Genomic DNA, 72,089 nt, shown 5'->3' on the forward strand with positions numbered 1-72,089 from the left:
AAAATAGAGGAAGGTACAATGATACACTACTAAATTAATATTTAATAATCAAGCAAAATATAAAGCCTAACGCGGACCATTTCAGTCCAAAAAAAAGTTCCAAAAAAAAAACATCGTTTTATTTGTACGTGGCTTCGATTTTAAAGATTCTAGATTTTCTCTTTTCTTTTATGTGTACGTAGTAGTTAGAAAGAGTTGTATACTTTTGAACGAAAAATCATATAATTTGTGACTAACTTTCCTATAACACGTGGTGACTCTTTCTAATGTAGTACTCTAATTTATGTCACACAATTTAAATTGATATAGAATTTTTATTTTTATTTTAGAAAAATATATATATTATAGCTAGCATTTGTATGGCCTATAAACTTTTGAAATTTATTTGTAATCTTAATTAACATGTTATAATATTTGTCTGATTATAAAAGATTTTTATTAGAAAAGAAGCCTTGGAGTAATTGGTAAAGTTGCTTCCATGTGATCAGGAGGTCACAAGTTCAAGCCTTGAAAATAGACTGTCTTTTTTATATATAATTTTTTTTATTAAGAGTAACATTGAAAGTATAGCGATAATTATATTGTTTCTAAATTTAAAATTATGTCATTATATAAAGAATAAATTTTAAAAAATGATAGCATTTTTCATGGAGAATACATCTCCTTCCTGTTTATTTCAAACTTGTGGACTCGTGTGTTAGTTTAGTGTCTGCTAGAGAAACACACACACACACACAAACAAACAAAACAATAATATTTTTTTAATTAACGTCCCTTGGGATGTTCGAAAGGGCAGATTTAGATTTTCCATAAGCATGGGGGCGTTTATTGTAACAATACTATATATATATATATGAAGAGGGAATCCTACTTATTATACCAAAGAGAAATACATATGCGGAGACTAGATAAAAGAAATTGAAAGATTTTATAATTAATTATTATGGTGATTCAGAAGTTGGAGATATGCATGGAGATGGTAAAAATGGCTATAGAGTTTGTAGCCTTGTGTGTAGATACAATCGTCTCTAAAGATAATAATTCTTCATCATCTTCAACACAATCCAATATTCTTCCAACACCCTATGTTGGGTTTTAAGATTGCTTGAGATCTCTAAAATAGTTTGATGTTTATTGGGGTCGTGTTGTAAATGCCCTGGATGATTTAAGAAGAGTGAATTTTGAAATGTATATCTGAAACAGAGGGAGTATAGCATTTTTACATTAATTTATATACCTGCTAAAATTTATTGTTAAAGTTTGTACTGTGTTGATGCCAAAATTCAACTCATGATAGTGCTTAATGGCTTTATCTTCTTCTTATCTTTTTTGTCATTATTAATGTTGTTATATTGTTTCAATTGTTCGGTTAAATTTTCCATATCCAAGTCCGGAGAAGAGTTAAATACTGCAAATTGAACAATATTAATTTTTTTAATCAACAAAAAAAATTGAACACTAAAGATCTAGATAAGTTAATTGCTGTGAAAAGATTATGGGCAATTCGAAAATAGAGAAGGGAAATAGTTAAATTTGAGATTAGATAAGGGGAGGTTTTGTTCAATTTTAAATTAATTATTCCTTACATAAGACAAATTCCCAACTTTCTGGATCTAACTTGGATGTGATTACCTTTCACGAAAAATTACAGCCCAATCAATATCTTTGTACCTCTAATTTATAATATATATATTGTTAACTCCTATATTTAAAGTTAGTAAATCAAAAATAACTAAGATGAAAAGAAACAAATAGTATCTGAATCCACAGACTTCATTGTGTATTCTTAAAGAATTTAATCTCATTACTGTATCCGATGTTATGAATTATTTCCTCCCAAAATAAAAAAGATAGAACATTAAAAAAGTAGTAGTACCTCAAACTTTGTTAATTTCAGCGAACTCAGAAAGCAACAACAAAATCACACAAAGACACAATTTGTAAGAAAATATATGTAGAAGAGGGAGAAATTCCGATGTTGAAAACTGAGAAGAGACCTCTCTATTTATAGCTAACAAGAGTGCAAACTCACATGTTCTGAACAGTCTCATCTATTCAGAACACGCATGGTTTCTTTTGAGAAGGAAAGTGTCTGTTCGGAAGGAACAACTCCGTTCCAAATTTGCGAAAGAAACTATCTATTCGAAAGGAACAAGTCCTTTTTGAATTCGTGAATTTCAAATTAATTCTATTATTAATTTCATAATTTAATTAAGTCAAATTAATTATATAAATTAATTAATAAATAAATAATTTAGCGGATTAATAATTAATATTAAAGATTTTTTTTTAATTAATGAGATTGATAAATAAATTTTGTTTAAAAAAATTATCAATCAATCACATCATTTATCAATGCCAAAGCCAAAGCCAAAGCCAAAGCCGTAGCCGTAGCCGAGCCGAGCGAGCGACGACAACGACGGGGCGAGGGGCACCCTCTACTTACCCCTTATGAGTTAAATGAAGTCTATCTTAATATAAGGACACAACTTTTTCTTTCTTCTAGCAAGGAGAGAGAAATGATTTTTTATTTTCCCTTTACTTGTGTCACGCCCCGAGAGGGTACCCTAGGCGTGGCCGGCACTCGAAGGCCATTTCTGACCTCCGAGCGAATCACCTGGTCCAGTCACATATTCAATCAATCACATTCTCTTAGCGGATAACTCAATTAAAGAAATATTATTCATATATATAGGGCCGAAGGCCAAACATTTACAACTCAACAAGGCAATAAAATAAGACTCCTCAAAATAATCGTTCGACCTCCCCACACTCCAGTCTATGAAGCCTCTATCACAGTCTAAGAGGTGCCAATGACAAGTCCATGGCTACCAACAATCAAAGTAAAGGAAATGTCAACAAAACTGTACATGAAGACTCAACATCCTCCGGGAACTAGGAGGACTCACCAACTAGCTGGGAGCGTATGTGGATCTTTAATGGAGCGCTGGTTGATGACCTCTAGTACCTGTCTCTGCATCATGAAACAATGCAGGCCAAATGGCGTCAGTACATAGAATGTAGGAGTATGTAAAATGGCCGGAGGAAACAACATCAAGAAAGCATCAATATCAACTCAGGATATTAACTCATATATATATATATATATATATATACATAACAACTCACTCAAATGTCCTAAGTCCAACAAGAATAGTTTAGACAGGACTAACTCATAAGCCACTTAACTCAACTGACTCAGAGCACTATCAAGGCCTAAATGGGAGTTTCTCTTAACCGACAACCATCACCTATGAGCCGGTGATAGTACAACAATCAGACGTTGTTGCCACGTCCGTCCATACCTTGCCAGGGCATGAACGCCTCCCTAATCATGGATACCATCGATTAGTCAAGTCCTATCATTTCAGGACAGTAAAATGGGAAACATCCGACTTTAACGATTCGATCCCATTGGAAGCATCCGACTTTAACGGTTCCATCCCTACCTACGTTGGCTGCGTAGTTTTTGGGGTTTGAGTATAGACTATACTCTTGCCCTCTTTGGTGCTCGATACTCCTCCCATGACTCTATGCTCATAAGACTCCCTCCAATCATCTCAAACAATCCCTCACGGCTAGTCTCATATGGAACATTTCCCACTCATCAACTCTATCCTCATTCTTAACTCAATTTGAGTCATAATGGCAAGTCTCATTTAGGACCTTGTCCACTCGTTAATTCTATACTCCAATTAACTCAATCAACTCATATCGACAAGTCTCATTACAACCTTGTCAACTCATCAATCTACCATGATTAAATCTCTTTCAATCACACTATCCGACCAATCTCAATCATATCTTTCAAGAGAAATTTAAAAGCACATTTATAACCACATATAGATATAACCAATCATTTACTCTATCCGTTTGAGAAATCTTCGAGACTCATCACAACTCAAGACTTTAAATCACACTTTATATTAGGTAACATTTCTTAGGAAAATAACCTCTTTCATCATAATCCACATAGTTAAGGAGATTAATAAAACATATTTAACAACTTCATCTTCATCGACTCATACTCACATAAAGGCTCAATTTAGGAACTCCTTGTCTCAACAACATCAACACATATAGAATCAAATACATAGGGGACAAAGTTCATACAAGCATAGACCATACCAAGAAACTCTATTTTCATGAACATCTAATCCTCAAAGCAAGAGTAGGACACATGGGTGAACTCAACCCATGTTTTAGATAGACTTACATACCTTAGTGAAGACTTGAAGAAAACCTTGTGGTTGGGTCTTCAATGGAGGACTCAAATCTTGAAGCTCTTGGACTCCTTTTTGTTGGAAATGGAGAAGAAGAAGAAAAGAGAGAGAAGCTAGGGCTTTTTAGAGAGAGGGTGAGGCTGCCAAATGTGTTCCCAAAAGACCAAGGGTAACATATATATAATTTGGGTAAGTTCCCAAATTGCCCCTCCTTAAAAGTTCTGAAAATAGGCTAAAAACGCACCTGGCGCGATAGTGGCGCGTCGTGCCATTGCAGCGCCAGGCTGAATACGCCTAAAACCTGCACACCTTGTAGTGGCGCGCCGTGCCAGAGACCAAACTACTGAGGCATGTTTCTGGCGCGATAGTGGCGCGTCGCGCCCTTACAGCGCCAAGGCCATATTTTCTGGGTTCTGGAAATTTGGCCTGAAAAACCTTGCACAACTTTTAGTGGCGCGCTGCGCCAGATCCCAAACTACTGAGGCATGTTTCTGGCGCGATAGTGGCGCGTCGTGCCACTGCAGCGCCAAGCCCAGTTTTCCAGTAATTGCAACCCAGGCTTGAAAATCTCTGCTGTGCTAGTTCATCTTAGGATCGTCATACCTCTTGACTCTGAACTCTAAAAGTTTCATTCTTGGTGGCGTTGGAAAAAAGACTCGACGACCTTTAATTTAATAGGTCGTGGGCCACCTATATTGACGTCTTTCAAAAGATAGGGTCGTTAAAATTCGACCCTTATACGAGCTCATCCTAAACTTAGCCGTGATGGATCTTTTGGACTTAGCTCGGTCCTAAGGGTCCTTGGTGACCCCACATCACCTCTAACACTGCTCAGTCCCTCAGAGACTCATCTTAACTCACTAATATACTTTAAGATACTCGGGTTCGACCCCTCCCGAACACAAGAAGGGTCCGAATCTTTAGAAGAATTTTGAGGGGTGTTATATTATCTCCCCCTTGGGATCATTCATCCTCGAATGACGAGAAATCAAGAATAGACATCGGGGTGCAAATCATAACCAAAACTCAGTCATTCAATCAGTCAAATTCTCAATCAATTATCAATCAAGACTCAAGAAGCACAAATGAATTCAAATCAAGGAAATGGACATTACCTTCAACATTCTCATCGGTAGGCACAAATAGATGGGGATATTTATATTTCATGGCTTCCTATGCTTCCCATGTGGCTTCCTCAACAAATTGATTCCTCCACAGGACTTTGACTGAGGCGACTTCTTTGTTCCTCAATTTGCGAATTTGGCGATCAAGAATTTGGACCGAAACTTCTTCATAGGATAAGCTATCCTTAATTCCAACGCTATCAATAGGGACTACCAACGAGGGATCGCCCAAGCACTTTTTCAACATTGAGACGTGGAACACCGGATTAATAGAAGCTAGCTCTGAGGGTAACTCCAACTCATAAGCAACACTCCCAATCCGCCTCAAAATATAGTAAGGACCAATATATCGAGGACTGAGCTTCCCTTTCCTTCCAAACCTCATGACACCCTTCATGGGTGATACTTTCAAGTACACCCAATCTCCCACCTCAAAATCCAAGTCTCTCCTCCTCACATCGGGGTAAGATTTTTGGCGGCTTTGGGCTGTCTTTAGCCTATCTTGGATAACTCTCTCCTTCTCCACGGCTTGGTGAACAAGGTCAGGCCTAATCAACTCAGCTTCACCAACTTCAAAACACCCAATGAGAGATCTACACCTCCTTCCGTACAAAGCTTCATAAGGAGCCATTTGAATGCTTGCATGATAACTTAACTATTATTATATGCAAACTCTATGAGAGGTAAGTGATCATCCCAATTTCCTTTGAAGTCAAGCACACATGCCCTCAACATATCTTCCAATGTCTGGATGGTGCACTCTGCTTGGCCATCTGTCTGGAGATGGAAGGCTGTACTCAAGTTCACCCTCGAACCTAATCCCTTCTGAAAGGATTTCCAAAATTGGGAAGTGAATTGAGCTCCTTTATCTGAGATGATAGACAAAGGGACCCCATGCAATCTGACGACCTCCTGTATATACAACTTTGCATAATCTTCTGCGGTATCAGTAGTCTTAACCGCCAAGAAGTGAGCTGATTTCGTCATTCTATCCACAATCACCCAAATGGAATAATGTTGCTTTCGGGACTTCGGCAAGCCTGTAATAAAGTCCATGTTGATCATCTCCCACTTCCATTCTGGAATTTCTATGTTTTGGGCTAAACCACATGGCCTTTGATGCTCAACCTTCACCTGTTGGCAATTCTGGCACTTGGAAACAAATTCCGCAATATCCCTCTTCATCCCACTCCACCAATAGATTTCCCTCAAGTCATGATACATTTTCGTGGAGCCTGGATTAATGGAGTACCTGGAACTATGCGCTTCGGCCATAATCCTCTCTCGAACATCATCAACATCCGGCACACACAATCTATTTTGGTACCTCAATACACCATCTCCCCCTTGGGTGAAAACTATTACCTCTTGTTTGTGAACAACTCCCTTCAATTGGAGAAGGAAAGGATCTTGGTCTTGCTTCTCCTTTACCTCTGCCACAAGTGAGGACGTAGACCCCTCCTGAACAATAAATCCGCCTTCATTGTTCTCTTCCAGATGAACTCCCAATCAGGCTAATCTGTGTACCTCATTTGCCAATTCTCTCCTTCCTTCCTCCACGTGGGCAGTGCTACCCATAGACAACCTACTAAGAGCATCAGCAACAACATTAGCTTTACCTGGATGGTAGAGGATGCTCATATCATAGTCCTTGAGTAGCTCAAGCCTTCTCCTTTGCCTCAGGTTGAGTTCCTTCTGGCTAAAGACGTATTGCAAGCTCTTGTGATCGGTGAATACATCAATATGCACTCCATATAGGTAGTGGCGCCAGATTTTAAGCGCAAACACCACAGCTGCCAGCTCAAGGTCATGAGTTGGGTAATTCCTCTCGTGAACCTTAAGCTGTCTTGAAGCATAGGCCATCACCTTCCCCCTTTGCATCAACACATAACCCAAACCAATCCTGGATGCATCACAATAGATCACAAAACCCTCTGTACCATCGGAGGTTAGAACAGGAGCAGTAGTTAGCTTGGTCTTTAATTTCTGAAAACTCTCCTCACAAGCATCGGACCATTGGAACTTAGCCTTCTTTTGAGTCAGCTTAGTTAATGGTGATGATATGGATGAGAATCCCTCTACGAATCTTCGATAATAGCCAGCCAAACCCAAGAAGCTCCTTATCTCTATCGGGGATGTGGGTCTGGGCCAATTCTTTACTGCCTCAATCTTCTGAGCATCAACCTGAATACCATCTCCAGATACAATGTGGCCTAAAAAGGATACTGATGCAAGCCAAAATTCACATTTAGAGAACTTTGCATACAATACCTGGTCCCTCAAAGTTTGCAAGACGACTCTAAGATGATGGGCATGCTCCTCCTTATTCTTGGAGTAAACTAGAATATCATCTATGAATACAATCACAAACATATCAAGATATGGTTTAAACACTCGGTTCATGAGATCCATAAAAGCTGCGGAGGCATTAGTCAATCCAAAGGACATGAACAAAAATTCAAAGTGGACATAACGAGTCCGGAAAGCAATCTTCGGAATATCACATTCTCTCACCTTCAACTGGTGGTAACCGCATCTCTAGTCTATTTTTGAGAAATACGTGGTACCCTGAAGATGATCAAATAAATCATCTATTTTGGGGAGAAGGTATTTGTTCTTTACGGTGACCTTATTCAGCTGCCTATAGTCAATACACATTCTAAGGGACCCATCTTTCTTCTGCACAAATAGGATCGGAGCACCCCATGGTGAGACACTCGGTCTAATGAATCCATTGTCTAACAAGTCTTTCAGCTGCTTCTTCAACTCCTTCAACTCAGCCGGAGCCATTCTATAGGGAGGGATTGAGATAGGTTGGGTATCAGGAAGAATATCAATCCCGAAATCGATCTCCTTATCAGGAAGGACTCCAAGCAGATCTTCAGGAAAGACATCTGGAAACTCGTTGACAATTGGAACCGACTCCAGGGATGGAGACTCGATATTGTCATCCTTCACTCGGACAAGGTGATAAATGCACCCTTTTGAGATTATCTTCCTGGCCCTAAGGTAAGAAATAAACTTACCCTTAGGCATAACAGGACTGCCCCTCCACTCTATGACAGCTTCGTTCGGAAATTTGAACTTGACAACCTGAGTTCTACAATCAATAGAGGCATAGCAAACATAAAGCCAGTCCATGCCAAGGATCACATCAAAATCAACCATGTCCAACTCAACTAAGTCGGCCAAGGTATCTCTGTGATGAATTGACACAGTGCAATCTCTATAAACTCTCTCAGCTAAGACATAATCACCGACAGGAGTGGCCACACTAAAAGGCTCAAGAAAACATTTAGGAATTTTATTGAATTTACTAGCCACATAAGGAGTCATAAAAGATAGGGTGGCACCCGGATCCATCAAAACATAGCAATCAAGAGAAGATACTCGAATCATACACGTCACGACGTTTGGAGAGTCCTCTTGATCTTGGCGACTACCCATGGCATATAAACGGTTTGTACCTCCGCTGGTGCCTGAAGTAGTACCCCTCTGATTACCTCTAGCCGGCGGTGCGGTGGCAGAATGCTGGATGCTATTTCCCCCTGTTGGACACTCCCTCTGAAAATAGCCCATTTGGCCACATTTATAACAACCAACCCTTCCCGCTCTGCATTCTCCTAAGTGGAGCCTACCACACTTACTGCATGATGGCTTCCCCCTCGCACCTTGACTTACACTGGCCTGGGATTGAGAACCCTAGGGTCTGGAAGTCTGGCGACTCTGACCCGGCCGATCATACCTGTCCTGCGGCATAGGTGCGCTGGCGGTAGATGAGGCAGAATTGGAAGGCCTCTTCTGGAAGAAGGACTTGTTGCCTTTGTTTTGCCTTTGTTCATTCTCATGGCTCGCTGATTTTTCCCTCTTGCTTAGGTGCTCTTCTCTGTCTTTTCTTTTCTCCTCCTCTACCTGCTGAGCATACACCATTAATCTGGAAAGATCCATATCCGAGATCAACAATGCCGCCTTGCACTCCTTCTTCACGTGCCTCCCTAATCTGGAGACGAACTTCCTCATCTTTGACCTCACATCCGAAATCATTTCTAGAGCATACCTGGATAGCTGGATGAACTTCAGGCCATACTCCTTAACTGTCATTCCCTCCTATTTCAGATTAACAAATTCCTCAACCTTCACTTCCCTCAATTCTCAGGGAAAGAAGTGGTCAAGAAAAGCTCCCTCAAATTCATCCCACCTAGCAGGTTCATCATCTTCACCTCTACCTTGTTCCCATTGGTTATACCAAATGTTTGCCACATCTTTGAGTTGATAAGACACCAACTCAACCCCCTCAATTTCCGTAGCATGCATAGCTTTCAGGATTTTCCACATTTCATCAATAAAGTTTTGGGGATCTTCATCAACCTTAAAACCCGTGAATGCCGGCGGATTCATTCTCAGAAAGTCTCTAATTCTAGTGGCAGCAGATGGCTCCTGGGAACTAGAGATGAGAGTCGGCGAACCCTGATTACCACTTCGGGCAGCCATTAGTTGCGTGAGCATTGCAATTGCCCCTCGAAATTCTGCCTCTGATGTGGGTGCAGGTGGAGTAGCTGGCACTTGGGGTGCCTCTGAGTATCTCGCAGGTCGGCCTCTAGCCCTTGCCGGGTGTACCCCTGACTGTGGCATCTCAGCTTTGTCAATGTTTCTCTGTCTAGCCGTACGTTTAGGAGGCATTATCTGTAACGTACAAATGCACGAATTAGAAAGGAGTTTTATAGAGTTTAACTCTATTGCACGAGTTCAGAGTATGAAAGAAGTGAAACAATTCCTAATGTCCTATAGCCTCCTGCTTATAAGTTTGGTGCACAACACACCCATAAGCAATCCTCTACTAGACACGTCTTCATAGACTCCCTAGGAAACTTGAACTCTATGCTCTGATACCATGTTTATCACACCCCGGGAGGGTACCCTAGGCGTGGGCGGCACTCGAAGGCCATTTCTGACCTCCGAGCGAACCACCTGGTCCAGTCACACATTCAATCAATCACATTCTCTTAGCGTATAACTCAATTAAAGGAATAATATTCATATATATAGGGCCGAAGGCCAAACATTTACAACCCAACAAGGCAATAAAATGAGACTCCTCAAAATAATTGTTCGACCTTCCCAAACTCTATTTTATGAAGCCTCTATCACAGTCTAAGAGGTGCCAATGACAAGTCCATGGCTACCAATAATCAAAGTAAAGGAAATGTCAACAAAACTGTACATAAAGACTCAACATCCTCCGGGAACTAGGAGGACTCACCAACTAGCTGGGAGCGTATGTGGATCTTCAATGGAGTGCCGGTTGATGAACTCTAGTACCTGTCTCTGCATCATGAAACAATGCAGGCCAAATGGCGTCAGTACATGGAATGTACGAGTATGTAAAATGGCTGGAGGAAACAACATCAAGAAAGAATCAATATCAACTCAGGATATTAACTCATATATATATATATATATATATATATATATATATATATATATATATATATATACATAACAACTCACTCAAATGTCCTAAGTACAACAAGAATAGTTTAGACAGGACTAACTCATAAGCCACTTAACTCAACTGACTCAGAGCACTATCAAGGCCTAAATGGGAGTTTCTCTTAACCGACAACCATCACCTATGAGCCGGTGATAGTACAACAATCAGACGTTATTGCCACGTCCGTCCATACCTTGCCAGGGCATGAACGCCTCCCTAATCATGGATACCATCGATTAGTCAAGTCCTATCATTTCAGGACAGTAAAATGGGAAACATCCGACTTTAACGGTTTGATCCCATGGGAAGCATCCGATTTTAACGGTTCCATCCCTACCTACGTTGGCTGCGTAGTTTTTGGGGTTTGAGTATAGACTATACTCTTGCCCGCTTTGGTGATCGATACTCCTCCCATGACTCTATGCTCATAAGACTCCCTCCAATCATCTCAAACAATCCCTCACGGCTAGTCTCATGTGGAACATTTCCCACTCATCAACTCTATCCTCATTCTTAACTCAATTTGAGTCATAATGGCAAGTCTCATTTAGGACTTTGTCCACTCGTCAATTCTATCCTCCAATTAACTCAATCAACTCATATCGACAAGTCTCATTACAACCTTGTCAACTCATCACTCTACCATGATCAAATCTCTTTCAATCACACTATCCGACCAATCTCAATCATATCTTTCAAGAGAAATTTAAAAGCACATTTATAACTACATATAGATATAACCAATCATTTACTCTATCCGTTTGAGAAATCTTCGAGACTCATCACAAATCAAGACTTTAAATCACACTTTATAATAGGTAACATTTCTTAGGAAAATAACCTCTTTCATCATAATCCACATAGTTAAGGAGATTAATAAAACATATTTAACAACTTCATCTTCATCGACTCATACTCACATAAAGGCTCAATTTAGGAACTCCTTAGCTCAACAACATCAACACATATAGAATCAAATACATAGGGGACAAAGTTCATACAAGCATAGACCATACCAAGAAACTCTATTTTCATGAACATCTAATCCTCAAAGCAAGAGTAGGGCACATGGGTGAACTCAACCCATGTTTTAGATAGCCTTACATACCTTAGTGAAGACTTAAAGAAAACCTTGTGGTTGGGTCTTCAATGGAGGACTCAAATCTTGAAGCTCTTGGACTCCTTTTTGTTGGAAATGGAGAAGAAGAAGAAAAGAGAGAGAAGCTAGGGCTTTTTAGAGAGAGGGTAAGGCTGCCAAATTTGTTCCCAAAAGACCAAGGTTAACATATATATAATTTGGGTAAGTTCCCAAATTGCCCCTCCTCAAAAGTTCTGAAAATAGGCTAAAAATGCACCTGGCGCGATAGTGGCGCGTCGTGCCATTGCAGTGCGAGGCTGAATATGCCTAAAACCTGCACACCTCGTAGTGGCGCGCCGCGCCAGAGACCAAACTACTGAGGCATGTTTCTGGCGCAATAGTGGCGCGTCGCGCCCTTACAGCGCTAAGGCCATATTTTCTGGGTTATGGAAATTTGGCCTGAAAAACCCTGAACAACTTTTAGTGGCGCGCCGCGCCAGAGCCCAAACTATTGAGGCATGTTTCTGGCGCGATAGTGGCACGTCGCGCCACTGCAGCGCCAAGTCCAGTTTTTCCAGTAATTGCAACCCAGGCTTGAAAAACTCTGCTGTGCTAGTTCATCTTAGGATCGTTATACCTCTCGACTCTGAACTCCAAAAGTTTCATTCTTGGTGGCGTTGGAAAGAAGACTCGACGATCTTTAATTTAATAGGTCGTGGGCCACCTATATTGACGTCTTTCAAAAGATAGGGTCGTTATAAACTTAGCCGCGACGGATCTTTTGGACTTAGCTAAGTCCTAGGGGTCCTTGGTGACCCCACATCACCTCTAACACTGCTCAGTCCCTTAGAGACTCATCTTAACTCACGAATATACTTCAAGATACTCGGGTTCGACCCCTCCCAAACACAAGAAGGGTCCGAATCTTTAGAAGAATTTTGAGGGGTGTTACAACTTGGTTCCCCCATATTTTTCTATTCTTTTTTTTCCATTCACACTTCACTTAAACCCAACAATCCCCCACTTGAATGGAGAATGATTATCGGTTAAAATATATTCTTGAAAAACTATGTGATTCGTAAGTAGGGATTAATTGCATTTGGATAAATAAGTTTCCCTTTGAACTTTCCATAGTGAATATATATCAAATATACTCGGTCAATTGGTAGATTTGATAGCTTTGACCATCGAGATTTGGTGTATACCTAGACAACATAAGTCACACAATTAACCCTTTAACTGTTTTTGGTTCTCATTTTTTTGTTTGTTTCATCCATGAACACTTCCTAGTTCATAAGTGCGTAGAAAACTATCCTTACCGAATTCTCCTTGAAGCGACTAACACTTCACACTTACACAGGTGATTCTAAATGTGTTATCCTATAGAAATACCATTTGATATGCGCTGTATCAAACTTAAATATCATTAAAAGGTCCTAATACCTTATCCTTGTTACTGAAAATTGTCACATCATGAGAATGGATCATAAAAATTATTTTGACAATGTTGAATCATTATCAATGACTTTGTTTGATTTCCTTGAACCTAGATCTTGAGATCTCCAGTCTTCTAGGTAGATTTATAGCCATGATGCTTTGTCCTAGGCCATATTCCTATTTTTTTGATGATCTCTTAACCCCCTATCTAATTAGGCCTTTTGTAAGTGGATCCAACACATTATCTTTTGACTTTACATAGTCAATTGTGATAATTACACTAGAGAGTAGTTTCTTAACGGTATAACGTCTTTATCGTATATGACGAGACTTACAATTATACATAACACTCTTAGCTCTTCCTATGATAGCTTGACTATCATAAAATGTATGCATATGTCACGCCCCGAGAGGGTACCCTAGGCGTGACCGGCACTCAGAAGCCATTGCTGGCTTCCAAGAGAACCACTTGGCCTGATCACACATTCATTGATTCAGCGAAAAATTTAGTTTAAGAGAAAAATAAATTTTAGTGGGCTAACTCAATCATCAATCAGCATCATTCAAATAAAAAACATAGTTTGAAAGAAAACTAATCAAGAGTTAAAGACATCAAAATAAATCCATCACTATCTAATCTATGAAGCCTCTATCTCTACTACCTAAATGGTGCTAATGACAAGTTCATGGATACCTCAAAAAAACTACTCATAAGCAATGGAAAGAATGAATATGATCTCTCCAAAGGCAAGGAGGTCTCACTGCTATCAGGAAAGAAATAGATCTTCAACGAAGCTCCTGTTGATGATCTCTAACACCTGTTCCTACATCATAAAATGATGCAGGCCCAAATAGACATCAGTACATGGAATGTACGAGTATGTAATATGGCATAATGAAATAACAATACAACAAAGGTACTCAAGATAGAATAAAACTCACCTAACTCAGTATGATATGCACGTATAAAATATAACAATGTTTAAGAAGGACTCAGCAATATGCAACTTGTTCAAAATATGTCATATACTTTCATGCACAATCTGGGAGTCTCTCTTAACCGACAATAATTCCACCACCTATAAGTAGGTGATGTACAATGAATCGATGTCGTTGCCACATCCGTCCAATATTTGCCGAGGTAAAGGACAAATCTACCAATTTGGATCCACCAATCAATCAAGTCCTATCTTTTTAGGACACTGGAATAGGGAAATATCCAACTTCAACGGTTCAATCCTCTCCTATGATGGCTACATAGTTATTGAATTTTATTCTCACTCAATTCGGTGTTCGATACTACTTCCAAAACTCTATATGCTCATGCAACTTAAATAATTCGGGTCAATCAAAACTTTCGAATAGTCTTATTGGACTCCCATCGAAACTCAATCTCGTTTCAATCATTATGCTCTTTCAAATAAACTCAATTCAATCCACTCATTGAGATTAAATTCTCAACTCTTTTAAATCTCTTTAAAATATGCAATTTTGACTCAAAATAATGCATAGCAAAATCATGATCAAACGGTTAAAAATTCTAAAAACTCTTTCAATTCAACTCGGGCTCGACTCATGCTCAACTCATCAAGTTCTTTCAGAAATATATTTTTAAAAATCAATCACAACTCATTAAAATTTTGTCTCTAAACCATCATTTATGCCCAAGATATCCATATTCAAAATAATGAAAAAAAATCAACTTATGTGAAAACATTAAACTCTTGGACAATCAATGCTCAAAATCAAATATAATCTTCAATTAGGGTTCATGTGAATAAAGACATGAACATGCATCCAAATCAAATACTCAACTGATGAGAAAAATCAATACGTATTTTAAATATGTACAAGGAACCCAAAAGACAATAGATAACTCATGAATTCAATTTAAGGAACTCGAAAACTCCAACTCAACTCAATTTGAATCAATAAAGATGAAGGGGCACGTGGACAAATTCGGTCCAACGTTGTGTTAACCTTACATACTTGAATCTTAGGAGTTATTGGATAAAAGTGTTGGGTTTGGAACCTTGTAGCTTGAAGTTGAGAAACCAATCTATGATTTGTGAAGGAGATCTTGAACTCAGAGTCTTTAGATCTCCCAATATTGGAGAAATCCCTTTATTGAAGTTCTTGATCTTTGGGAGTTGGAGAATTTGGGATTTTGAGAGTGTCTCTACGTATAAGAATATTATTAGGTTGAAATATTGAGAAAAATCACCTTTTAATAAATTCCGTCTGTAATTTTGGTGAGTTGGGGGTCTCCTTGCTGAACCATTCGATGAGTCACTAAAGGGTGTTTGATTTCGTCTAAAATAACAGTTTATAGAAGATTTCGAATCCATTCATAGAGCTAAATCGGCTTGTCTCTAAACCATTCGGCGAGTCGCCAAATTGGCAGGTGAGCTCGTCGAGTTGTCCTGTCCGTATATGATTGAGTAAAATGATCATAACCTTTTACTCCAAAGTCCAAAAAATACAATATTAGTGGATTTGGAAAGAATACTTAAAGACCTTTAATTTGATAGGTCATGGGCCATCCAATTCGTTATATTCTAGGAGATATGGTCATTTGAAGTTGATCCTTATACGAACTTATTCGAAAACTTAGCCGATAGAAATTCTTTGGACTTGGCTTGGTTTTAGGGATCCCTTATGACCCTAAATCACATCTAATACCCTTCAAATACTTAGGAATTTATCCTAACTCATACTAAAATTACAAGTCATTCAGTTCGAGTCTACACACATATGAAGAATGATTAGAGTGTTGGTAAAAAACAATTGGGGTGTTACAACAGATATGAGCCATTGGTTTGGGCCAAAATGTAATGACTTCTAAGAAATTCTGGAGCCATTCTTCTTCTTCATCGGCCTTGTCTAAGATTATGAACTCAGACTCCATTGTAGAGTGAGCTATACATGTTTGTTTGGATGATTTTCAATATATCGCTCCTCCATCAATGGTGAAAACCTATCCACTTGTGGACTTAGTTTCAGTTGACCCATTAATCCAATTTGCATTATTATATCCTTCAACAACAGCTGGATATTTATTATAATGCAAAATTTTTTTTGAGTGTATTCTAAATACCTTAAAACCCATTTCATTGTCATCTGATGATTTTGGTTGGGATTACTTGTGTATCGACTCAATTTACTTATAGCACAAGCTATGTTTGGTTGTGTAGAGTTTATGATGTACATCAAGCTTTCCAACACTCTTATATAATCCAATTGAGCCTGACTTTCACCTTTATTCTTAGCAAGATCAAAGTTCACATCAATTAGTATTTTTGCACTTGTGAAGTTTAAGTGCTTGCATTTTTCAAGTACTTTTTGAATATAATGAGTTTGAGACAATGCTAGATATTGAGGATTTTTGTGAATCTTAATTCCCAATATCAAATCGATAACTCTTAGATCTTTCATATCGAACTTACTAGAAAGCATACATTTAGTAGCATTTATGTTTTCAATAGCGTTACTCATTATTAGCAAATCATCCACATATAAACAAACAATGACAACTTTTTTTGGAGTGTATTTAATGTAAACACATTTATCATACTCATTAATCTTAAATCTATTTGCCAACATGGTTTGGTCGATTTTTACATGTCATTGTTTGGGTGCTTGTTTTAGTCCATAAAGTGACTTAACAAGTTTGCACACTTTCGTTTCTTTACCAGGAACCACAAAACCCTTGGGTTGTTCCATATAAATTTCTTCATCCAATTTTTCATTTAAGAAAGTTGTTTACATCCATTTGATGGATTTCATGGTTATACATAACAACTAGTACAATTAATATCTGAATGGATGTAATCCTAGTTACAGGTGAGTATGTATCAAAATAATCAAGGCCTTATTTCTATATAAATCCTTTGATGACAAGTCTTGCCTTATATTTGTCAATAGTTTCATCAGCTTTCATTTTTCTTTTGAAAATCCATTTTGAACCCAAAGGTCTATTTCCCAGAGGAAGATCAACCAATTTCGTAGTATGGTTTCTCAAGATTGAATCAATCTCAATACTGACAGCCTCTTTCCAAAAGGATGAGTCCACAACTGACATAGCTTCTTTAAATGTTTGAGGCTCATGTTCAAGAAGAAATGTTACAAAATCAGATTCAAAGGAAGTAGATGTCCTTTGATATTTACTATGCCTTTGGATTTCTTTATTAGGTACATTCTCTTTTGATTCTTCTCGAGGTCGTTTAGAACTTACACTAGACAATTCAAATTTAGTTTTATGGATAGATATGTTCAAAAATCTTAGTGTTATCTGATTGAATTACCGTATTATCATGAATATCCGGATGTTTGGACTTATGAACCAAAAATTCGACATGCTTTACTATTTTTAGCATATCCAATGAAAACACAGTCCACAGTCTTAGGTCTTATTGTGACCCTCTTAAGTTTAGAAACTTGGACTTTGGCAAGACACCGCCATACTTTGAAATATTTTAAGTTTGGTTTTCTTCCTTCCTATTTTTCATATGGAATAGACTATGTTTTTCTATGGGGAACTCTATTGAGTATTCGATTTTCTGTAAAAATGACTTATTTCACAAGTTTTGTGGTAAATATGAACTTATAAATAAGACATTCATCATTTCCTTTAAAATTTAATTTTTTCTTTCTGCAATTCCGTTAGATTGAGGTGAGTAAGGGGTAGTAATTTGATGGATGATTTTATTTTCCAAACATATTTCTGCAAAAGAAGATTCATACACTCCACCTCTATCACTTCTTGTCATTTTTATCCTTTTCTCCAACTGATTTTCAACTTCAATTTTGTATTGTCTAAATATTTCTATTGCTTCATCCTTATTATTCAACAAATAGACATAATAATGTCTAGTCCAATCGTTAATAAAAATTATAAAATACTTTTTCCCATGAAAAGTTGGTGTTGACTTCATATCACAAATATCTGTGTGAACCAACTCTAAGGGACTGAAATTCCTTTCAATAGAATTATAAGGATGCTTAGCATACTTACATTCAACACACACTTGAGATTTTGATTTATTGCACTCAAAGTTAGGCAATACATTTAAGTTGATCAATTTCACAAGGTTTTATAATTGACATGTCCTAAGTGTGAATTCCATAATATTTGACTTAAGTAAGTAAGAAGAAGCTTGAACTTTATTATTATCAACAACCATTACTTTCAGTTTGAAAAGGCCCTTAGTGAGGTAGCCTTTTCCTAAATACATTTCATTCTTACTAACTACTACTTTGTCTGAAATCAGAACGCACTTATATCCATTTTTTATTAGAAAACTAGCAGAAACTATGTTCTTTCTCAGTCCCGGAACATGCTAAACTTTGTTTAGAGTCACTACCTTGTTGGATTTTATTTTGAGGAATACTCTACCATATTCTTCAACCTTAGCCGCTGCAGAATTTTCCATATAGATAGTCTCATCAGGTGCAACAAGGGAATAAGTAGCGAACGCTTCTCGAACCGCACAAGCATGTGACGTGGCTCCTGAATCAAGGTACCATTCTTTGGAATTTCTTAATAGGTTGCATTCGATTAGAATTGAACACAAGTTTTCAACATTTCCATTTGTATCAACCATGTTGGCTTGTCCTTTCTTCTTTTCTTTTTTGGGAGCACGACATTCCATAGCTTTATGTCCAGTTTTTCCACAGTTGTGGTAGTCTCCCTTGAATTTCTTTTCACTAGGATTGTTCTTTTGTCCAGAAGTTTCTTCCTCTTTTTTGATTTAGTTGGACCAGCTTCAACTATATTTTCTCCCATAATTGTTGAGTTTCCTTTAGCCTTCTTCTCGATAGCCTTATTGTATTCCTCGATCCTTAGACGAACAATCAACTCTTCAAGAGTCATCTCCTTTCTCTTGTGCTTCAAATTAAATTCTTTCCATAAAGAAGGCAGTTTTTCAATCAATGCTGCTACTTGAAATGTCTCATTTATGATCATACCTACAATGAATAATTTAAAATTAATAACATATTCAATAATTTTAACAGTAAAACTATTGAATTTGATCATACCTTCTGATAGGAGATCATAAATAATGACCTATAGTTCTTGGAATTGAGACATGACACTCTTGCTATCAACTATATTATAGTCCAAAAATCTTGCATCCACAAACGTCTTTAAGCCTGCATCTTTAGTTTTGTATTTTTTCTCAAGAGCAGACTAGAGTTCTCTAGAGGACTTACAAACACTGAAGAGGTTATATAAGCCACCTTTCAATCCATTGAGTATGTAATTCTTACAAAAGAAATCAAAATGTTTCCATGCCTCAGTCAAAATAAATTTTTCATTTTTAGGAGTTCCTTCCTCTAACACAAGAATATCTTCATTGATAAAGCGTTGTAGACTGAGGATAGTTAGATAGAAGTATAACTTCTGCTTCCACCGTTTGAAGTCAATACTGGTGAACTTTTTAGGTTTTTCTGCAGTAGCCATTGCTATAGAAATTGATGTTCGACTAGTTGAAGACATTGTATTTACTTTAAAACTGGATACATTTGTATCTTTCATTCTATTTGACAAAACAAAAGTAGTATTACACGACAAAATGACCAAATAGGATTTTTTGTTCAACTCGATGAAGTTTTTATATGTCAAACCGAGAAAAATAAAAACTTAATTAACTTGATGAAGATTTATTTGTTTAAACCAAGTTAGTTAGTGGAGTAAAAAGTCTTTCGATTTTAGTCTCCAACCCCTAAACAGAATATAAGATGAAGCAGAAATATATAACTTATTTCTAGTTTAACGATAAAGTTTTTATATTCTTCCAATAGTTAATCAGATGAACCTTAAATACTAATGAAGGTTTTATATTCTTCAAATCAGTAATAGATTCAGACAGAGTAGAAATCCCAAAAGTTTTTAAACTCCAGAACCTTCAAAAATAGAAAAAATATTAAATTCGTTAAGCTTGTTAACTCTTGTATTTAAAGTTAGTAAACCAGAAACAACTAAGATGAAAAGAAAGAAACAGTATCCAAGTCTACATAATTCACTATGTGTCCTCAAGGAATTTAATCTCCTCACTATAGCTGAGGTTATGGATTATTTCCTCTTAGGATAAAATGAATAAAATATTAAAGAAGTAGCGGTACCTCAGAATGCCGCAACGAAATCACACAAAAATATAAATTTATTTGTAAGAAAATATCTGTAGAAGAGGGAGAAATTTTGATATTGAAAACTGAGAGGCGACCTCTCTATTTATAACAACAAGGGTGAGAACTCACTTGTTCATAACAGTCTCATCTAGGGGTGTCAAATAGGTGGGTTGGGTTAAAATTGAGAATATCAAAATGGGTTGAAATAAAAATTGGGTTGGGTCATGACCCACGCAAATTTACTTTGGGATCAAATGGATTAGGCTCAATTGGTTTAAAATTTGGATTAAGTCATGGCCCGCCCAATTTGACCCATTTTTTAAAATTAAAGATGGGAAAAAGCCCATTTATTAGAAACAAATGAATTTCAAACCAAGACTTGAGTCCAAAAGTGTCACGACCCGACCTAGGGCCTAGTCGTAGTACGGCAATCAGGAAGCGAGGGACCCCAACCACAAGCCATCTTAGCATTCATTGCATACATAAGGTAAAGAAAAATATAAAGATAAGAGAAAGTAATCATAAGTGGGGTAAGGGACTTAGGCAAACCCAACTCTATAAACGTCCAAACCGGACTACACCAAAAACATCGTCTAAACATGCCTCTAGTTTAATCTTCGACGGGGGATTAGGACAAGATCCTAGCTCACCCTAGCAATAAAAGAAATGTATAAGCAATAGAAACATGAATAATTTCCTTTCCTCGGTAGAATGAGGACTCATCAAATCCTTAGAAATCTAAGGAAAACTCTAGCCACGAGAAGGGTAGTCTTGAGTGTTGTCCATCCCTACATTATGAGACAATATAAGTAAAATATGTGTTAGTATATTTGAATGTATTAAGTATGTGAGGTATGTATGACAAGTAAGATAACATAATCAATTTGCCATAAGAGGCATGACCAATCATAATGAACATGATTATAGCTTAAAAGCAATTTTTTAAAACATAAGAAATTCTTGGTCAATGCATAGCATAAAACTTCAACTTTCAACTCATAACTTGATAGCTTAAAGCTTAACTTGAACTTGTGTAGGATAAGACCTTTAACCGACAATTAAGACCATGGGAGCTACTACATGGAATCCAATGACTTCTGCATTGAGATAAGTCGATGACTCCTGCATCAAAATAGGGGAGGCTACTTTTCCAGCACATACTCTAAAGATAACTCAACTTAACTCAACTCAACTGGCTATGTGGATCCACTAGCTAGGCCATGAAGGCATCCTACGTGGGCAACGTAGTTTGGGACTTTAGGTTGATACGAGAATTCCCTTGGATAACCAATTGCGTTATCCAACCGAATCTCACCAAAAAGTCTTCTCGGTGCTTAGTCAATATCCCAACGAAAACTCGTAAAACATACTCATAACATAGTAGGGAAAGATAGTAACTACCTATCAATCCATCTTTGAAACATTTAGGAATAGCTCATCTAACTTGGTGATTCATAAGAATCTACAACTTCAGTGAGAATTGTCCTTATCACTATCTTTAAACATCTAATGAGCTTAACTCTGATCATTATCTCAAAACATCTAATGATCTTAGCTCTGATCATTATCTCAACTTAACTTCAAAAGTCACAATCTCAATTGTAACTCATTGAAAACTATCTTTGTAAATTATTTAACTCATGATTAACTAATAAAAATCATCTTTAACTTTGATCATCATTATAAATTCCATCATAAATATCAAAATCTCAACTTAAACCATGAAAACTTTACTTGAAGATCATTGAATTCATAATCTATTCATGAAAATCATCTTTAACTTCATAATCTTAACTTGAAAATAGCTTCATGCATGAGCATTCATAGTTCAACTTAAAATCATGCAATTCATATGAAAACATTCATATAATGATCATTGATAACATCTCATAATGGAATTAAATCATCCAAATGCAATTCATCAAAATTAGGGTTCATAATCAATTGAAATTGAAAAAAACTTTGAAAAAACCTTGAGACTTCATGGATGAAAGGAACCCGTGAATCAATCCCCACATACCTTGCTTGAATTCACTAGAATTGAATAAGAACCTTGAAGAAATCTTGAGAGACTTTGTGTCACACCCCAAAAGGGTACCCTAGGCGTGGCCGACACTCAAAAACCATCTCTGACCTCCGGGAGAATGACTTGGTCTTATCCCTTATTCATTCATCAGTGGAAGACTTAAGTGAAAATAAGAACTATAATATGGGCTCTCCATCATCAACATCAAAGGAAAAAAATAATCCTCAGAAGAAATAGTTTCAAAGGAGAACTACTCTGATTACATCATCAAACTCTATCTATGAAGCCTCTAACATTATCAGACGGTGCCAATAACATGTCAGTGGCTACCTCAAAAAAAACATAATACTCAACAGTAATAAAAGGATAAAGAGTTCCTCCGAATACAAGAAGGACTCACCAAATAGCTGGAAAGTAATGACCTTCAACGATGCGCCTGTTGAGAATCTCTAACACCTGTATCTGCATCATAGAATGATGCAAGTGGAATGATGTCAGTACATAAAATGTACGAGTATGTAAAATGGCAGAAAAGTAAGGACAAATATCTAGAAACTCCTCTCAAGAAGACTCAGCTCAGAACTCAACATCAATATGTAATGCAAGTTTAAAAATAATAATAAGCAATGCTTACTCAGTTGGGAGTTTCTCTAACCGAAAACCATCACTTATGAGCTAGTGATGATACAATGAAGCGATGTCATTGTCACATCCATCCAATACCTTTCTAGGGTAAAGGACATCACCATCTTGGATCCAATCATCAAAGTTCTTTTTTGGGACTTAAGAGGCACATCCTCCATCCTACGCTTGCTATGTAGTTCTGTGGTTTGAGTTAATTAAATTCTTACCCAACTCGGTGCTCAATACTACTCCCAAAATATATTTTCATATTAATCTCATCATCTAGTCTTGTTGGACTTTAATTTAAAACATCAAACTCATCTTAATGAACCATCATCATCATTACCTCTCCATCAAATCATTATACTTCAAAACATCTTACTCAAAACATCATTTAACCCAAAGAATCAAATTCATTTAAGCCCAATGCTTTTGCTCTTTCAAAACTCAATAAATTACACATATAATATTAATTCAAATCACTCTTTTTGCTAATGCATATTAAAAGCCAACATCTTTACTCAAAACACGCATGAACATCAAATCAATTAGGGTTCATGAGAAAGTAGTCATGAACAACAATTCCAATAATATGAGAGATAAAAATAATAATAATCTCAATGTATAAATATATCTAACTCAATAGAAGAAGAATTAACTCATTTAGAATTCAAGAATTAGGGTAAAACTAAATTATAACTCAATTACGATGAATTTAAATATTGGGCGCATGGACAAACTCAATCTAATGCTATTAATAGCCTTATATACCTGGAATCTGAAGCTTTACTTCAAATTGAAGAACTCAATGAACACTCTTGAACCCCTAGCCTTTTCTCCTCACTGGAGCGTTTTCTGTACTACTCGGAGTATAAGAATCACTGGAATAGTATTTCTACACTATCAAAAAATAAACTATATTTGAGAATGAGTAAAGAAGTGTATAGATAGAAGAATTATTTGAGAAAGCTTGATGAATAAAATAAGGAAATAAGATGGGTATTTATAGGTGTGGAGGAAGGACCTAACAATAAATAAAAATAATTACAAAGAATGATCTTGAAAATTCAATGGAAGATTGTGATGTCATGGGTGATGCTAAATGGAGAACTGTTGATGCCATGGGTGATGTCAAATGGATCTAGATCTTTTTATGATTGGTGAGATGAACCTTCTTTTAATGGAATACCCTTTCCGAAGCTTCGTTTGAACAAAATAACTTCCTCATTAGGATTTGGTGTCTTCATATGAATTGTAGCTCTAGAAGTCTATTTTCATGTAGTTCAAGAATCAACCAATTTGAAGCACCTACAGTGAGATATGAGTTTTCTTCTACAAATACTCCATTTTGTCAAAGCATTATATCTTACAAAAATTAATTTATTTGACCTACTTAGCATCCGAATCTTAAGATATGGTCTTAACAAAACTTGTAGGTAATGAAGTTGGGGTTATTAAAAAATTTTAATAACCTAATTTGGACAAAACCTTGAAAATTTATGCCTAAAATATAGAAGTAATATCATTTTCATCGAAAATTAAAACACCACATACAACGTTTTAGGGGGTGTTTCACTTTAAATTCCTTTCCTTAGAAATTTTAAGAGAATGAATTGAATAGGAGAGGATTTTGAAGAAAAGTGTATTTATAGAATTTGAACTTGGCCAAAAAAGTGTCTAGGTTCATTGAATCAAACTTGGAAAAGACACAATTTTTCCTCATTACATCTGAAAAATTAGCCCTACGGACACCCTTCTGTGGGTCATCGAAGTAGTGATGAGTCTTTTAAACGACTCATCTTGCAAGCCTGAGAAAAAAAGCCTAAAAACGTAGTCTCTGAAGTTTATGAACGACCATTGTTTATGAACCGTCGTATCAGGAATGGTTCATTCTCAAGTCTCGTCCTGCATGTATGAAAACCCTGCAAATTACAAGTCTGAAGTTTTGTGATGGGTGGTTCTTATGACCCTTCTGAGCTTCTACGACCCGTCTTGCAAGTTCGTAGTCTTGTCCCTGAGGGATCCTTCAAACATGGCCTCTGAACTTAGCTCACGAGGGGTTTCTACAAACCATCATCTTAAGGATGACCTATCATGACAAGCCATTGAACCTCTCCTGAGGGCAGCATCAAACTTTGTTCAAAGGGTTACTCTACGACCCAACCTTATGAGCTATGGAAGACTCTAGGTACCATAGAGGGACTCGTTCATATGGATGGGTTTGAAATTTTGAGACTTTCCTTCTTGGTTCCAACTTTCCAACTTACGGGGTCTTACAATATCTCCTTCTTGGAAACATTCGTTCTCGAATGAGATTAACTTATCATAGGAAGGACACGGAAAGAGGACTAGCAACCTAACATGAACATGATGACATCTTAAAATGCTGGAACATGAAAACTTCAGCTTAACATCAATCACAACTTTAAAATCAACTTTTTCATGAACATGCATGCATATGAATGACATATGAGGAACTGAATACTTAGGAGTTTAACTAGCTTGGATAGAAATTTTTACACCCAATATTGGTTCTCCATATTTAATTAATTAAATCTTTCATAATAATAATAATAAATAAATAACAAAACTTTCATAAAACATGAGGAGTCTTGTCCCTGAGGGATCCTTCAAACATGGCCTCTGAACTTAGCTCACGAGGGGTTTCTACAAACCATCATCTTAAGGATGACCTATCATGACAAGCCATTGATCCTCTCCTGAGGGCAGCATCAAACTTTGTTCGAAGGGTTACTCTACGACCCAACCTTATGAGCTGTGGAAGACTCTAGGTACCATAGAGGGACTCGTTCATATGGATGGGTTTGAAATTTTGAGACTTTCCTTCTTGGTTCCAACTTTCCAACTTACGGGGTCTTACAATATCTCCTTCTTGGAAACATTCGTTCTCGAATGAGATTAACTTATCATAGGAAGGACACGAAAAGAGGACTAGCAACCTAACATGAACATGATGACATCTTAAAATGCTGGAACATGAAAACTTCAGCTTAACATCAATCACAACTTTAAAATCAACTTTTTCATGAACATGCATGCATATGAATGACATAGGAGGAACTGAATACTTAGGAGTTTAACTAGCTTGGATAGAACTTTTTACACCCAATTTTGGTTCTCCATATTTAATTAATTAAATCTTTCATAATAATAATAATAAATAAATAACAAAACTTTCATAAAACATGAGGAGTCTTGTCCCTGAGGGATCCTTCAAACATGGCCTCTGAACTTAGCTCACGAGGGGTTTCTACAAACCAACATCTTAAGGATGACCTATCATGACAAGCCATTGATCCTCTCCTGAGGGCAGCATCAAACTTTGTTCGAAGGGTTACTCTACGACCCAACCTTATGAGCTGTGGAAGACTCTAGGTACCATAGAGGGACTCGTTCATATGGATGGGTTTGAAATTTTGAGACTTTCCTTCTTGGTTCCAACTTTCCAACTTACGGGGTCTTACAATATCTCCTTCTTGGAAACATTCGTTCTCGAATGAGATTAACTTATCATAGGAAGGACACGAAAAGAGGACTAGCAACCTAACATGAACATGATGACATCTTAAAATGCTGGAACATGAAAACTTCAGCTTAACATAAATCACAACTTTAAAATCAACTTTTTCATGAACATGCATGCATATGAATGACATAGGAGGAACTGAATACTTAGGAGTTTAACTAGCTTGGGTAGAACTTTTTACACCCAATTTTGGTTCTCCATATTTAATTAATTAAATCTTTCATAATAATAATAATAATAATAATAAATAAATAACAAAACTTTCATAAAACATGAAAATAATTTTTTGATAAACTTTCTCATTTTATTCGGCAAATTTATTGCATAAATTTTATTTTTTATATAATAATAATAATAATTAAAAATATGTATAAACATTTGCTACATGTTTTATCATTTTGAGAAATTCATACCAAATAATATCATTCTAGAGGGTTAAACCATTTTCGATCAAATACATCTATTCTGTATTTTTCGTACATTATTCAAAATTAGGAAGCTTAAGTAATTAATTAGTTACTAACTTTTTATGAATTAATAATAAATTGTAAGAATTGTAATTTAAGTAAAGGTTAAAGTTTAAGTTGAAACAATAGGAACTTTAAGTATAATTTTATAGTAGGCTAATGTTATATATATATATATATATATATATATATATATATATATATATATATATATGAAAATTAATTTTTTAATTAAGGCATATTCATGACTCGTTTTCAAGAGATAAGTGAGCTTAATTTGTTCCTTTTTCTAGGGCCCGCAGTTGATATATTTCAGCTGAGGCATGATATTTTCATATATTTTTTTGAAAGTTGATAGTGACCTTAATTGTAAATTAGTGTCTCATGTTCAAAAATGATTAAAAAAAAAGGTTAAGTGAAATCTTTTATATATATATATATATATATATATATATATATATATATATATATATATATATATATATATATATATATATTAAAAATTGTTAGTGGCCTAGATTTGTAGATTAGTGCCCATATTTCAATTTATGTGATAGTAACAGAATTTTGAGATTCAATAGAATTTTGTTTTATATCTTTAAATATTTTATGTTTTTAATTATTGTGGTTAATAAGATTTTTACATAATTTTCAAATAATATATATTACTCCTTTGTCCCAATTTATATGCTACATATAGAATTCTAAGAGTCACCTAATGTTTTTTTATATGTTTTTGAATATATCATGTTGTTAATTATTGAGATTTGCAGTATTGTTTATGTCGTTTGAAAATAATACAAGTTACTTTCTCTGCTCCATTTTATGTAGTACCGATAGAATTTGCAGAGTAAAAAAAATACTTTTTATGTCTTAAAATATTTTTAAGTTATTAATTAGCATGATTTATAATGTTCATAGTATCGATATAATTATAACCAATTATTAAATAACTCCTAATTATTTTGTTGATTTATTTATTTACTTATTGAAATTTTGTTGATAAATTTTAATTAGTAAAAACTGTGGAGACATGCGTGATTTAATGAGAACGCGGATTGAAGGGGACCTACCTAATAATTCCAAAGGAGTGTAAATGCAATTGAGAATAGGTAAAGTCGAGAGAAATATGGAATTTTGGGGAATGAATTTTTTAATTTAGAAAAAAAACTTAAAAGTTATAAAACAGATTTTTAAAGGGGTCCACTCTTTCTTTTGAAAGAGAATTGCATCACCCCTACGCCTTTTTCTTTAATCTTCCCATCCCCGCACGTTCCTCACCTCCCAAAATCCAAATTTCATTGGCAATTCCTAATTTTCCAGAAAATCATAGATTCGTGACTTTTTCTTCTTCTCCATATCTTTTTTCTTGAAAATACGACTTTCACCTCACCATGGCCGCCTACAGTTATCAGCGAAATTTCCGCTCAACCAATTGGTCAAAGACAAGAAAAAATGTAAGATTTGTAAAATCTTTTTCTCATCTTCTCTCTGAATGCCTTCATTTTTTTAGTTCAAATATGAATTTTCAAGTTCGAATTCGCTTATAAATAACCGTATTTTTCATCTCCAAAGGGACCCAGAATTCACATCCGAAGACACACACACAAAAATTTATGAATCTACTAGTTGTACTACTTTCTTTTTGGTCTTCTCAGATTTTTGAGTTTCGAGTTTTTGGACGAAATCTTTGAGATGTCAAAACCCTTCTTTGCTGCTCAATATAAGGTAAAATCTTTCTCAATCTTGATTTGTTTTAGTCAAATATGTCATTTTCTTTGTTGGTAGATTGAACTTAGTATTAATTCTTTAGAATTTTATTTTCTGTTGATTTAATTTATTTTAGATGTCTTATGCATTTCCACTATTTTGATCTGTTATGAACTTGCTAGTTTGTTTGTGTTGCTGTAATAATAAAAAGAATGTCTTGCAATGGTTCTAATGTGATGCAGTAGATGTTAAACATGCTATTCCGAATTTTACGTTAAGGAAATAATATATTTGAAATTTCCATTTTGACGCTCTGATGTTTCTGTCAAGAGTATATTTTAGAGAAATTTATTTTCAGCTGTTTCCCTGTTTACTTTCAGTTTTCTCTTTCTTGCAAATTTCCTAGGAATTTTGGAGGGGTAGTTGGTATATTTTCTGCTCTCTATTATAATTATTCTACTCTGATCATGATATGGTCATTCTATTTTTCTTTTGTTGTAATATGCTGAATTTTATTTTAATTTGCTAAATAATGCTTGATATTTTAGCTTTGTTGTGATATTATTTATAAATGCTTGAAGTTTAAATTTTGTTTTAATTCTAACATGATTGCTTACGCCAATGGTTGGTCTACTTTTTTTAGGAGTAGAACGAATGATTATTTTTTTCTTTATGTTTACCTCTCCAAGTTTGGTCTTAATTCTTACAAGTGTTGCCTTCACTTTGACAAGTATATAACTTGATTTATCTCCAACATGCCAAAATAATATTTAACTATTCATTAAGCATGTTAGGCTAAATTATTTTGCAGTCCTCATCATGATCTGTTATTTCCATTCCTTCAGCATGATTATTGAGTTAATTCATGTCAACTAATCTTATGTGATCTCATTTCAAAGTTGCCTTTTTACAACTTGCAAGTTTACTTTCACATGCTTTTGTCTAGACATGATTACATCTTGAAGTTTACAATAATACATGTGATCTCATTTCAAAGTTGTTTTTTACAACTTGTATTTTTATATCACCTCAAATTCACTTTCACGTGCTTTTGTTGGTTTAATTTTTGTTTTATTTTTTGGTCCAGAATATTGTATTAATTATTTTATCCTCTCATTTTTTCATGTACAATCAGAGTGCTGGAGTTCCTACTTTTGAACTCGTTTTGGTCCAAAATAATGGGCCAACAGCTATTAGGATCGTCAGAGCTTGGTGTCTTGTAAATTAGGAGTCAACATCCCTTAGCCTTCCTTATTACTGCTTTAATTATGTTTCTCTTAATACATTAATTTATTTATATATATGCTTACATATATGTAGCTGATACTAATCTCTCTTTCTTTTTATTTGAGATTTTATGTGGGCTAATATATTATTTAATAATGAGTTTAATAATATGTTTAGAGTAAAAAAAACACAAAGAATACTCTTTAAAAATAGTTGAATGTTTAGTTTACTTGCCAATATTATTTAGGCGTTTAAGTTAAGGAAATGGGATAAGAAGACTTATCACTTAAAATTTTCAAATGCGTTAGAAACTAGTTTAAAGGCTTAAAAAAATAGATATTTTTCTTTTATCAAGAATAGATATAGCCTTACACCATATTTTAGCAAAACAACATAATTATAGAATGAATCCGAATAGTTAGGCAATCTTAGATTCTATTAATAAATTCCCTTATAAAATAATTTGTTATTAATATTTTTGTCCATTTAGATTTTAAAAAATATATAATTTGTTATTATTTCTATTTTAAGGCCTAGATGTCTTACTAGTTTATCTAATATATTATTTCAAGTTTTCAGATTTATAACAGGTTTAAAATGCAAGGTATATACATATATATGTCATACATACAAGGTATTATTTTATTTTATTTTCACACTAATTTTTAGTATACTTGATGTATTACTTTGTTACACAAAACATATTTTTATATATCTACTATCCCTTTTATCAATGCTATTTTTTTTTTTTTTTGTATACTCTCACACTTTAATACACACATTATTTCACTACATATATATCTATTATCATTTTTTCCCTACACGTAAATAAAATAATAAGATCGAATAAGCTTCAAACAATATATGTATGCATATTTTATTTTATAGTAAATATATGTGAGACCATAAACTTTACATAATGTTTTAACACTTTTATACTATTTTTTATTTTTGAAAACTCTATTTTATCAATTATTTGCTCAAAATATATTTACTATACAATACACAGATTGATATATTTGACACCCATCTATTGTCTTTTATTTATTTATTTTACATCTTAATTCTAGATAATAAAGTAAAAAATTCTCATGTCCTTCTAACTCAATATTTATAGAGAGATTATAAATTTTTTACATATGTCAAACATATATTTATTATAAATATATTATTATTAATTTTATGTATTTATTATAGAAGTATATATGATATACCTTGTATTTTCACCATTTTCTCAAAATTAATGAAAAATTTTCTTGTTAATATTTTCTAAATCAAACAAATGAATAAATATCCCTAATCATTTTTCTAAAACTAAATTTAAGGCCTATCTTCAGATAGGCTCTGAAGGATGCTTAACACCTTCCCTTCGAGTAACCAAAACCCTTACCTAGAATCTCATTGGTTTCGTAAATCAAAATAGAGTTTACATTTACAATTTTCAAAAATAGGTTTTCTAATATTTTCCTTAAAATTAGGTGGCAACTCTAAACAATTTTCAAAAATCAGAGATACAACCATTTTATGTTGCGAACTATTTTGATCAGGTCAAAAATAGGGTGGGATAGCTTGGCTACTCTGCTCGAGAAACCCCATGTGCTTAGCATTTTAGGTTTTAACCTTAGTAAAATTTAGTTTAGAATTAAGGGATATTTAATTATTATCTGGCTATTATTTGCTTTAATTATTTAATCGTGGTTTGTTATATAATTCCTCATTTGAAAGGACGCAAGCCAAATCCAAACTTGCGCTCCTTATTTGTTTGAAAACACTACATGCTATTGCTTTCCTTACACTATCATTTGCACTTTCTGTCGAGTCCTTGGACATACACAATACACACATTGTGGTTCATGCGGGGAGTGTGTCACACTCCCCCAAACCTTCTTTTGTAATTCTTAGTTTCAGAGTTGGCGCAATAAGATTAATATGCCTTCTCGCAAACATCCAGTCCACTCTTGAACATCTAGGAAAATCTTACTCTAGAAAGTAGGCCATGATGCATACATCTTAGGAAAGACTATCCAAGGCATCGTCTTTGCGATTAGGAAAGCCACCCTTTGTCAAAGGTTACACACCTAATGACATATTTTATGTGGAAGTTGTTATGAATGATCCAAACTAAAACACATGACGTATTTGGAATAAATATACTTATCATACCCTTACCTTTCTTTCAAATGAATATCAACCAAAACCTCCCAAACATTCATACGGTTTTTTTGTCCCCCACGTCATACAAAATTGGTGGCAAAACATTCATAGAACACACATATCTGAGGTTAGAAGGCATTTAGGTGCATTGTTGTCGCTCATGGGAATTCGAGCCAACAAGATCCTCATTATTCTACTAATGGAGTTCTGGAATCTAAGCACAATGACCTTTAAGTTGTTGGATTTTGATATCACTAGAAGAGTTTGGTGATTTTTTGGAATTATCAGTAAGAGGAAAAACACTGATATGTCTATTAACTATAAGTGCAAGAGATTTCCTTGGGCTGTTAGGGCTGTATGTCTTTCCATCACTAAGGAATGTGGAAAATGGAAAGGTAAAGTTGGAATATATTTTCCAAAGATTTGGTTGTCTCAAGAGCTTCGATAAACACCGAGATGAATTTGCCTGCACTCATAGGCAATGGATACATATGCGTCCAAGGATATTTTTGATGGCCTTTTTGGGAGATATGGTCTTCCCAATGAGGTTTCATTCAATAAACATCAACATTTTGCCAATAGTAATGGACCTTTTTGCAGTGCCGCATAACTCTTCCTTGGTGCATATAATTCTTGCCGAAGTATTTCGATCATTGTCAGCATGCACAAGGAGACATAATTTCTTTAGGGGTTGCAATTTGTTATTACTGATTTGGGAAATAGAGCACTTCTATCACCGACAACCACAAATGGACTACACTATAGACACCCATAATAAGATTTAGAGCCACAATGATCATCACAGATTTTGGGGCGTGCCTATGGGAGAGGAAGAGTGATGTTTTTTTTTGACCAACCTCATAGGAGATTCCATCCACAAGTAGTATTATTGGAAAGGAGGATTGGTTTTTATCAAGACGCGACACCTCTATTTCATTTAGTTGATCGGGCTAGGAGGTATTCAGCCATATGCTCCTCTTCGAGTTTTGCGATAATTTGGAGTTTTCTAAGACATACCGCTATGGGCAAATATGGTATTACATGAGGATAATCTCATTTCGGTCCCAAAAGCATGGATAAGAAACTTTCGATTGGAATGGGATCACATGATTATGATGAACGTATGAAATGAAAAATGGTGCATGCTAGAGTATTATGTGTGGCGTACCACTGTGAGCCATTTGGATCGACCAAGTACAAAGGGGATTGAAGGTGTTGCGGACAAACAATTGGTTGATTGGATTAGGGAGGAAGTACTCTCTCACATACAATTCATAACATCAATGTACAATCAAATAATTCCAGGATCCATAGATCATTTGATACAAATGATACAAGAAGATCCGGAAGAGGACCCTGAAGAAGATCCAAGTGAAGATCCAGAGGAGCCAAAGAGGAAGATCCGGAAGAGGATCTAGAAGAAGAAGCTCATACTGAGTATGGTTTAATAGGGTTTGATAAAGGGGTAGGTTCAAACTAGATTGACGAATCCCCGGAGTACCATCCAGGGCCATATTATGATTAGCACGATTATGATGATTCTCCAACATGGCCTTAGATTTTCATTTTTTATCTATGCTCTTTCATTCCTTTGTTTGCCTAATGGCCTCCATGTACTTTCATTTTTTAGGCTTCCGCCCATCCACTTTATTGTAAGATCCAAGTCATCTTTGATTAATGAAAATCATGTTTGTTCCAAATCCAAAATATGTTTGAATGGATCATTTATCATCAAACTAACTTCAATGTAGGCCAACCTTTAGCAAAAAACGGCTCCATATTAGGACACGTTTGAATGCCGCTAACTTGACGTATATATTTGTTGTACTTTTAAATATCTCCCAAACTAATATAGTTTCCTTTTCCTTTTTTTCTTTTGTTTTTGTTAATCCCTAAGAACGTTGATTTGTGTCGACTTGCAAACTATCTGACTCACGGTACAACCTTCGATCAATGGGAAAGATGATAGGTAGAGACGAATTTAACGTTGCTGCAAACATAATGATACCAGTAGAGAATCCTGAGGGTTCTCAAAATGTGGCCGACACTCAAAATGATGAGAAAATGGATCACATGGCACATGAACTTGAGATCTTGAGGGAGGAATTGCATCAAGTGCGAGACTTGGCTAAACTTTTGGCTATTACTTTCCCAACTTTCAAGACTCCCGTCTACCTTCCAAGAGCTGACTTGACTTCTGCCGATTCACCAAATGTGCCCAAACATGCTCCTGCCTATGGACAAGTCCCACTAGCTCATCCATCCGATATCAGGACTATTCCTAACTTTCCTACTTAATACCTCGCCATACCACCTACCCAGCAACACAGTAAATATTTAGGGCACACATCGCCGCTCCTTATGAACCACATGTGTCAATGGTATATGTCGTTGAATCTTCTACTTTCATGACACCAGCTAGGGTCAAGGTCCCATTTGAAGTTGACCAATATAAAGAGATGGATAAAGATGTCTGATTGAAAAAAATGAGTCGATAGACGCCCAACTTTATGATCTAACAAAGGCGTTGAAAAAGTTTCAAGTCACTAGGGGGACAGAGAGCCTAGATTATGATGAATTATCATCCACCCAGACATTGACATGTCGGTAAGATGCAAGACACCAAAGTTTGACATATTTAATGGAAACGGCGACCCTTACGTACATCTGAGGGCATACTGTGACAAGTTAGTTGATGTAGGGAGAAATGAGAAGCTAAGAACGAAGTTATTCATTCAAAGTCTGTCTAGAGAAGCGTTGACTTGGTATACATGCCAGGATCCTCGCAAATGGCATAACTGCCAGGAAATAGCTGAGGATTTCATGAATCGCTTTAGATTTAATACCGAGGTCATACGGATAGGTTCTTATTAGCCAATATATAAAAGAAATCATCTGAGGACTTCTAAGATTATGCACGATGATAGAGAACCGAGGCTGCTAGGGTTCAACCACCACTGGATGAGAGTGAGCTCTCAAAATACTTTATTCAAGCCCAAGAAGGTATCTACTTCGATAAGATGATGTCGACAGTGGGCTAAAGGTTTGCAGAATTGGTCAAGATGGGGGATTTTATAGAGGAAGGCATCAAATCGGGTAAAATTTAGTCCATAGCCGCATTGTAAGCTGCAAGTAAGGCAATACAATCAGGATCTATTGGTAGCATCAAGAAGAAAAAGGAGGATGTTTCAGCCGTCACTTACCAGCAAGGAGGACCATCCCATCGATACCCCAACAATCCTCAAATTATTGCACATACTCCATATACTTTGTACCCGTATATAATACCTGACCACACTATAATCCACCCCGAGCACCAGCATACCAAAATCCACCAAGACCACACATCCTAGTCCAAGCACCAATCCACCCAAATAGACCAGCATATGCGCCAAGACCACGTCCAAATCTCAAAGCCAGAAATACTCGCACCTACACACCCATTGCCGAACCTTATGCCCAATTATTTGAAAGGTTGAGGATAGAAAGAGTGCTACATCCAGCTGAAGGAAAACTCCCCAACCCAATACCTTATAATTTTGATGGAAATAAGTGATGCACTTACCACTCGGGAACCCAAGGACACGACACAAAAGATTGTTATGGCTTGAAGAACTAGAAGGAGTCTCTTATTAGAAAAGGAATAATAAAATGCACTGCAATACCTCCGAATGTAAAAAACAACCCTTTTCCAAATAATGAGAATCGATAAGTCAACATGATTACTCTAGAAGAAGAGTACAACTTGGGAGAAACCATCGCGTCTGTCTGGAATGCCGAAGAAGTTACCGTTGCATCTCCAGTACAACCTGTTATCACTGTTCAACTGAGGGAACCTCTTACTATCCAAACATATCTTCCAAGAGTTGTAGTAAACCTAACGTTGCTAGAAAGCCTGAGTTTGACACTAAAGAAGTCCTAAGGGCAAGATGATTGGCGTCGTTGTGGCTCATGGAATGTCTAGGTTGGGAAAGTGCTATGCTCCAGAGGATCTGAATTGGGGAGTTCTTGGGAAGGAACAGAATCCTAAAAAGAATGTTATTGAAGCTGAAGTCATGAATTTTGGAGAAAGATGCAGTTGAAAGACTATTCAGTCGAAGAGCAATTGAAGAAGATGTCGGCTCATATATCTATAATGTCTTTACTAATGAGTTGTGAGGCACATAGAAATGCTTTGATGGAAGTGTTAAATGGAGTTTGCATTCCAAAAGAGACCATAATTGAAAACATAGCTACAATAATTGGACGAGTGGTGGAAGCTAAAAAAATCTCTTTCCATGATGATGAGCTACCAACGAAAGGGACTGGACACAACAAAGCACTTCATATCACGGTCAAATGTTGAGATAAGTTTATTATCCAAGTTCTAATTGACGGTGGTTTTGGATGTAATATATGCCCTTTTACAACTCTAAGAGTTTTAGGCTTGAATATGGGAGATGTAGAAGAAAGTTGTGTAAAAGTTAGAGCTTTTGATGGAGCACAGAGAAGCATCATTGGAGAAATCTATCTCATATTCCAAGCGGGACTAGCAGAATTCCCTATCTTATTTCAAGTGATGGATGTGTTATCCAACTACAACCTATTATTGGGAAGACCATGGGTCCACATGGCAAAAAAAGCTCATTCAACTCTTCATCAATGTGTAAAGTTTGATTGGGGTCACACAGAAGTTACTATTCATGGGGAGCTCAATCACCCCATCTATTTTATTAATCCTGTTCTAGTCACTGAGGAGTTAGACGGACCCACTTTTCACAATTTAGAAATCATGCAATATGTGAGGTTTGATGAGAAAGTAAAGTCAGATGATGTGAAATTGTCAGGAGCAGTGAAGATGGTCTGGCCGAGATATTGAATTATGGGTATCAGCCTAAGATAGGGCTTGGACCCAAGTCTAATAGCATAGTTGAACTAATCCAACCGAAGCATCAGAAAGGTGCCATCGGACTTGGATATGAACCTGCATCGGAAGAAGCCCATAATGCAGGATCAAGCAAGACAACTTTGTGCTAGAGCAAGCTTCAATTCTAGATCACGCAACTGATGATGACATAGTAGAAGGAATAGGAAATTTGTTCGTAGCCATGATTGGAGAACAAGAAGAGATAGATCTCAGTAAATTGACCATCCATGATTCTGAGCCTAGAGAAAACTTGCAGAATTGGACCATCAGTCCATCCCTATTTCGACAAGAGTCCTGGTAGTGTGAAAAGTAGTTTTATATTTTTAAATTTGCATGATCAAAGTCAAGGCTTGTATCATGCTTGATCCCTTGTTGTCTCTTGCTTTTTCTAAAAAAGCTAGAATGCTTTTAAATAAAGGTCTTTAGTTTCTTTAAAATCGTCTCATTATTTTACCTACTTATTTATTCTACTTACCTTTTATACTTTTCAGCACTCATATTAATAAAAATCCTAATTCAACGGTTATGATATACAACAAATCCATCAATCAAAGTAAAAATAATGAACAGAATCACGAAGAATATGATGAAAGCATGATGCCTTAAAACCTACCACAGGAGATCGAACAACTTGAAAGCCAAAAGAAACCTAATATGGATGAAACAGAGGTTGTCAACTAAGAGATGAGGAAACTGTGAAGGAAACACGAATTAGCATACATTTCGAGGCTGAAAGAAAGAAAGAGTTAATATAATTGCTTAGGAAACATATCAACATATTTGCTTGGTCTTACGACGATATGCCAGGGTTAAGCATCGCTATCATCTCACACAAACTACCAATTGATCCCACCTGCCTATCCATTATACAAAAGACAAGAAAGTTCAAACCAGACTTAAGTCTAAGGATCAAAGAGGAGGTAACCAAGCTGATTGAGGTGAACGTTATGAGGGTTACAAATTACCCCACTTTGTTGGCCAACATAGTACCAGTGCCAAAAAAGGATAGGAAGATCAGAATATGTGGACTATTGAGATCTCAACAGAGCTAGTCCTAAGGATGATTTCCCTCTCCCAAAATATTCATATACTCATTGATAATTGTGCAAAAGATGAATTGTAATCATTTGTCGATTGGTTTGCGGGATATCACCTGATACCGATGAATGAAGATGATGTATAAAAGACATTATTTATCACTCCATGGGGGGTGTATTACTATAGAGTCATGCCATTTGGCCTAAAAAATGCTAGTGCAACCTACATGAGGGCCATGACTACTCTTTTTCATGATATCATCCACAAGGAGATTGAAGTATATGTGGATGATGCAATTATCAAATCGAGAGGAGTTCGAACCACCTAGATGATTTGCAAAAATTCTTTGAGAGGTTGCAAAAGTATAATCTATAATTGAATCCAAAAAAGTTTTCATTTGGAGTTCCCATAGGAAAACTATTAGGGTTCATTATTAGCAGGAGAGACATAGAGTTGGATCCCTCAAAGATCAAGGTAATTCAATAATTACCTCCCCTCAAGACCAAAAAGAATGTGATGAGTTTCTTGAGAAGGCTTAACTACATCAGTTAGTTCATAGCACAATCCACATTAATTTGTGAACCTATATTTAAATTACTAAAGAAGGATGCTACCACAAAATGGATGGAGGAATGTCAAAATGCTTTGGATAAACTCACAGAATACTTATCTAACCCGCCAGTATTGGTCCCACCTAAGCCTGGGAGGCCGTTACTACTATACTTATCTATCATGATTAATGCATTTGGATGCGTATTGGGATAATATGATGTGACAGGTAGAAGAGAGCAAGTCATTTACTACTTGAGCAAGAAGTTCACACATTATGAGGCAAGATATACCTTATTGGAATGAACATGTTGCGCTTTGACTTGGATCGAACAGAAATTTAGGCATTACCTGTCTGCATACACCACGTACTTGATCTCTAGAATGGACCCAATCAAGTACATCTTTCAGAAGCCAATGCCTATAGGTAAATTGGCAAAGTGAAAAATTTTGTTGAATGAGTTCGACATTGTGTACGTGACATAGAAAGCCATGAAAGGACAAGACTTGGATGACCACCTCACAGAAAATCTAGTGGATCAAGATTACAAGCCTCTCAAAACCTACTTCCTTGATGAAAAGGTGTTTTTTGTAGGAGAAGACATATCAGAACCATACGATGGTTGGAAGATGTTTTTTGATGGAGCATCAAATTCTAAAGGAGATGGAATTGGAGCAGTCTTAATTTTAGAAATAGGTCAATATTATCCAATTTCAGCCAAGATTAGGTTTGATTGTATAAATAACACGGCAGAGTATGAACCTTGTATTCTTGGACTTAGAATGGCCATAGACATGAACGTCAAAGAACTTTTGGTTAGGCGATTCTGACTTATTGGTTCATTAGGTGCAAGGACAATGAGCTACTAAGAATGTGAAGATCCTTCCTTATTTGTATTGCATGAAGGATTTGAGTAGGAGATTTACAAGGATTGAATTCAAACATGTCCCTCAAGCTCAAAATGAATTTGCCGATGCTTTGGCAACATTATCTCAATGATTCAGCTTCCGAAAAAGAACTACATCGACCATATTAAAGTAAAGTTATATGATCGACATGCATATTATTTTCATGTTGATGAAAAATTAGATGGAATACCATAGTACCATGACATCAAGAGATTGACAGAAGTACGAGAATACCCCAAAAATGTCACAAGCAAGCAAAAAAGGACTTTGAGAAAAATGGACAATCATCTCTTTGTTAATGGAGAAATCCTAATAGAAGAACTCTAGATTTAGGATTTCTTAGATGTGTTGACGCCAAGGGAGCGGTGAGGCTTTTAGTAGAAATACATGCAAGAACATGTGGATCTTATATGAATGGGTTTGATTTGTCTAAGAAGATCTTAAGAGTTGGATATTTTTGGATGACCATGGAGAGAGATAGCATTCGATATGTGCACAAGTGTCATCAATGCCAAGTGCATGGAGATTTTATATGAGTTCCACTAAATGAGCTAAACGTTATGGGTTTCCCTTGGCCATTTGCTTCTTGGGGTATGGATGTAATTGGATTCATAGAGCCTCCTTCATCAAATGGACATCGTTTCATCATTGTGGCTAGCGATTATTTCATAAAATGGGTCGAAGATTCAACATACAAGGTAGTAACTAAGAAAGTAGTGGAAGAATTTGTTCACAACAATATCATTTATGAGTTTAGGATTCCAGAATCAATCATAACAGATAATGCGGCTAATCTCAACAATGATCTTATGAAGGATATCTGTGAGAGGTTTAAGATTACTCATCGAAATTCCACAACTTATCGGCCACAGATGAATGGAGAAGTTGAAGCTGCAAACAAGAATATCCAGAAGATTTTAAGGAAGATAGTGGATAGTCACAGATAATGGCATGAGAAGTTACCATATGCTCTTCTTGATTATCGCACCACAATCAGAACTTCCATTGGGACAACTCCTTATATGTTGGTTTATGGTTTAAAGGCAACTATACCTGCTAAAGTAGAAATACCATCTTTAAGGATTATTCAAGAGGCCGGTTTAGATGATGCAAAATGGATTCGCAGTAGGATTGAACAATTGATGATCATTGATGAGAAAAACATGGATGCAGTTTGTCATGGTCAAATATATCAGAACAGAATGGCCAAAGCATTCAACAAGAAAGTCAAACCTCGATAGTTCACACTAGGACAATTAGTATTGAAGAAGATATTTCCTCACCAAGGAGAAGCTAAAGGGAAATTTGCACCAAACTGGCAAGGTCGTTACATGGTTCATAGAGTACTATCCAGAGGAGCGATATCCTTGGAAAAAATGGAAGACACAGTGAGCATGAAGCCAATCAATTCAGATGCCATCAAGAAGTACTATACCTGAAGACATCAAGACTAGCTTTTATTTTTTTTATACTCTTACATTCCATATAAACAGAACTACGTCTTGACCTGAATTCCCATGGTGGGGTACATAGGCTGCCTATATCAAGTTCAGTCCTCCCTTAGAAAATCCAAAAACATCATTTCCATATATTTAGAACTATGCTCGACCTAGCTTCCCTCAGCGGGATACGTAGGCAATCCTTGTCGGATTCGATCCCTTCATATTTTTGTGTTATATTTTATTTGAAATATGTCTTGACCTGATTCCTCTTGTATATGTAGGCAGCCTAATTTAGGCCCGATTATTACATTATTTTACGTTCCTATTATACTCAAACTATGTTATGACCTAATTCCGCTTGGATACGTAGGCAGCCCAAGTCAGGCTCGGTCATTGCATCATATATTTTGATTCTTACATTTCTCCCTTTGTAATTGAGACCTGATTCCACTTGGATACGTAGGCAGCCTGAGTCAGGCTTGGTCATTGCATTGCATATTGTTCACTTTTTATCCTCAAACTACGTACATACTTGATTCCCATTTGGGGATATGTAGGCAACCTTAAAGGTTCGGTCATACCTTTAGGAAACCCCCTTTAGTTAGGTATCATTAGAACATGAAGGATCTCGCGAACGAGTTGAGAGAAATGTCATAAGAAGACAAGACTACAAGAAAGATTACATTTGGATATGGAGAAGGTTGATGGACTTCAAAGCATGTCATAACCTTAAAATGATAAAGGATTACTTTCACTCTCTCTCTTTCTCTCTATATATATACCTAATATATACATGATATAATCCTTCGCTAAGAACAAACTATTATTTTAAAAAAAGACTTTTCTACTATTCCACCTACCAAATCTCTATGGTAAGATACTACGAACGGACTAAAGAAGTATTGAAGGTTTTTGATTATGAGGCTTGAATCCTCGAGTCGATACAAATCAACACTCCTCCCAAATTAAAAATTTTCTATGAGTGTAGTAAAAGAGGAGATCAAGGAAGACAACCTCAAATCTAGGGGCATAACTGAAGACGCCATTTGACTTCTCAAAATCATAAGCCAAAATATCCTTCCTTTACCTTATTTATTGGAAGTACTTCATACTTAGATTTGGTGTCTAAAATATTTCCTTTAAATCTTTGCAGGTACGCTTGAGATCCGGATCAAAACACTGAAGACAAAGTAGCCATAGGATAAATATGATAGTTTACTTTTTGTCAAAGATAACTCCACCAATTGGAGCGTGTCATATAACCTCGTCAACAACTACTCCATTGGAGAATATCGTCTAACTGCGTCAAATAAGCTCCCTCAATTGGAGAACACCGCAAACATTGTTCAAACTCCACCTTCTGGAGTCTGTATATAGCAAACATCATCCAAAATCTGCCGATCTGAGGTTGTATATAGCAAACGTCATTGAAAATCCACTGTCCAGAAGCTTTATATAGCAAACGCCATTCAAACTCCGTCGTCTGGAGACTGTACATAGCAAACTCTATTCAAACTCCTCTGTCTGGAGATTATATATAGCAAGCATCTCCAAACTCCGCTGATCGGAGGTTGTATATAGCAAACTCCATTCAAACTCCGCCGTTTGGAGATTGTATATAGCAAACATAATTCAAACTCCACCTTCTAGAAGCTGCGTATAGAAAACGCCATTCAAACTCCGCCATCTGGAGGCTGTATATAGTAAACCTCATCAAACTTCGCCGATTAGGAGCATTCATATAACATCGTCCTACATCTATAGTTAAATTCCACATTACAAGCTTTACATCATCGGATACGAGCCTTATATTACAAGCTTTACACTGCCGGATACAAGTTTTACACCGCCGGATACAGGCGTTACATTACATGTTTAACACCATAGAATACAGGCGTTACATTGCATGATTTACATTACCAGATACAGGCATTACATTACAAGCTTTACACCGCCAGATACAGGCGCTACATCACAAGCTTTACACCACCAGATACAGGCGTTACATTACAATCGCCCCGCCAGTCGGAGGTTTTATATTATAAGTTACTTTGCTTACGTCGCATTCATCCCACAAAATAAAGACATCAACAATCATTTGATCATATACACTTTACTCTTTACATTATTATTTCAATTGATAATTTCTGAACTGCGACAGGTACTTTTCACCCTTTTACCTATTTTGCAAGATAATGCACTACAACGTGGTACTCCCTCTAAGAAGCAAACTAGGGAAAGCTAGTAGAATGTCAAGCATCCCTAGCTACGTCAAGGATTTGCTTTCAGAACTCAACTTGACTCGATTTTCAAAAGTTCGGATTTAACTCTTATCTATAACTCTTTCACGTCTAAGTATCACCAAAACTCTACAATGGAGCAATTTTTTTAAAAAACATTCTTATTCTCTTCTCTACCACAGGTCTTCAGTAGAAATTTCTATGGAGCATATCTCATTCCGAGTTGTTCTTTAGAATTACATCCAACTTGATTTTCCACATCTTAGGATATTCAAGTAACCTCAGTTTGAGCATGACCGTATTCGTTCTATTTGTACTAACATCTTCGTATGTATCACCCGAAAGAACTCGATATTACCATAATATGATACTAGGGCAAATTCGATTAAAATTTGCTATGATTCTACCCTCTCGAACTACATATGGCCTGATTTCTCGTAAAACCTGAGATATGTAGGCAATTCAGAAGATAGAGGTCAGCCATAAATCCATAAAAAACAACCTTCATGTCAAGTGGTTGCTCAAAAGATGTTTTGGTTTGCGACCCAAAATTGGTTTGTGTCAATATTTCTTTGTCCACGCCTTCTTTACTCTTCTCCACAGAGAAAGAAAGGAGAAAATTGTTGACACCCAATTTTGGCTCTCCATATTTAATTAATTAAAGCTTTCATAATAATAATAATAAATAAATAAAAAACTTTCATAAAATATGAAAATATTTTTTATGACTTTAAATATTTTACTTTTTTAATTATTGTGGTTCACAAGATTTTTACATAATTTTAAAATAATATATATTACTCCTTTGTCCCAATTTATATGCTACATATAGAATGTAAGAGTCACCTAATTTTTTTTATATGTTTTTGAATATTTTATCTTGTTAATTATTGAGATTTACAGTATTATTTACGTCGTTTTAAATATTTTATGTTTTTAATTATTGTGGTTAATAAGATTTTTACTTAATTTTCAAATAATATATATTACTCCTTTGTCCCAATTTATATGCTACATATAGAATTCTAAGAGTCACCTAATGTTTTTGAATATATCATCTTGTTAATTATTGAGATTTGCAGTATTGTTTACGTCGTTTGAAAATAATACAAGTTACTTTCTCTGCTCCATTTTATGTGGTACCGATAGAATTTCAACAGTCAAAAAAAATACTTTTTGTGTCTTAAAATATTTTAAGTTATTAATTATCATGATTTATAATGTTCATAGTGTTGATATAATTTTAACCAATTATTAAATAACTCCTAATTATTTTGATGATTTATTTATTTACTTATTGAAATTTTGTTGATAAATTTTTGTTAGTTAATAACTATGGAGACATACGTGATTTAATGAGAACGCAGATTGAAGGGGACCTACCTAATAATTGCAAAGGAGTGTAAATTCAATTGAGAATAGGTAAAGTCGAGGAAAATATGGGATTTTGGGGAATGAATTTTTTTAATTTAGAAAAAATAATCTTAAAAGTTATAAAGAAGATTTTTAAAGGGGTCCACTCTTTCTTTGAAAGAGAATTGCAGCACCCCTATGCTCTTTTCTTTCAGCTTCCCCATCCCCCGCACGTTTCTCACCTCCCAAAACCCAAATTTCATTGTCTATTCCTAATTTTTTAGAATAATCATAGATCCATGACTTTTTCTTCTTCTCCATATCTTTTTCCTTGAAAATCCGGCTTTCACCTCACCACGGCGGCCTACCATTATCGGCGGAATTTTCGCTCAATCAATTGGTCTAAGACAAGATAAAAGGTAAGATTTGTAAAAATAAATTCTCACCTTCTCCCTGAATGCCTTCGTTTTCTTCAGTTCAAATTCGAATTTTCAAGCCCAGGTTCGCCTATAAATAACCGTATTTTTTATCTCCAAAGGGACCCAGAATTCACATCCGAAGACACACACACAGATTCATGAATCTACTAGTTTTACTACTTTCTTTTTGGTTTTCTTAGATTTTCGTGTTTTGAGTTTCTAGCCGGAATATTTGAAACGTCAAAGCCCTTATTTGCTGCTCAACATAAGTAAAATCTTTCTCAATCTTGATTTGTTTTAGCTAACTATGTCGTTTGGTTTGTTGGTAGATTGAACTTAGTATTAATTTTTTAGTATTTTATTTTCTGTTCATTTATTTATTTTAGATGTCTTATGCATTTCCACTGTTTTGATCTTTTATGAACTTGCTAGTTTGTTTGTGTTGCTGTAATTAAAAAAAGAATGTCTTGCAATGGTAATAATGTGATGCAGTAATTGTTAAGCATGCTGTTCCGAATTTACATTAAGGAAATAATATATTTGAAATTTCCATTTTGACGCTCTGATGTTTCTGTCAAGAGTATATTTTAGAGAAATTTATTTTTAGTTGTTTCCCTGTTTATTTTTTAGTTTTCCCTTTCTTGTAAATTTCCTAGGAATTTTTGAGGGGTACTTGGTATATTTTCTATTATAATGACCCATTAGGTCATTTTGAGTACTAAGGCCTTTTATTTTATAAAAGACTCATCCTATAAATTTTTAATGGGTATTTTGGACTATTCGATAACTATGATTATTTAATTGAGGAGTAAATTTAGATAACTTATTTAATTAATGGGCTAAAGTGGTAATATATTTAATACCCTGTACCACTTTTACCATATTTATTAAAATAGTTAGTAGGGCGATCACTTTTAGTACTTAATTATATTATTTTAGAAAAGAAAAGAGAGAAAGCAACTTACGTGCACCGTCAAATTCTGAAAGAGAGGAAACCAAGAAATTGATGAGCGCCAGGTAAATCTCATTCTAAATATGTGTAAATGGAGGGCTAGATTAGATAACCCATACATGCATATTAGATAATTGGGTGGAACCTTTCAAATCTTTCTATACGTAATTAACAGTTAGTATAACTTTTAGAATTGTAAAATAAAGCACTGCAATTGGATGCTTGGTTGGAAATTGAGGCTCAGGAGTGAGAGAAAATCATTGGCAGTAATGAGAAAGTTATTAACAAATGATAGAATAATTATTAGGATGGATAGTTAATGGCTTTTGTCTAGTTCAAGTTACTGTCTTGTAACTTGAGGATAATTGACGTTCTTTTTTTTGGGTTATGGTACTCTATAAAATTAAGTTTTTGGTGTATTAAAATAGGTAATTAAATATTAGGTGTATTTTATTTTATGAATACCATTAGATTTGTTTAATACTTGAGAAACTGAAACTCTAGGCTTGAATTTTGAGGAAATTGATTATAGAGTTGTATGAGTTGTTGGGTCTAGGTTAAACAAAGAAATAATATTGGTGTCTACGGACTAGTTTACTTATAAATGTTATATATTTGATAGATTGGAAATTGTCTGAGGCATTGAAGAAAGGAAGGACATTGGTGGATTAGCTTGCTTTACTTCGATTCTTCGATTGAGGTAGGTTATGGTTTATTCTATATTATAGATAGACTATTAATAGTGATTGATAGTCATTGAGTAATGTGTGAAGTTTACTATGCATTTAATTATTGTGGTTTGGATGGTTGATATGTTGTTGTGATTGTTATGAAATCCCAAGATCGTAAAATCTATAATCTTGAAATTGCCCTATCAAAAATGGTGCCTTGAAAAAAGAAGGCTTGATAAAATATTGATAAGAAAGTGGATTGTAATAATAACGAATGATAAATTACTTATAATTGGATCGGGCGTCACATTCCGACACGGTATTATTAGATCGGGTGTCACATTCTGACATGGTATATTTGGATCAGGTGTCACGTTCCGATACAGTATTATTGGATCAGGTGTCACATTTCGGCACGGTAATATTAAAGGAGAACAACTTATAATGACTTAATGTTACCCAATCTCCAACAACTCATTTCCCAAAAGAGCGCGATGTGGAGGCCTAAGTCCTCATGTGTGGTCTTGATATTGTTGACTGGTTATGTAATTGTTCATTGTGTGGTCACTTGATCTTGATCTTGTTGGTTGGCACCTGTTAAGTGCTATGGCTGATTTTCCGCTACCACTTCATGCATATTGATTTCTATTTTGAGTCAGTCAATAATACGTACTCAGTACATGTTGTCCTGTACTGACCCCTACTTGTATTTTTCTTTGTTTTATTTTGTGGAATGCAGCGAGTGTTCCATCGACTTCGACTCGACCTCAGCTCTAGTCAGTCTCCAGTACATTAGATTGCAGGGTGAACTATCCTTCTAGCTCGTGTCGAATTCTCTCAGGCATGGCATGATATCTTTAGTTTTCAGACACATTATGTTAATTATTATTTTGGTGTTTTATATTTTCAGACTTAGAATTTTAGAATTAGATATCCTTGAAGTGATGACTTTCAGGTTTTGGGAACACATATCTAATCAACTTTAGTGGTTTTATTATTTCTTACTCTCATAAATTGATCTTCTGCATTAGTGTCATATTTTATATGTTGGGGTTTGTATCATTGGTTCTCCCACCTAGGAGGTTAAATGTGGGTGCCACTCATGACCCATTTTGGGTCATGACAAACTTGGTATCATAGCTTTAGGTTTGCTGATATCAACACAAGGACAGGTCTAGTAGAGTCTTGCGGAACGGTACGGACATGCCTTTACTTTTCTTCGAGAGGCTACGAGACTTTAGGAAAACTTCATTCCTTCTTTCTTTCAAGCTATTAATTCAATCCAATTGGTATCTAGGTGATACAAATTGGTATCTAACCTTTTTCACCATATTTTTGTAGATGGTTAGAACTAGAGAAATAATAGCACCTGAGCCAGTTGTTGGGGTTGTAGCTAGAGGAGGAGTAGCAATGATAGCCCGTGGTAGAGGTCGCAGGAGAAAGCCTACCAGGGGCAGGGGCCAGACAGCTAGGCCAGCCAGGGAAAAAACAGCGACCCCTCCACCGGTTGATGAGGTAGCTAGAGATAATGTTGAGGTGGAGGAGGAGAAGGTTCATGAGAGAGAAACACCACCCCAATCTACTCAGAGATGATCCACTAGGTTCTCACCTATCTCAGTGGGTTATCTGATCAGGGACAAGCTCCCATCACCTCATATCCTAAAAGTACAACATGGAGTTGTTGTGGCTCCCCGCATGACTAGGACCTCGAGAAAAAGCATGTTTCCTCGATTGACTATAGGTCCAGTAATGACAAGTGACCAACATGATCTCTTTGTTAAGTTTTTGAAGTTGAAACCCCCAATCTTCAAGGGTATTGAATCTGAGGATGCTTACGATTTTCTTGTTAATTATCATGAGTTACTTTATAAGATGGATATAGTATAGCAATTTGGTGTTGAGTTTGTGACAAACTAGTTTCAAAGAGACGCCAAAATATAGTGGCGGTCTCATGTTGAGTGTCGACCAGTAGAGGCACCACCTATGACTTAGGCAACTTTTTTTGATTGTTTCATGGAGAACTATATTCCTCGGACCTTGAGGGACAGGAAGAGAGATGAGTTCCTGAATATCGAGCAAGGAAGGATATATGTTGCCGCCTCTGAAGCCAAGTTTCGTGCCTTAGCCAGATATGGTACTCAGTTTTGCGTCAATCCAGAAGAGCGGATTCACCGCTTTGTAAAGGGATTAAGGTTCGATTTATGGATTCTAGCTTTATAGGTTGCTGCTTCAGAAAAATCTTTTCAAGAAGTGGTTGATTTTATGATAGAAGTGAAGGGGGTGAAGCTAGAAAACTTTGCTAAAGAGGCAACATTCAAGAAGTTTCATAAGGGAGGTGAGTTTAGTAGTTCTTACTCCAGAGAATAGAGTTCTGGAGATTATTCGACCTGTCCTATTCAGTCTTTATTGCAGGTTTCAGATAGAGGTCCATTAAAGACTAGTCAACTTTTCTAATTTTGGGGGTTATCTTCAGTCTTCTTCATCTTCACAAAGACCCATTCTTAACCCTAAGACTTGTTACAGATCTGATGAGCCTGGACATATCAGAAAATACTTTCCAAGGCAGAGTCAGGCTTGGCATGATCAGGGTTATAGAGCCCCAGCAGTTAGAGATAGAGGCGATGACTATAGTAGGGGCCGTCATTCTGGAGGACGTGGTGGCCGCCAGTTCAGCTGGGGTGGAGGGCAAGTTGGAACTACTAAAGTATAGTCCGATAAGATAAATGGCCAAATAGGCGACAAAGCCCATTTTTATGCTTTCCCTGGGAGGTCAAAGGCAGAGACATCCAATGCTCTTATCATAGGTACTCTTCTGGTCTGCGATAGCTTGGCTTTCATATTGTTTGATCCTAGATCCATTTTTTCTTATGTATCTTCCGCATTTGCTGATGGACTCAATTTATATTATGACTTACTTAACATACCTATTCGTGTTTCTACTCTTATTGGTAAGTCTGTGCTAGTTGAGAAAGTGTATAGGTCTTGCCTTGTGACTTTTGTAGGGAGCAGAACTTATGTAGATTTGATTATTCTAGAGATGGTTGACTTGATTTAATCTTGGGTATGACTTGGCATTCTCTAAATTTTGCTATCTTAGATTGTAATGCTAAGACCATGACATTAGCCAAGCTTGGGATGGATGAGTTGGTGTGGGAGGGTGACTATATTTCCGCCCCAATTAGAATTATCTCTTTTCTTCGTGCTAAGAGGTTGGTGAGTAAAGGTTATTTAACCATCCTAGCACATCTCAGGGATGATATTTCTGAAGTGCTATCGATTGAGTCTATTTTGATAGTGCGTGAGTTTATGGATAGTTTCCCCACAGACTTACATGGTATGCCACCTGATAGGGATATATATTTTTGTATCGACCTGGAGCCCGACACTTGTCCTATTTCTATTCCACCTTATAGAATGGCCCCGGATGAGTTGAGGGAGTTGAAGGCCCAAGTTTAGGAGTTGTTGGGTAAAGGTTTTATTAGACCGAGTGCCTCTCCTTGGGGTGCTCCAGTTTTATTTGTAAAGAAGAAGAATGGTAGTCTTCATATATGCATAGACTACAGACAGCTGAACAAGGTGACTATTAAAAGTAGGTATCCCCTTCTTTGTATTAATGACTTATTCGATCAGTTGCCGGGTGCATGTATTTTCTCAAAAATTTATTTGAGGTTCGATTACCACCAGCTGAAAATACGAGCAGCAGATGTACTGAAGACAATTTTTCGAACCAGATATAGGCACTATGAATTCCTGGTAATGTCTTTTGGGCTTACAAATGCACTTGCTGCTTTCATGAGTCTGATGAATGGAATCTTTAAGCCATATTTGGATCTCTTTATTATTGTTTTTATTGATTATATATTGATCTACTCAAAGAGAAGAAAAGAACATGAGGAATATCTAAGGATTGTTCTGGGATTGTTAAGAGAGAAAAGGCTATATGCCAAATTCTCCAAGTGTGAGTTCTGGCTTGATTCAGTGTCTTTCTTAGGGCATGTGGTATCTAAGGATGGAGTGATGGTGGATCCCCAGAAGATTGAAGTAGTGAAGAGTTGGGTAAGACCCACTAATGTCTTAGAGGTAAGGAGCTTTGTTAGTTTGGCTAGCTACTACTGTCGTTCATCAAGGGATTTGCTTCCATTGCTTCCCAACTGACCAATATGACCAAGCAGAAAGTTCCATTTGTGTGGTAAGATGAGTGTGAAGAGAGTTTTATGAAACTCAAGACCTTATTGACTAATGCACTGATTCTTGCCTTACCAGTAAAAGGTAAGAATTTCATTATTTATTATGATGCATCATATTTTGATTTAGGCGCAGTGCTAATGCGGGAGAAGAATGTAATTGCCTATGCTTCAAGGCAATTAAAGGTACATGAACATAACAATCCCACTCACGATTTAGAGTTGGCTGAGGTTGTATTTGCATTAAAGTAGTGGAGACATTATCTATATGGGGTAAAGTGTGAAGTGTATACAGATCATCGCAGTTTATAATATGTGTTTACTCAGAGAGACTTGAATTTGAGGCAGAGGAGGTGGATGGAATTGCTAAAAGACTATGATATCAATATTCGTTATCACTCGGGAAATGTTAATGTAGTGGCCGATGCCTTAAGCAGAAAAGCAGGGAGCATGGGAAGTTTAGCTCATTTGCAGGTTTTTAGAAGTCCATTGGCTAGATAGGTTCAAACTCTGGCTAATATTTTTATGAGGCTGAAAGTAACTGAGAAAGAAGGATTCTTGTCCTGTGTGGAGGCAAGATCTTCTTTCCTTAACAAGATTAAAGAAAAACAGTTTGATAATAAGAAGCTGACTCGGATTAATGATATAATCTTGTAGGGAGAGGCTAAAGAGGCTTTGATCGATGAAGAAGGCGTCTTGAGGATTAAAGGGCGGGTATGTATGCCCTGTATTGATAATTTGATTCAAACTATTAATCAGGATTTCCTTGATCCATTCTCAAGATCATTGATAATTTGATTCAGACTATTCTTATAGAAGCTCACAGTTTGAGGTACTCTATTCATCCTGGTGCAATCAAGATGTATCGCAATCTGAGATAACATTATTGGTGGAGCATAATGAAGTGTGACATTATTAATTTTGTTGCCCATTATCCAAATTGTCAGCAGGTAAAATATGAGCACCAAAGGCTTGGAGGGACACTACAAAGAATGCTCATTCCTGAATGGAAGTGGGAAAGGATTGTAATGGATTTTGTAGTCGGCCTTCCAAAGACATTCGGTAAGTTTGATTCAATATGGGTGATTTTTGATAGGTTAACTAAGTATGCTCACTTCATTCCAGTCAAGGTGACTTATGATGCAGAGAAGTTAGCCAAACTCTATATTCACAAGATTTTTTGATTACATGGATTTTAGATTTCTATCATATCAAATAGAAGTACGCAATTTACTTCTAACTTTTGGAGGACCTTGCATGCTGAGTTAGGTACTAGATTAGATCTTAGTACTGCATTTCACCCTCAGATCGATGGGTAATTTGAGAGAACAATTTAATTGCTGGAGGATATGCTTCGTGCATGCGTGATAGATTTTGGCGATCATTGGGATCAGTTCCTACCCTTGGTAGAGTTTTTGTACAATAATAACTATCACTCGAGTATTGATATAGCTCCATTTGAGGCCCTATATGGGAGGAGATGTAGGTCTCCTATTGGTTGGTTTGATGCATTTGAGGTGAGACCTTAGGGAACTGATCTTTTGAGGGAATCATTAGAGAAGGTGAAATTTATTTAGGAGAAGCTTCTAGCAGCTCAGAGCAGGCAAAAGGAGTATGCAGACCATAAGGTTAGGGAATAGAGTTTATGAAGGAAGAGCAGGTGTTGTTAAAGATTTCACCCATGAAGGGTGTGGTGAGATTCAATAAGTGAGATAAGCTCAGTTCGAGGTATATTGGGCCGTTTGAAGTTCTTAAGCATGTTGGAGAGGTGCCCTATGAATTGTCTTTACCTCCAAGTTTGTCTGGAGTGCACCCAGTGTTTTATGTGTCTATGCTAAAGAAATATCATGGTGATGAAAACTAAATTATTTGCTAGGATTCAGTCTTGCTTGATGAGAATTTATCTTATGAGGAGGATCCTATAGCTATTCTTGATAGGGAAGTCCATAAGTTGAGGTAAAGGGAGATTGCGTCTGTGAAGGTTCAATGGAAGAATCGTCCGGTTGAGGAGTCCACTTGGGAGACTGAGGCGGATATGCGTGGAAGATATCCACATCTGTTCTTCGAGCTAGGTACCCTTTTCAACCCTCACTCTTCTTTTGTCCGTTCGGGGATGAACGGTGGGTAAATTGGTATCTCTTGTAATGACCCATTGGCTTTTATTTTATTAAAGACCCATCCCATATATTTTTAACAGATATTTTGGACTATTTGAGAACTATGGTTTTTTAATTAAGGGGTGAATTTAGATAACTTATTTAATTAATGGGCTAAAGTGGTAATATATTTAATACCTTGTACTACTTTTTACCATATTTATTAAAATAGTTAGTAGGGCTATCACTTTTAGTACTTAATTATATTATTTTAGAAAAGAAAAGAGAGAAAACAACTTACATGCACCGTCAAATTCCGAAGGAGAGGAAACCAAGAAATTGATGAGCGCCAGGAAAATCTCATTCTAAATATGTGTAAATTCAGGGCTAGATTAGATAACCCATACATGCATATTAGATAATTGGGTGGAACCTTTCAAATCTTTCTATACGTAATCAAAATTTAGTATAACTTTTAGAATTGTAAAATAGAGCACTGCAATTGGATGCTTGGTTGGAAATTGGTAGTAATGAGAAAGTTATTAACAAATGATAGAATAATTATTAGGATGGATGGTTAATGGCTTTTGTCTAGTTCAAGTTACTGTCTTTTAACTTGAGGATAATTGATTTTCTTCTTTTATTTTCTTTTTTTTTGTTATGGGTACTCTATAAAACTATGTTTTTGGTGTATTAAAATAGGTAATTAAATATTAGGTGTATTTTATTTTACGAATACCATTAGATTTTTTAAATACTTGAGAAACTAAAACTCTAGGCTTGAATTTTGGGGAAATTGATTATAGAGTTGGATGAGTTGTTGGGTCTAGGTTAAACATATAAATAATATTATTGTCTACAGACTAGTTTACATATAAATATTATATATTTGATAGATTGGAAATGGTATGAGGCATTGAAGAAAGGAAGGACATTGGTGGATTAGCTTGCTTTACTTCGATTCTTCGATTGAGGTAGGTTATGGTTTATTCTATATTATAGATAGACTATTAATAGTGATTGATAGTCATTGAGTAATGTGTGAAGTTTACTATGCATTTAATTATTGTGGTTTGGATGGTTGATATGTTGTTGTGATTGTTATGAAATCCCAAGATCGTAAAATCTATAATCTTGAAATTGCCCTATCAAAAATGGTGCCTTGAAAAAAGAAGGCTTGATAAAATATTGATAAGAAAGTGGATTGTAATAATAACGAATGATAAATTACTTATAATTGGATCGGGCGTCACATTCCGACACGGTATTATTAGATCGGGTGTCACATTCTGACATGGTATATTTGGATCAGGTGTCACGTTCCGATACAGTATTATTAGATCAGGTGTCACATTTCGGCACGGTAATATTAAAGGAGAACAACTTATAATGACTTAATGTTACCCAATCTCCAACAACTCATTTCCCAAAAGAGCGCGATGTGGAGGCCTAAGTCCTCATGTGTGGTCTTGATATTGTTGACTGGTTATGTAATTGTTCATTGTGTGGTCACTTGATCTTGATCTTGTTGGTTGTCATCTGTGTTATGGTTGATTTTCTGCTACTACTTTATGCATATTGATTTCTATTTTGAGTCGGCCGATGATACCTACTCAGTACATGTTGTCCTGTATTGACCCCTACTTGTACTTTTCTTTATTTTATTTTATGGAGTGCAGCGAATGTTCCATCGACTTCGACTCGACCTCAGCTCTCAGATTGCAGGGTGAGCTATCCTTCTATCTCGTGTCGAATTCTCTCGGGCATGGCATGATGTCCTTAGTTTTTGGACACATTATGTTAATTATTATTTTGGTGTTTGATATTTTCAGACTTAGTATTTTAGAATTAGATGTCCTTGAAGTAATGATTTTCAGGTTTTGGGAACACGTATCTAATAAACTTTAGTGGTTTTATTATTTCTTACTCTCATAAATTGAGCTTCCACATTAGTGTCATATTTTATAAGTTGGGATTTGTATCGTTGGTTCTCCCACCTAGGAGGTTAAGTGTGGGTGCCACTCATGACCCATTTTGAGTCGTGACATCTACTCTCTATTATAATTATTCTACTCTGGTGATGATATGGTCGTTCTATTTTTCTTTTATTGTAATATGCTGAATTAATTTGCCAAATCATGCTTGATATTTTAGCTCTATTTTGATACCGTTTATAAATGCTTGAAGTTTAATTTTGTATTAATTCTAACATGATTGCTTACGCCAATGGTTGATCTACTTTTTTTAGGAGTAGAACGAATGATTATTTTTTTTCTTTATGTTTACCTCTCCGAATGTGATCTTAGTTCTTACAAGTGTTGCCTTCACTTTGACTGGTATATAACTTGATTTATCTCCAACATGCCAAAATAATATTTAACTATTCATTAAGCATGTAAGCCTAAATTATTTTGCAGTCCTCATCATGATCTGTTATTTCCATTCCTTTAGCATGATTATTAAGTTAATTCATGCAACTAATCTTATGTGATCTCATTTCAAAGTTGCCTTTTTACAACTTGCAAGTTTACTTTCACATGCTTTTGTCTAGACATGATTACATCTTGAAGTTTATAATAATACATGTGATCTCATTTCAAAGTTGCTATTTTATAACTTATATTTTTATATCTCCTCAAGTTCACTTTCACGTGTTTTTGTTGGTTTAATTTTTGTTTTAGTTTTTGGTCAAGAATATTGTATTAATCATTTTCTCCTCTCATTTTTTCATATACAATCAGAGTGCTGGAGTTCCTACTTTTGAAATCGTTTTGGCCCAAAATAATGGGCCAACAACTATTAAGATCGTCAGAGCTCGAAGTCTTGTAAATTAGGAGTCAACATCCCTTAGACTTCCTTATTACTGCTTTAATTATGTCTCTCTTGATACATTAATTTATTTATATATATGTTTACATATATGTAGCTCATACTAATCTCTCTTTATTTTTATTTGAGATTTTATGTGGGCTAATATATTATTTGTTAATGAGTTTAATAATATGTTTAGAGTAAAAAAAATGAAGAATACTCTTTAAAAATAGTTGAATGTTTAGTTTACTTGTCAATATTATTTAGCCGTTTAAGTTAAGGAAAGGGGATAAGAAGACTTATCCTTTAAAATTTTCAAATACGTCAGAAACTAGTTTAAAGACTTAAAAAAAGAGATTGTTTTCTTTTATCAAGAATAGATATGGCCTTACACCATATTTTAGCAAAACAACATAATTATAGAATGAATCCCAATAGTTAGGCCATCTTAGATTCTTTTAATAAATTTCCTTATAAAATAATTTGTTATTAATATTTTTGGCCATTTAAATTTTTTAAAAAATAATTTGTTATTATTTCTATTTTAAGGCATAGATGTCTTACTAGCTTCCCTAATATATTATTTCAAAATTTCAGATTTATAACAGGTTCAAAATGCAAGGTATATACATATATATGTCATACATACAAGGTATTATTTTAACTAATTTTTCGTATACTTGATGTATTACTTTGTTACACATAACATATTTTTATATATCTATTATCCCTTTTATCAATGCTATTTTTATTTTTCTGTAAACTCTTACACTTTAATACACACATTATTTCACTACATATATATCTATTATCATTTTTTTTCCTACATGTAAATCAAATAATAAGATCTTATAAGCTTCAAACAACATATATATGCATATTTTATTTTATAGTAAATATATGTGAGACCATAAAATTTATATAATGTTTTAACACTTTTATACTATTTTTTATTTATGAAAACTCAATTTTATCTATTATTTGCTCAAATTGTATTTTACTATACAATACACATATGGCTATATTTGACACCCATCTATTGTCTTTTATTTATTTTACATCTTAATTCTAGATAATAAAGTAACAAATTCTCATGTCCTTCTAACTCAATATTTATAGAGATTATAAATTTTTGACATATGTCAAACATATATTTTTATTACAAATATATTATTATTAATTTTATTTATTTATTTATTTACTTATTATAGATGTATATGTGACATACCTTGTATTTTCACTATTTTCTCAAAATTAATGAAAACTTTTCTTGTTAATATTTTCTAAAGCAAACAAATAAATAAGTATCCCTAATCATTTTTCGAAAACTAAATTTAAGGACTATCTTCGGATAGACTCTGAGGGATGCGTAACACCTTCCGTTCGCGTAACCAAAACTCTTACCTAGAATCTCACTGGTTTCGCAAATCAAAAAAGAGTTTACATTTACAATTTTTAAAAATATGTTTCCCAATATTTTCCTTAAAATTAGGTGGCAACTCTAAACAATTTTCAAAAATCAGAGATACAACCATTTTATGTTGCGAAATATTTCTACCAGTTCGAAAATAGGGTGCGACAAGAACAACTTACTACTTTAGGCTTTAGTAGAGGGAAAGAGGTACGGGTATCGTTGCATCATATCCGCCTCCGCCTCCCAAGTAGCACTTTCTACTTGTTGATTCCTCCGTATACACTTTGACGGACACAACCTCCTTGTTCCTTAACTTCTTGACTTGTTGATCTAAAATTTCCACCGGAACTTCTTCATAAGTCAAATCCTCCTCAACACTTAAATCTTTCAATGGCACAATGGATTTTGGATCACTCGCGAACTTCCTCAACATTGACACATGAAATACCAGGTGAACCTAACTCAAGTGGCAAATCAAACTCATAAGCCATCTTGCCAACTCGTCTTAATATCTTGTAAGGTCGTACGTATCTAGGACTCAACTTTCCTTTCTTGCCGAAATACATTATACCCTTCATGGGTGAGACCTTCAAATATACCCAATAATCTATCTCAAACTCAAGCTCTCTTTTCCTAACATTGAAATAGGACTTTTGACAACTTTGAGCCATCTTCAACCTCTCTCTTATGAGTCTTACCTTTTTCATATCATCGATAACCAAATCTACACCAATCAAGGCCATCTCACCCACTTTAAACCATCCCACCGGGGATCTACATCTCCTCCCATACAATGCTTCGAAAGGAGCCATTTGGATGCTAGAGTGATAAATATTATTATAGGCAAACTCAATCAATGGCAAATGTTCATCCCAACTTCCTTTAAAATCAATAACGTATGCCCTTAACATATCCTCTAAAGTTTGGATCGTTCTTTCAGCTTGACTGTCAGTTTGAGGATGAAAAGCGGTACTTAATTTAACCTTTGTACTGATACCCTTTTGAAATGACTTTCAAAAGTGTAAAGTGAATTGTGTACCTTGATCTGATATGATGGACAAAGGAACACCATGAAATCATACCAACTGGTGAACATACAACTTAGCATAATCTTCTGCACCATAGGAAGTCTTGACCGGTAGAAAATGAGCCGACTTGGTCATCCGATCTGCAACAACCAAATAGAATCATGTTGCTTCTTAGTACGAGGCAAATCTGTTACAAAATCCATATTCACATCTTCCCACTTCCAAGTAAGAATCTTAATGTCTTAAGCTAGACCTCTCGGTCTTTGATGCTCAACTTTAACTTGTTAGCGATTTGGACACATAGCTACAAACTCCGCTATGTCCTTCTTCATGCCATTCCACCAATACATCTCTCAATTCACAATACATCTTGGTGGCACACGGATGAATCGAGTATTGGGAACTATGGGCCTCATTGAGTATCAACTCTCTTAACCCATCAATATTAGGTACACACAAACGACCTTGGTAACGTAGTACACCATCTCCCCCTTGAGAGAAAGCCTCAATGGCTTTTTCGGCAGCCAACTTCTTTAACTTAACCAACATTGGATTCTGGTGTTGCTTGGCCTTAACATCCACTACAAGAGATGATTTCAAACCATTACAAACAAGAACAACTCCATCATTAGAATTGACCAAACATACACCTAAACGTGCCAATCTATGAATATATTTAATCAATTCTTTCTTATATTCTTCAACATGTGCCACACTACTCATGGACAATCTACTTAATGCATCGACAACCACATTTTCCTTACCCGGAAGATACAAAACATTCATATCACAATCCTTCAACAACTCAAGCCATCTCCTTTGCCGAAGGTTCAAATATTTTTGCTTAAACACATATTGTAGACTCTTGTTGTTGGTGAATACTTTCACATGGACACCTTAAAGATAGTGTCTCCAAATCTTCAAAGCAAACACAACTGCCTCTAATTCAAGATCATATGTTGGATAGTTCCATTCATGCACCTTTAGTTGCCTAGAATCATAAGTTATTACCTTACCATGTTGCATCAATACACAACCAAGACCAACCCTTGAAGCATCATAGTATACCATAAAACCATTGGAACCTTCCGGCAAGTTCAAGATAGGAGCGGTAGTGAGATGATCCTTCAACTCTTGGAAACTCTTCTTAATATGTTTCTGACCATTGGAACTTCACCTTTTTTTGAGTCAACTTGGTCAAAGGTGACAAGATCGATGAAAACCCTTCCACAAATTTCCTATAGTATCCGAGTAGGCCCAAAAACCTCCTAATATCCGAAGGAGACAGTGGTCTAAGCCAATTTCTAACTGCTTCAGTCTTCTTAGGATCAACTATAATCCCTTCATCGGACACAATCTGACCAAGGAAAGCCACCTCCCTTAACCAAAACTCATATTTGTTGAACTTTGCAAATAATTGTTTGTCCCTTAGAGTTTGCAACATAATCCTCAAGTGATTTGCTTGCTCCTCCTTATTCCGAGAGTAAACCAAAATGTCGTCGATGAACATAATCACAAACATATCCAAGTATTGCTTGAACACCCTATTCATTAAGTCCATGAAATCCATGGGAGCATTGGTCAAACCAAATGACATGAGTAGAAACTCACAATGGCCATACCTTGTTTGAAAAACTATTTTGGAAATGTCACACTCTATCACCCTCAATTGGTGATAACTGGAATGAAGATCTATTTTGGAGAAGTAACTTTCCCCTTGCAATTGATCAAACAAGTCATCTATTCTCGGAATTGGGTACTTATTCTTGACGGTTACCTTATTCAATTGTTGGTAATCAATGCACATACGTAGTGAACCATCCTTCTTTCTAACAAACAATACGGGAGCATCCCATGGAGAAATACTTGGCCTAATGAACCCTTTGTCCAATAAGTCCTTCAATTGATCCTTTAAATCCTTTAATTTTGGTAGAGCCATCCTCTAAGGAGGAATATAACTAGGTTGAGTATCCGAAAGAAGGTATATACCAAAATCAATCTCCGTTTTGGGAGGGACACCGGATAAATCACCGGGAAACACATCCGAAAACTCATTTACAATAGGGACCGACTCTAAGATAGGGGCTTCAAAATTCTCATCCCTAACCCTCACAAGATGATAAATACAACCCTTGGAAATTATCTTTCGAGCTTTAAGGAACGAAATGAATTGGCCTTTAAACACAGAGTTGCTACCCTTCCATTCTAGAATTGGCTCATTTGGGAATTAAACTTAACCACACTGGTTCTACAATGAATAGAAGTATAACATGCAAATAACCAATCAATCCCAAGAATGATATCAAAATTGGTCATCTCAAGCTCAACTAGATCACACAAGGTAACTTTATGAAAAACCATAACCAGACAATTTTTATAAACTCTTTTAGCCACAACTGACTCACCTATGAGAGCATAAATGGAGAAAGGCTCTAATAATATCTCGAGACTAACATCAAATCTCATTGACACATAAGGGGAAACAAAAGATAAATTTTCACCCGAATCTAGCAAAGCATAAACATCATAGTGAAAGACCCGTAACATACTGGTAACAACATCGGGCGTCTCCTCCACCTCTTGCCTACCATGGAGAGCATAAAACCTATTATTACCTTGATCACCCTTTGGTTGTACTTGGCCACATTGAGCAACTTGGACTTGAGGATGGACATCTTTACCCTTACATTCCTTAGCATGATGACCCAGCTTACCACATCGGTAAGACACATTCAACCCGGATAGGCATTCACCCTTGTGGTTCCTACCACACTTCTTGCATGCAGTAGTATCTTGGCCTATAGGAGCACCTCCTTGAGTTTTAGGGTTGGGCACCCTATCTTTGTCAAACCTTGGAGTAGTAGCATTAAAAGACCCTTGGTCAGAGTACCTTTGGTGAAAATGAGAAGGTCCACCACTTTCGGACTTAGCACGAGAGAATTCACTATCATCAGTCCTTAGCCTCTTAGACTTCCTATTCTTCAACTTTAACTTCTCACTTTCTACTTGCTCTGCATAGGTAATGAGTCTAGATATATCCATCTCTCGAATTAACATAGTTGTTTTGCACTCCGTTGTAACCATATCTGATACACCCGATACAAACTTGCTCATACGAGCTCTTGAGTCAGCCACCAAGAATGGAGCATATTTTGACAATTGAGAAAACTTGAGGGCATACTCCCTCACACTTATACCACCTTGCTTGAGGTTGATGAACTTTGAACCTTGGCCTCCCTCAACTCTAGTGGGAAAAAGCGATCAAGAAACACCCCTTTGAACTCATCCCAAGTCACGAGAACCTACTATCTAGGCCTCTCACTTTTCCATTGATCAAACCAAATTTGTGCAACACCCCTCAATTGGTACGTAGCCAACTCCTCCCTTTCAACCGGGCTAATCCCTATGATCTCAACAATCATATGGATACTATCAACAAACTCTTGGGGATCCTCAACAACCTTAGAATCCCAAAACTCTGAAGGATTCATCCTCATGAAGTCATGAACCCTTGTTGCAGTTGTGCTAGCATTCGGATTCATAGGAGCAACCACCTCACAATTTATTTGAGTCGTAATATCTTGAGCAAGAACTTGAAAGGCCGCTTGGAACTCAAAATTGGAAACTTGATCATTCACAAGGTCATTTGGAGCTTGTTGCTCCTCTTCAACCATATTCCTACTAATGGGGTATCTTCATAGAGGCATATTCCAAAAATTGCAAAGAACAAGCATTAGAGGGAAAAGACTTAACCACTCTACCGCATGACATAGATCATAAAAGAAAAAAAACCTTTTCTAAAACATTTCATAGCCTCCTATCCATGGATATGATGCGCTTCACACCAATGAATAAGACTCCACTTAACGCGGTATTTTAGACTGCCTAAAACTCTTCTAAACCTTGTGCTCTGGTACCAAGTTTGTCATGACCCGATCTAGGGCCTAGTCATAACACGATGATCGGCATGCGAGGGACCCCAACCATAAGCCATCTTAGCATTCATTGCATACCTAAGGTAAAGAACAATATAAAGATAAGCAGAAGTAATCATAAGTGGGGTAAGGGACTTAGGGAAACCCAACTCTATAAACATCCAAACCAGACTACAATAAAACATCGTCTAAACATACGTCTAGTTTAACCTTCGAAGGGGGCTTAGGACAAGCTCCTAGCTCACTCCAGCAATAAAAGAAATGTCTAAGCAGTACAAACATGAAATAAAGTCTTGTCCTTGGTAGAATAAGGACTCACCAACTCCATGGAAATTCAAAGAAAACTTAGCCATGAGCGGGGAGGTCGTGAGTGTCGTCCGTCCCTATAGTATGAGACAATGTAGGAAATATATGTGTTAGTACATTTGAATGTACTAAGTATGTGAGGTATGTATGACTAGTAAGAGAACATAATAATATGTCAAAAGATACATGACCAATTATAATGAGCATGAGTATAGCTTAAAAGTAATATTTTTAAACATAAGAAATTCTTGGTCAATGCATATCATAAAACTTCATCTTTCAACTCATAACTTGATATTTTAAAGCTTAACTTGAACTTGTGTGGGATAAGACCTTTAACCAACAACTAAGACCATGTGAGCTGCTACATGGAATCCAATTACTTCAATATTGAGACAAGTCGATGACTCCTGCATCGAAATAGGAGAGGCTACCTTGCCAGGGCATACTCCAAAGATAACTGAACTCAACTCAACTCAACTAGGCTATGTGAATCCACTAGCTAAGCCATGAAGACATCCTACGTGGGCAACGTAGTTTGAGACTTTAGGTTGCTACTAGGATTATCTTGGCTAACCAACTGCGTTATCCTCCCGAACCCTACCTAAAAATCTTCTCGGTGCTTAGTCAATATTCCAACGAAAACTCGTAAAACACACTCATAACATAGTAGGGAAAAATAGTAACTACCTATCAATCCATCTTTAAAACAATTAGGAATAGCTCATCTAAATTGGTGATTCATAAGAATCTACAAATTCAGTGAGAATTGTCCTTATCACCATCTTTAAACATCTAATGATCTTAACTCTGATCATTATCTCAACTTTAACTTCAGAAATCATAATCTTAGTTGTAACTCATTGAAAACTATCTTTATAAATCATTTAACTCATGATTAACTCATAACAATTTACTTTAACTTTGATAATCATCATAACTTCCATAATAAATATTAAAATCTCAACTTAAACCATAAAAACTTTACTTGAAATCATATATGTGTTAGTACATTTTGAATGTACTAAGTATGTGAGGTATGCATGACTAGTAAGAGAACATAATAATATGTCAAAAGATACATGACCAATTATAATGAGCATGAGTATAGCTTAAAAGCAATTTTTTTAAACATAAGAAATTCTTGGTCAATGCATATCATAAAACTTCATATTTCAACTCATAACTTGATATCTTAAAACTTAACTTGAACTTGTGTGGGATAAGACCTTTAACCAATAACTAAGACCATGTGAGCTGCTACATGGAATCCAATTACTTCAATATTGAGACAAGTCGATGACTCCTGCATCGAAATAGGAGAGGCTACCTTGCCAGGGCATACTCCAAAGATAACTGAACTCAACTCAACTCAACTAGGCTATGTGAATCCACTAGCTAAGCCATGAAGACATCCTACGTGGGCAACGTAGTTTGAGACTTTAGGTTGCTACTAGGATTATCTTGGCTAACCAACTGCGTTATCCTCCCGAACCCTACCTAAAAATCTTCTCGGTGCTTAGTCAATATTCCAATGGAAACTCGTAAAACATACTCATAACATAGTAGGGAAAAATAGTAACTACCTATCAATCCATATTTAAAACAATTAGGAATAGCTCATCTAAATTGGTGATTCATAAGAATCTACAAATTCAGTGAGAATTGTCCTTATCACCATCTTTAAACATCTAATGATCTTAACTCTGATCATTATCTCAACTTTAACTTCAGAAATCATAATCTTAGTTGTAACTCATTGAAAACTATCTTTATAAATCATTTAACTCATGATTAACTCATAACAATTTACTTTAACTTTGATAATCATTATAACTTCCATAATAAATATCAAAATCTCAACTTAAACCATAAAAACTTTACTTGAAATCATATATGTGTTAGTACATTTGAATGTACTAAGTATGTGAGGTATGCATGACTAGTAAGAGAACATAATAATATGTGAAAAGATACATGACCAATTATAATGAGCATGAGTATAGCTTAAAAGCAATTTTTTTAAACATAAGAAATTCTTGGTCAATGCATATCATAAAACTTCATCTTTCAACTCATAACTTGATATCGTAAAGCTTAACTTGAACTTGTGTGGGATAAGACCTTTAACCAACAACTAAGACCATGTGAGCTGCTACATGGAATCCAATTACTTCAATATTGAGACAAGTCGATGACTCCTGCATCGAAATAGGAGAGGCTACCTTGCCAGGGCATACTCCAAAGATAACTGAACTCAACTCAACTCAACTAGGCTATTTGAATCCACTAGCTAAGCCATGAAGACATCCTACGTGGGCAACGTAGTTTGAGACTTTAGGTTGCTACTAGGATTATCTTGGCTAACCAACTGCGTTATCCTCCCGAACCCTACCTAAAAATCTTCTCGGTGCTTAGTCAATATTTCAATGGAAACTCGTAAAACATACTCATAACATAGTAGGGAAAAATAGTAACTACCTATCAATCCATATTTAAAACAATTAGGAATAGCTCATCTAAATTGGTGATTCATAAGAATCTACAAATTCAGTGAGAATTGTCCTTATCACCATCTTTAAACATCTAATGATCTTAACTCTGATCATTATCTCAACTTTAACTTCAGAAATCATAATCTTAGCTGTAACTCATTGAAAACTATCTTTATAAATCATTTAACTCATGATTAACTCATAACAATTTACTTTAACTTTGATAATCATTATAACTTCCATAATAAATATTAAAATCTCAACTTAAACCATAAAAACTTTACTTGAAGATCATTGAACTCATAATCTATTCATGAAAATCATCTTTAACTTCATAGTCTTAACTTGGAAATAGCTTCATGCATGGGCATTCATAATTCGACTTAAAATTATGCAATTAATATGAAAACATGCATATAATGATCATTGATAACATCTAAAAATGGAATTAAATCAGCCCAATGCAATTCATCAAAACTAGGGTTCATAATTCATTGAAATTGAAAGAAACTTTAAGAAAACCTTGGGATTTCATGGATGAAAGGAACCCATGAATCAATAAACACGTACCTTGCTTGAATTCACTAGGAATTGAAGAAGAACCTTGAAGAAATCTGGAAACCCTAGCTTGAATTTGGAGAGAAACTTTGAGAGACTTTGAGTTCCTTGCCTTAGAAATTTTAAGAGAATGAATTCAATAGGAGGGGATTTTGAAGAAAAGAGTATTTATAGACTTTGAACTTGGCCATAAAAGTGTCTAGGTTCATTGAACTAAACTTTGGAAAAGGCATAACTTACCTTCATTAAATTTGGAAAATTGGCCATACGGATACCCTTCTATGGGCCGTCAAAGTAACGATGAGTATTTTAAGAGACTCGTCCTACAAGCCTGAGAAAAAAGCCTAAAAACGTAGTCTCTGAAGTTTATGAATGACCATTGTTTATGATCCATCGTCTCAGGAATGGTTCATTCTCAAGGCTCGTCCTGCAGGTCTGAAAAAACTGCAAAATACAAGTCTTTGAAGTTTCTCCACATTTCCCAATTTTTATTTTCCATTCACACTTCACTTATATATATATATATATATATATATATATGTATGTATATATATTCAATCGAAATGTATATATTGTGTATACTTCGATTATGTTTGGAAAAGTAGCTAGATGGCCGACGTGTACATCTACATTTCCCTTTTAATTATGTGTCTTTCCGTTTCAATTCATTTCTTTTACTTTTCTTTTTGGTCTGTTTTAAAAATAATGTTCTCTTTCCTATTTGACACTTGTTTAATTTCAAATTTTCATAATACATGTTTAAAATTACAAAATTAAAAAATATTTTGATACATTTTATATATCATAGATTGTAAGCGAATTTCAAAAACTCTTGATATGTTTGATAATTATCCAAAGTATTATTATATTTTATAATTAAGCCTTAAACTTTTGCTATTTCTTAAATTTTCTCTTTAATTTAATATATAGCACTACTTTCTGCTAAAATTATACACACACCCGTTTAAGATATATTACAAACATATGAATACTAAATAGTTGAGCAAATGTAGATGACAAATTAAAATTTATAGTATTCAACAGGGAAACGGTCCACTTAGGCTTTATAGGTTGTATTAATTTAGTAGTAAATTATTTTACTCCGTATATAAATATATGCATGGTGATATGATTAAATATTTATAAATTAATTTGGCCGTATTTGGAAAAAAGTTGAAAATGTGATATGCGTGTTTATTACTCGAACTTATCAAAAGACCAAATATTTATAATTACACACCACTAATTTAAATCATAATTAAGCAATTATATGTTGTTTCCTAATATTATAACCCTGCATCATTATAGCTGAACTTTGTCTAAATTGTCGACCCTAGTCATTTTATATGGTCCTATTTGACTGTTTTTTTCTTATTCAGAAGACTTGTGTATAACCATAAATTCATGCATCTTCTCTCTTGTTTCTTTTTTTTTCCATTTTAAATGTTTTTGTATATGTGTTGGTTGCGCAATTTACTAAAATAATAAAATCTATTTACACAATTTTCAAATTACCGTTCTACTGGAATATATGAAACCAAAAAAGCAAACGCAAGAGGTGATATAGCTTATAATTAATACACCACTAACTATTTTACACAATTATTGGATCATCCTAATGAAATCTAAGCTAAGAAGAAAGAAATTGGAGAGGAATTGAACTTTGATTCATTCCAACTGACTGATACAATGAGGATGATGTTATATATATATATATATATATATATATATATATATATATATATATATATATATATATATATATACACACACAAAGGTACCTAACAATATCTAACAAACTCTTATAACTAACAACTAATCCACATGATTAATTAATTAGCTACTTGATTACTTCTAACTAACTAGTGTAACTGAATGTCTCGACTTTCTTTCTCAAACCACCGGACAGGGGTGCGGAAATAGCAACAATTCATGGTAGAGCGGAAATAGCTTCTGCTCTAGTGTAACTAATTGATTATTATTTAATTAACTCCAATACTCCTCCCAAGCTGGATGTACTGAACAAGTTCAGAAATCCCAGCTTGGCGACCAAAGAATCATGTTGAATTTTGCCCAGTGCTTTTGTCAATAGATCAACTTGTTGATCCTTGCTCTGAATATAAGTGGTTTAGAGTAGTCCCTGCTGTATCTTTTCTTGAATGAAGTGATAGTAGATTTCAATATATTTAGTGCGTTCATGGAACACTGGATTAACAACTATCTATATGGATGCCTTACTATCACAATGAACAATGGCCGGTTCTTCAAGCTTCACACCTAATTCTTTGAATAACCTTGTCACCCAAACAATTTCGACAGTTAAAGTAGCTAAGCTTCTATATTCTGCTTCTGCGGAACTTCTAGAAATAGTATTCTGTTTCTTTGATTTCCATGAAATTAATGCATCACCAAACTTTAGAAGGTAACCAGTAACAGACCTTCTAGTAGTTGGACATGCAGCCTAATTTGCATCACAATAGCCTGTAAGCTGAAACTTCTTATTGAGCTCAGCAAGAAACCCTTTCCTAGTACTATCTTGATATATCTGATCACTCTCAATACAGTATCCCAATGTGCCACCTTTGGTTTGTGCATAAACTGACTCAAAGACTGAACTAAAAATGCTATGTCTGGCCTGGTATTGGTGAGGTATAAAAGTTTTCCAACAAGTCTCTAATACTTGGTGACATCTGCAAACAACTCGTCAGTGCTATCAGTTCCTACATCATATTCCACACTAGTCAACTTCATGTTTCATTCAAGGGGTGTAAGAACTGGCTTTGCACCTGCCAGGTCTACTTCATAGATAAACTCTAGTGCATACTTCCTCTGATTCATCGTTATCCCTCTATTGGATCTGAGAAAATTCAATTCCCAAAAAATACTTCAACTCTCCTAGATCTGTAATCTTGAAGTGACTATGTAAAACATGTTTGGTTTCTTCAATGAGTGCAGCATCATTTCCTGTAATTAACAAATCATCTACATACACTTAGATGATGACCATTCCAGTCCCTCTTCTCTTAGTGAACAATGAATAATCCAGGTGACTCTAAATATAACCAAAGGTACACAATGTAGTAATTAGTTTGGCATTCCACTATCTAGATGCTTGTTTGAGTCCATATAAGGACTTAACCAATTTGCACACCATATTCTTTCCCTGAAGTTTGAACCCCTTAGGCAACTCCATATAAACTTTCTCAAATAGATTCCCTTGCAAGAATGCATTAAACACATCCATATGGTGGATAATCTAATTCTCAGCAGCACCTAGTGATATGATGGATATAACAGTGACCATCTTTACTACTGGTGAGAAGGTCTCTTGATAGTCTATTCCTTCAATTTGGTTATATCCTTTATCTACTAACCTTTCCTTGAACCTATCTATTATACCATCTTCCTTGTATTTTATTTTAAAAACCCACCTGCTGCTTATTGCAGACTTATCAGAAGGAAAACTAACAATCTCTCAGTTTTCATTTTCTTATAGGGCTTGAATCTTCTGCTGCATAGCTTCTATCTATCTCTTGTCTTTGACATCTTCTTTATAGTTCCTAGATTCCACTTCAGATGAAAAATTTAATAAGAATACTGAATACTTGGGAGATATGTCTGTGTAAGATACATACTTCCCAAGTGAGTAAGGCTAAGTGGAATGTGATACTTGTGTGACATAGTCTTTCATCCAAATAGGTGGTTGGGATACTCTAAGGGACTTCCTTGACCTGTCAATAGATGTAGAACCGGCAGGTAATATTGAATTGGTAGGAACATGAGCTTGAGTGCCAAGAACATTGGTATCACCATAAGTGCAAGTGTCTTATATATCACCTGTATCATGATATATATGTATATCCTTGCCTATATCAGAATCTGCAATCACATTGTTAGCATGCCATCTATCCCCAAAAATGAATGATCCTGAGGTAATGGTGCTATAATATCAGTTAGCTCATCTTCCTGAGGCACCAAAACATTATCATCATGTTGTGTGTTCAAATTAGGAGCTGGGAACAATGGAAAATCTGTACTGACCATTTTTTGGAAAGGTAAAATATTCTTCTTGAAAACAACATCTCTACTGACAACCAATCTTTTGCTACCCAAATTATACACGAGATACCCTTTTTTAGTGGCTGAGTACCCTAAGAATACACAAGCATCTGCTCTAGGGGAAAATTTGTCACCTTTAGGCAATCTAGTTACATAGCCTAGGCATCCTAGAATCCTTAGATGGTTAAGGTTGGATTTCACCTTATAAAACATTTCATATGGACTTTTTCCAATATTGATTCAATACTGGTGTTGGCAGTCTGATGTTCCTGCATCATTCTTGTCTATCATATGTAGAATTTTTTGATATTGGCTTGTAGTGAAAGTAGGTTGAGCTATAATTTTATAGCCTCTTGCATTCCTTAAGAACCTTGTTGTCTGCATACAGGTGCAAATGCATTTGTAGCCATTGTGCCTTGCTTAACCCTCACTTGGTTTGCTATACCTTTGTATGATCTATTAGCAACTTGCATACCTTGCATCTGTCCTTTCACAGCTTGATCATATCCAGATCTTTCAAGTTCCTTCTTCTTAAACTTCTAGTCAGGTGGATATCCATTCAATCTGTAACAATCAAGCTTAACATGGCCCTGCAACTTGCTTCTTCTTGATCCTAGTTTTTCTTCTTTGGTTGAGGATACCTCCCATTGTTCCTTTGAACATTACCTTTTCTTGTAGAGCAATTGATTCTAATGTCTCTTTTTCTAAAATAAATATCTGCAATAGTCCTTGACTCTTATCTGCCATTACCATGGCATAAGCCTTACGAACATTTGGCAAAGGATTCATCATTAGAATTTGGCTTTGAGCCTGTCCATAGGCTTCATTTAACCCCATCAGGAATGCAAATAGTCTCTGATAAGCTAGATGATCCACATAGGTTTTTGATTTCTCACAATTACATGAAGGTGGAGGCACAAAAGCATTAAAAGGTGGAGGCACAAAAGCATCAAACTCATCCCATAACAAATGCAATTTTGTAAAGTAATCAGATACAGTCGAGTTACCCTGATCTATTGTGCAAATTTCTCTATGGAGCTGATAGATCCTAGAATCATCAATTTTGTCGAATCTCTCTTTGAGATCTCTCCATATTATGGCATCATCATCAGTATATACGATTCTATTGAGTAACTCCTTCGAAACTATGTTCATAATCCAAGCAAGCACAAAACAATTACATTTCTCCCACTATTCTTCCAATTTCATCTCATAATCACTCATTTTGCATGTTCCTGGCACAAATCCAACTTTACTCTTTGCTCGAATATTTATCAACATAGATCTACTCTATAGTGAGTAGTTTTTCATCCTGTGAGCTGCACTGTGGTCAGAGCACATCCAGGTGTGTCTGATGAATGAAAATACAATGGATGATTTCGCTTCTTCTCGAGAGTTTCAATTCACGATGCAGCTATAGTAGCTCCTGAATCTACAGAGTTCGTCATCTCCTCTACTTCCACAAAGGATCAACAATGGCGGAATTATACAATTGAATCCGATCTCGGTTCAAAGCTTTGATACCATAATAAAATCTAAGCTAAGAAGAAAGAAATTGACGAGGAAATGAACTTTGATTCATTCCAACTGATTGATACAATGAGGATGATGTTGTATATATATATACACAAATGTATCTAACATTATCTAACAAACTCTGATAACTTACAACTATTCCACATGATTAATTAATTAGCTATTTGATTACTTCTAACTAGCGAATGTAATTGACTGCTCTAGTGTAACTAATTGCTTGTTATTTAACTCTCTAGTACATTCTTAGTGAAATTTATCAGAAGTGAAGTTTCTTTTCTTTTTTAAATCTTTTTCAATAACCAATAAAGACCATACAATGACTTATTTTTTAAAAAACAAAAAAATCATGTTTGGAGAAATGTTTTTTGGTAGGCTCATCATACGTTTGACAAATACAACCGACACTTTAAATGTGGTAAACTTGATCAAACTTAAATGTTGGTAAATGGAGGTGCATGAGAATACAATTAATTTACTAAATAAAAGTATTTTTTTTCTTTAATTAGCTTACATTTTAAAATCAGACGATCACAAATTTCAACATATTATTTTAGAGTAGATAGATATCGTGAGATCAAGAGCCTATTTGGCATTGGCGTTGGGAGGTTAATTAAAGTAGCTTATTTTGAGAAAAAAATATTATTTTTTTTGGAATCAATGTGTTTGGCCATTCTGTAAAACTACTTTCAAATGGAAGAAGGAGCAGTTTTTCTGCGATTGAGAAGATGCTAAAAAATTCTACTTCTTAAAAAAAAAAAAAAATTATTTTTTTCAAGACCAAAATATTAGTATCATATATACATATTTACCAATATATCTCTTATACTTATTTATTTTTTGTGTTGAATTATTCGTATGTGGTAATTTAATTTGTGGAATAATTTTTAAATTTATTTGTTTGATATTTTTCATTATATCTAATCATTATGTTAATATTATATTAATATTT

At 35.5% G+C, this 72,089-nt stretch overlaps 2 long non-coding RNA genes across 2 annotated transcripts; both read left to right on the top strand.

The window, feature by feature from the left end:
- The first annotated feature begins 28,324 nt into the window (after positions 1 to 28,324).
- On the top strand, positions 28,325 to 30,233 carry LOC129876617 (uncharacterized). The gene is made up of 2 exons (XR_008763391.1): positions 28,325 to 28,876; positions 29,994 to 30,233. It is a non-coding gene; the product is annotated as an uncharacterized LOC129876617 (long non-coding RNA).
- A 14,607-nt stretch (positions 30,234 to 44,840) lies between these two features.
- On the top strand, positions 44,841 to 47,553 carry LOC129877885 (uncharacterized). Its single transcript, XR_008763655.1, has 3 exons — positions 44,841 to 45,095; positions 46,670 to 46,747; positions 47,458 to 47,553. It is a non-coding gene; the product is annotated as an uncharacterized LOC129877885 (long non-coding RNA).
- Positions 47,554 to 72,089: the final 24,536 nt, after the last annotated feature.

This window comes from Solanum dulcamara, chromosome 12, assembly GCF_947179165.1.
Source record: "Solanum dulcamara chromosome 12, daSolDulc1.2, whole genome shotgun sequence".
Taxonomy (NCBI): domain Eukaryota; kingdom Viridiplantae; phylum Streptophyta; class Magnoliopsida; order Solanales; family Solanaceae; genus Solanum; species Solanum dulcamara.